Here is a 71,202-nt window from a genome sequence, read left to right as displayed (position 1 = left end):
TGGAGATAACGCCTTGACAGGAATGGTGTCCGTGCCCTGCCACATCCTCGGGGTGTTGGGAGGTCACATCCCCGCCTGTCCCTGCCGGGCTCCCTCGTGTCACAGCAGGGAGATGGAGCCGAGCCGGGCGGTGTTTTGGGCTCGCCTCTCTGCAAGCGCCTCCGGCTGCTCTGCACCAGCGCTGGCAGCTGGGAATTCTCTGCCTTTTGCCGAAGCCTTTTGCTCACAGCTGGAGCAGAAATGATGCTGCGGCGGGGAGCCGGCACTCGCAGCGCTCCAGCCCCGTCCTGCGGCTCCTCCCGTGGGCACAGCCTCGCTCCTCTCCTGCTCACAGCCTCAGCTCGGAGCTCCGGCAGCGGGTGGATGTCCATAACCGTGTTTTATGCCCTTTGCTGGAGACTCACCAAAGTGGATTAGTTTACATGAGCTTCACAAGCAATTTGCCGGCAAATGAGGTGCAGCCACCTCTTGTGTGGACCTGAGAGCCTCCGAGCTGGGAGTGAGGAATAATAAAGCTGGTGGGTGAGAGTGCAAGGGAAGCTGGATGTGGGAGGGAATGGAGAGGCACAGCAAGAGCATCTTTCTGCCGGGAGCAGCTCCTCTGGCAGCTGCGCTGCACATTGAGCCACTGTCAAATTTGAGGGGGAAAAGGCAGCTTGCTTTTTCAACCACGGTGTTTTCCTTGGTTGTTTGTCCATTTTATTCCACTCCCTGCCTACAGGGTGGCTACCTGATGACTGGGAGGACCTTAGCCCCATGCAGACCTTCTCCCAGCCAGGGTACACCACCAAGCTCAGAGCAGTGGGTTTTTGGAGGGGTACCAGTGCAGCCTTCAGTGCCTGACCTTTTCCAGCCACAGCTGGCTCCACATTGAATTACAAATCAAATTTAAAATGAAAAGGCTCAGATTTAGAAGCTTAAAAGTCTATTGGTGCATTGTCTGGGCTGTAATTAACCACCTTTCCCTTGCCCTGTGGGAGCTGGGCACACAGGGAGAGTATGGACACTCATCCTACTGGGTCCCTGATGTTTCTGATCTCTGCAAGGAAAAGCTGAGCAAATATGGGATCCTTAAGTTTAGAGATCCTTAATAAATGTAGGGGAAAAGAGGATTAGCTTGATAAAATCAAAACAGAATTTTCTTCAGCTAAAATATGAACAAAAAAAATTAGTCTTGTATCAAGTCAAATGTTTCATTTGACCTGGAGCAAGGTTGTTCCTTCCTTTCAATTTTAATTTACCTCTCCATTAAAGGCTTTTTAAATTCAACTTCATCATAAATCACTGTTTAATTTAGAAATAAGCAATTTAATTTTAAAAGAGATTCAGAAATTTCAGATCTGGTTGTCAGAAGCTTTGTGGCAGAGGAGGGATTTCTGTTCTCAAGTGGGCAGACCTTTGTGCTCATCCATTAACTTCCTCTGTAACAGAGCCCGTGGGGTTTTCACTTCTTGATGTGTTTGTGGCTCTGACAAAAATAACAATACTCATAGCAAAAAGGTTTGGTGCTGGATCTGAGCATGATCCCACAAACAGAGAATGTGCAAGTTCAAGGCTCTCATCCCCGTTTTTTAGGGGCCACTGGGGACCTACAACAGACCTGAGCCCAGGTGTAGTGCACATGATGCCTCTAATAATGAGTAGATGAAAATTATCTGATTTAATTACGAGAAAGGTGGGGATCTCAAGGCTGTGAGACAGGCTGGTGATCTGCAAAATTGCACTCAGTATTTTGAAACAAATGGCCATGTAAAAATATCCCAGGCCAAAGTGATCAAGGCCAGGCTGGATGGGGCTTTGAACCTCTCTAGTGGAAGGTACCCATGGCAGGGGGTTGATCTTTAAAGTCCAACTCAAACCAGCTTATAATTCTATAAATTCAGTCTATAATTCTGATTCTATAAACCAGTCTATAATTCTGATTCTATAAACAAATTCATAAGAGACAACTTTGGGCTACAATCTGCATTTGAGCTGGGGCTTTAATACTTATTGCTACCTCAGTGCTTCTATAGCAGGAGAGCCCTAAATCTGAACACTCAGGTGGCCTGTTTTTACAAGAAAGACAGAGTTACTCAGAGTGTGAGGAGTAAGCTCATCAAGTACTTCTGTGTATGCTCTGTGCAAGGTCACCTCTGCAACAACAGAGAATTTTTTGCCCACCTGCTAAGGGAGCAATTTCCCCTCCTGGGATGCTTTGCTTAGGGTCTCCATCTCTTTCACAGGAAGTTTTAAATAAATGGCTTTAAATGAGTAAGACTTACATTGGCAGAGTTGATAGGGATGTTATCTTCCCTTCTTTCCTGCAAGTCACAGTCTCTGCTCACATCAGAGGCATCAGTCTGCTGGGAATGCTGCCTGCAGTGCTCCACCAAGCCACCACAGGCAAGGGACAGTCACCAAAAGACACAGGATGGACTTTGACACTGCATTTGATCTGCACGTGAGGCTTTTTGCTTTCAAGGGGAAAATCTGTCTATTATAATTTCCTGCCAGTGGGTAAACTGTGCTTGTCAGCTCGTGTTAGGAAAGGGCCATTCCTGGGAGCTGGGTTTGCTGAGACTGTGCATCTGTCTCCCCAAAGGAGGCCTGCAGCCCTTGCTGAACATTGTCACTTGCACTTCAATTTCCAGGTCAGACCCAACAAATTGCTGCTCATTCATAAAAGGTGAATGCGGTGATCCCACGGGCAGTAAGCCTGGATGTAGGATGGTGTTATTGCACTGCACTCCTATTGCTCTCGGTCAAGGTCAGGGCTGCAGCCACTTTATAGCTCAGCAAAGCTGCAGAAGACCAAGGCTTTTCAGGAGGGACAGCAAAGACTTTGTGGGTTTATCTGTCTCTTGTTTCCTTGGTCCTAAAGCTGCCAGCTGGGAATCCAGAGAGGAGCTGCCCTGGTTAAGAGCAGCTATGGGGAACGGAGGGATCATTGAGAAAAATAGCTAAAAATATTAATTACTAAAGTTCACTGTTGAATAACTTATTTGTAGCTAATAAAGCTGGTAGGATCCTAGAAAACAGCCACCTGAATGTTTTGAGAAAGTTAACAACAGAGGAGCTGGGGTTCCAAAGGTAATTCATTTGATGCTTTCCATCCTCTCTGCCTGCTGCCAGCAGGGAGCCTTCACACCTCCTTCTGCAGGAGAGAGTTTCCCTTTGGCCACTTCCTTGTGACAGATGGCATCCTAAACTGTCCAGAAAAGGTGATTTTAAAGTAAATCAGAGCCATCTCCTCCTGCTGTCCATAACACTGTCAGAATTCCTCCACCAGCCATAGTGACACCCCACTCTGATGATATCTTCTCGGAGACTACCCCAGCTGGCTAGGCCAGGGTAATCTCCTTTTGTCAGCCCAGTATCAGCTTTCCAGGTTTGCTCCATTGATTGTTATAATTAATGCTTATTTTATTCAAAGTGTCAAATTGCTTCTTGATGAAGCAAAGGAGAAGCACTTCACTGTAGAAAACGCGACAGTGTATTTAATTGGTATTGAGCTGCAGCCGCCGCTAATGGATTTTTAAAATACAATAATCAAAAGGAAATTGGCATAACATGACATGGAGATAAAATGTTCTGGAGTATCTGGTGACCTGCCCTGGTGCATTGTACTGCTGTGACTTGGGTCAGGGCAGAATACAGAAACCAACTTCAACATTCTTAAGCGAAATGCAAGCAACACAACAACAACAACAATAATAATAACAATAGAAATAATAATTTTGAAAGAAATTCAGTGGCTTTTCTGAGCTCAGTTGTCATAAGACACTTCTCTACAACTCCCTGAAAGCTGGTTGTAGTCAGGTGGGGGTTGGTCTCTTTCTCCAGGCAGCAGCTGACAGAAGGAGAGGACACAGCCTCAAGCTGTGCCAAGGGAAATACAGGTTGGATATTAGGAAAAAGTTTTTTGCAGGAAGCATGATAAATTAGTGGAATGGTCTTCCCAGGGATGTGGTGGAGTCACCATCCCTGGATGTGTTTAAAAAAAGACTGGATGTGGCACTCAGTGCCATGGTCTAGTTGAGATGTCAGGGCTGGGTTGGACTCGATGATCTTGGAGGTCTCTTCCAACCTCGTGATTCTGTGATTCCGTGATTTTACTGCCTGTGTTGACACCAGCATCTCAGGTCAGCCCAGCAGAAGTTGCTCCATGTTTCTCCTCTGGTACTTCACCTGAGACCCTCTTCTTGCTGCACATGGCCTTGTGATTCCTTGATGGATTGAGTAATCCCTGTTACCTGTGGAGCCCTGCAGAGTGAGCTCCTTTGAAGGTGTGGGAAGGGGTGGCTGCTCCTTGGAGCACCAAACCTTGGGATTTTGAGCACAACCTGACGGAAAACTTGGAGGAAGGCAAGGAAGCCTCTTTTTCTGATGTGTTTTCTTCCATCCTTTAACTTATCAAACACCAGGGGGGTTTGCTTGTTTGTTTGAAAACCCCAATGTGTGGAAACTGGCTCTGCCTTTAGCCAGCCACTGATTCCTCCTCTCTGCTCAGCCTCCTCCAGGCTCTTACTGCAATTGTCTTTGGTGGTTTAACCATCACCCAACAGGCTTTTACAAACCCTGCCAGTTTTCCTCCCGTGCCATAAACCTTCTGTGTGTTCCCACGGGGCACAAACCTGGTAAACAAATTGCTTTGTCACCCTCAAGCCGCGTCCTTTCAACAGGCGCCGTCATTTTCCTGCGATAGCCTTTGCCGCAGTTCACCTCATGCTTGAATACTTTGCTGAATATGATGGGCTTAAACATGTGCTAAGTGCTTTGCTGAACTGGGTCTTTCTCCTGATTTATGCCAGGGTAGATTAAAATAGAATCAGCCCCTTAAGTGGTCCGTGCCGCGTGTTGTCAGCGCACCGAGACACCGCGACGGCGCTCGTGTTTTAATTAAAGGTTCCGCCTATTTACACGGAGTCAATCAATCTTGGCACAAAAATGTCCTTGCAGTGGATTAGCACCTTAGTGCAGACAAATGGCATTAAGCACAAATGGCTTTCTGGAGAAGTAATTCATCTGCATGGAAATGAAAAATACAATTATTTTAACTGATGCTGTCGTGTAATCAATCATGCTGGGCGTGCCACGTGCCCCCTGTGTGTGCAGGGATGTGCTGGCTCTGGCTGAGCTGGGATGGCAGTGTTCAGACTGATGTGTTGGGTAGCCAAAGGGATCCAACTGCCTCCCAAAAAACACCACCTGGCTCTACCTGGGCTTCCAGATCCAGGGATAGGATTTGAAGCCAGGCTCAAATCCCTGCAATGGTGTTAATTAGGTCATGTCTAGAGCAGAAATGAGCAGAACGTGGCTTCACTGATAGGGTTTTAGTGGGCTTTAGGCTAATGGGTGTTTTAATGGGAAAACACAGCATTCCAGCCTGTTGGAACAGCAATAAGGGAATCTATGGGCCATCATTAATATACTCCTGGTGATTAAAATCATTCTTCTCTCAGACCTGCATCTCAACACACTCAAGGCATTTATTAGTGGTCCATTATATGCCCACTTCAATCTTACTGCTTAATTTGAACACTAATTAACATCATCATGCCTTCTAAAGCACAAATGGTACTTGGTAGGATTTCATTATCTCCATGCTCTGTCTGCAAGCAGAGAGAGCTGAACTCCACCTGAAAAACCACCTCCTTGGACTCATGGGTCCCAGGAGGGCTCCCCCTCCATGTCCCACTTCCCAGGTCTCACAGCTAGGGGGGAAATTGGTGGGAAGCAAAGCAGTGACTTCATTTCCCGAGGCACTGGGGCAGTAGCCAGCAGGACAGCTGAGATGTCTAAACACTGCTTAATTATCTGACTGAACAGGGGCCCAGGGCTTGGGATTGCTGCTGCTGCAGTGAACTCTGCTCGCTCTTGCTGGCTTGCCTGGAGCAGGGGGAAGGCAGAACCAACCCAAAATGGAAAGGTTTACTGGTTCCAGCTCTCCCCTGTGCATTGTGCTGCCTTTTCAGGAAGGATAGAGTTCAATCAACCTTTGAAAGTCAGTAAGGGGTGTTTTTCCCTCATCTAAATTTCTTAAAATAAATCTCCTCTGCTGCAGTTCAAGCCCTACCTCCTTCCCAGCAGTAGGAAAAATGAACACCAACTTTCTGAAGGAAGCTTTTCTAGATTTGGGGCTTTTATAATCTCTTCCTGAGGCTTTTCTTCTCTCTAAACTGAATTATGATGATTCCTACTACATGTTCCTATGGGGCAAGAGCTGTGCTCTGTCTCCTTGTCCTGCTCCATTTCAGCTCCTCCAGCTCCTTCCCACTTAGGCCCTGTAAGGTTCCTACTGCTGTCACTTCTGGCAATAGCTCCTGCTGGAATATTGGCTTCCCCCTACTCCAGAACAGGGATTTTTTTCCTTCATGCTATAATTCCTAGGTCCTCTTCTACCTCTTAGGCCTGCTGCCTAAGCACTTACTTTGTATTTTATATTTTTACAGTTAATTATTCTTAGTTAAGTGCTGAAGGTTCTTAGGCTGCTGGGCTGCCGCCTGTTTTTTTTTAATATTGCTTTTCCACTTCTCCAACCAAACTCTTCTTGGTGATATTTGAGCTTCTCTAGAGTCTAATAATTTCTATTATTAGTCTTTTGAAACAGCAATAGATTCCCATTTGACAGCATCCCCAATAGTTTGAATATTGAATATGAGGAAAAGCATTAGAGGGAAAACCTGCCTGGTGGGGAGGGAATGTTCTGCTCCCCGCTGCTTCCAGGCTTTGCAGGAGTTAGTTTCCCTTCTCAGAAATGCATTTGTCACCATCTCCTTGGCGTTGCTGTAGCTGAGGGGTGGGAGGGGGCTGTGTGAGTGGGGGTCCCTCCGTGCCCCAGTGGCTTTGCAGAGAGCTGAAGTGACAGCACCTCAGGGCCAGAGCCAGTCCCCACAGCATTAACACCTCAGAACCAGCTTAGCAAGGATAGGCAAAGGTTAGGGATGCTCTTTTCCCCTTTGGGATTGCTCTCCTTTGGCCTTTTGGCTCAGACTGAGGGCAGCATCAGTTTAACACCCGATCCGTCCCCTGTCAGGAGGCTCTCGGTGCTTTTGCAAGGGATTTGACACCGTATCTATTTCCTTTGCTGCCAGCTCCTTACGATTCCTCCCCTCACGACCTGGGGTTCAGCCTTTGCTGCTGATGTATGGACTGGTGTGGGGAAGGAGCAAAATTAAATCCAATTTCTCAGCACAGATAAGCAACCCCAAGAGTGGGAATACCAGCTCTGTCTCAGCATCAGGCACAGCGCTCCCCCTGCAACGGCAAAGACAGACAAGGTGTTGGTATGAATAAAAACTGGGTGCCAGGGAGAGGCTGTCAGTGACATTACTACCTGTCACACGTGTGTAAAGTCATCAAACAGCGGGTGGGCGGCCTGACAGCCCTGGGAAAGACATCTCTATTAGCGCTCAGCGCCGCGCTGGGGTGAGGCTGCAGCGTGTTAAGGGCAGGCAGGCTGTTCCACTTAAGGTGGAAAATGATATATTCGGCAACGGGAGTAATTTGATTTGGCTGAGGTTCACAGCGTTTTGGAATCTGATGTGAGTCTTCCTGCTATTGGATACTGCCCCAGATTCCCAGTGCTGCAGCATATTGCATCTCCCTTTTGGGCTGTGTGGAGTAAATGAGCTTCTGAGCATGATGGTATGAATTTTGTACCCAGATGGGCAACTTCTCTCCTCTTCTGGTATAAACTGGATTTTAACTTTGCAAGAAAATATAGCAAGCAGGATATTCCTGCACCATCTGACTTATAAAAACAGCCAGTGATTGCATCCAGAGGCTGTTTTTCTGTCCCAAAATTTTCTGCCCATCTCAGGTTACTCCTTCATTCTAGAAATAGCCTTGGCCAACGCTGGTTTGGTACTGGAAAGGTTTCCAGGACGAGGATATTTTGTCCAGAAAGTGGTTGAGATGCAACTCCTACAGCAGAGAGGTGTGGATGTGATGGAGTCTGGCATCCTCACAGCTGGATCACCAGGGACTGAGTCTGGAACCTGAAAATCATCACTTTAAGGAGGTGAAGATCTACCTGGAGCCACTGTGGGCACCTGGAGAAGGAGCAGGCTGTGTGAGCTGGAAAGGAGGGAGCTGCACTGTGAAACCAGCTTGAAATGCATCCCCATGAGCTGTGTGTGCCAGCACTGGATGCTGTCCCACTGCAGCCACCTTGTTAAACTGCGTTCCTTCCCCTGCTGAAGCCAGCACCGATGGCTCAGGCTCAGTGGTGCTTTGTGCTGGGCTGTCAGAGGCAGTGGTGGGGCTGGGGCAGAGACAGGCTGTCCCCTTGGAGCCACTCAGGAGCAGCCCAGCCTTGGGGGAGCCCTGTGGGGCAGTGAGGTGACAATCACAGCACAGCAAACCCCACTGCAGGCAGAGTGTGATGAGGACATGCACCAGCTGCCTGCTCCGAGGAGCCCGCCCACACCGCCAGCAACACCCTCGGATTTTGTGCCAACTTTTAATTGCATGAATTTAATTATAGGGATTTTCTGGCTGTGTTGGGGGCTGTGAGCATCTCCCCTGCAGCTGGGAGTGTGCAGCTCCCTGTGCAGTAGCAGGGGAGCTCAGGAGAGCGGGTGGCCAGAGCCCAACCCTGCTGTCACTTGGCCAGAGATGTTGTGTGGCCTCCAGCTGAACTGGTTAGAAAAAGACCCTCTGCTTTCTGGGATCCTGTGCATTTTCCTGCACTGCAAAACACCTTCAGCAGTGAACCATCAGTCCTGCTCTTCCCTGAGCCAGCCTTCCTCTACCCTAATGGTTTGGAGCCTGCAGAAGGGCTGGGGTCTATCAATGGACCAGCTCTATCCACTGGTGGTGGTGCTGCCATCAGTGCTCTGGTCATCCTGCCAAAGCCATTCTCTGTATGAAACTGTGCCTTCCTCAGGCTTACAAGGGGTTCTAAAATCAGACCAACTCTCCTGGATCAAGGGTGGTTGGAAGAAGAGATGGTGAGTGGCCATGGAAGCCCTGCCCTCTCCCTGCCCCCTGCTCCTGCATCCAGGTAGATGCTGGAAGCTGTTTCTGGCTGACATGGCCAGTTCTGCTGTGTCACCAGAGATGAGCACATCTGTGGGTTTCAGGCAGTTTCAGCAATGCCTTAGCTACTGAAGATCCACAGACAGTTACTATTTGCCCCCAAGGCCTGAAGATGAGCTGGAACTTTGGGGTTAGAAGCAATTGAATTCCTCCCTGTTCCCTGTGGTGTTTTGCTCTGCCACCACTTGACCTCCCAGTCCCTGCAGTAATAAGGTCAGCAGCTCTGGCTTCCTCTCACCAGCCCTTCCCTCTCAGGGGGTCCCTGGAGCTTTCACTGCTTATTCCTGCCATTTTCCCACTTTGCACTGTTTAAAAACAAGCAAGCAAGAGCTCCCTGGAGCCAACCGCTCATTTGCTGGCAAGGACTGCCTGTTAATCAATTAAAGCTCTGAGAACGTATTTGCAGCAGGGTGGATGATTAAGATGCTTTCTGTCTCCTGCATGCCTGGGGAAGGCTTGCCTGCATGGTATGGGCAGGTGTGTTGGGCTGGAGGTCCTGGAATTCTGCTTTTATAGGTCTTGGAATAAAGAAGTTGGATGTTCAGGACAGTGAGGAAAGAGGTTTGGCAAAAATCTGTGTTTTCCTAATGGATGTTATTACCTGAGCCCACTCTTCAGGGTAGGATTTGCTGATCTACTCAGAAGTGGTTCTGGGGAAACATCCCCTCAGGGACCATCACGTGCAGAAGTGGCTGATGTGGGCAGTGTGGGGAATGGGCTGATGTGGAGGATATTCAGGAAAATTGACAGAAAAGGTACTGCTGAGGCCAGCACTGAAACAGGCTAAAAATCATCAGTGGCACTAAACTGAGGTTCATGCTTGTGATTTTCTGCTCTGCTGTCAGAGCAAAGCTCAGCTGTGGGAGCCTGCCAGCCCTTCAAAGCACTGCTTTAATTTCCACCACTGATCTTCATTTCCAGGCATGAATTTGGTTCATTTCAGAGCCTTAAGCAGGGGAATCAAAGGACAAGGACCATCCTCTCACTTGGCCAACAAAAGGGTGCAAGGTCTTTATTGGGTCTATGTGTCATTTTGGGCATTGCAAAGGATTCATGAGAAGTTCATTTTCACAACACTGATGTGCCATAAACTGTAGTGTGGTCTTTGTAAAATGAAAATTGCATTCATGCTTGCATTTAGGGAAGTCATGTCTCAGCCTCTGAGCTGGCCACCAGTTCAAAATCTGTAGTAAGTCAAGCCAAGGAAGTCTTTGCACTGGCACAATTCACTGAGATGTGATTTAATAGACTATTAGTGTTTCAGAGGGTGACAGTGACTGGCTCAGGTTTGATATTTAGTTAGATATTATAGTGTTTGGCAGGAGCAAGATCCAGATCTTGGCCCAGGGCAGGAACCCTGGCTGAGGAGGACTTTGCAGCATGGTGCTGTGGGTTTGGAGTTATTTCATGAGTGGAAATCCCAGGGTAGAAGGAAAATGGCTGGAGAAACAGCTGGATTTGGGAAATGGAAACTGAGGCACCCACACAGGTGGGAGTTGTTCAGTCTAATACCCAACGTGGCTGGTGGTGCTGGCACGGACCAGAGAGAAGGGGCAGAGGGGATCAGAGACAAATGAGAAATGGATGCTCTGCACATTGCATCCCATCCTAGCACAGCCCTAGGGACAGCACATTGTTCTTTATAAGCTGTAAAAACAAACCCTCCAATCTGCCCATGCACTGGGGATACTCAAAGAGAATTAACTGAGCCATTCAGTGATTTAAAGATAAATATATATTTACTACTTTGTTAACAAGGTTTCAGATTATCACTTAGTCCATGAAATAAACTAAAAGTGTGGTGGCCAGAGCAGAGCCCTGCCCTACAGCTACCACCAGAGAGCATCCTTGTATACTTTTTCTGTGGAAAAAACAGCACCGAGCTGGGAAATAGCTCATCTTTCAGCAGCCTGTCTCTTTTTAAATGCTTCCCAGTCAGTAAAGATGCAATAATTGAAAGTTGTCTATCAATCATGTTAGCAGACAAAACAACATTGTTTCTCTTCTCTTTTTCTCTAAAGTACTGGAGTTTGATTGGCTTAACAATGTGAACAAAGGCATCAAGTCAAAAATCCCACTTAAATGTTTTCAGGTATAAAAGCACATCATCTTTGGGGAGGGAAGGGGCAAAATTCATTGTTTAGAAGCGTTCTAGGGGAATGCTCAAGAGCAAAAAAAAAATTTAAAAAAAATGGAGAATAGACTATGTCAGGACAAATTATCTTTGGGGATGAATTAAAAATCCTACCAAGAAATTTGCATTCTGGTCTGTAGCCCCCTCATCTGAAGCAGCTGATGTGGCCAGAGAAACAGGTCAGGAAATCAAACTTTGACTTGTTTTGGTGCTTTCTTAGAGTGCTAAATCATGCTAAATCTTGGTCTGTACTTCAAGTCCCTGTGGATGCAGGGCCAGGATTGCTGGGACAGGCTGTGAAGCACTGCCTAAATGCTGCTTTTATCTTCCCTTTTGCCATCCAGGTGTTGCCCAGAGGTGCAGCAGTCACCTTGGATCTCCTCCTCAGTTTTTAGGTGCACTTTGCAGTCCTTAAAAGCACATTTGTCCCCAAAAATCCTTGACTGGGCTGTGGCAGGTGTCTGTGTAGGTGGGTGACACCCTGGAGGGCTGGGAGGGATTTTTTGTTGGGAGCAATTTTGCTTTGCAGGGAACAGCTTCCAGTGTTTCATCATAAAAAAAAGAAATAATAATTTCTTGGCTACAAGTCTGAAAAGTGGCAGCTCCTCCAGGTTAACAGGAACCTGTTGTCCATGCAGGATCACACAGTAAAATGTTTGCCAGATTTTTCTGCTTGTTTTTAGGGCAGATTCTGCACTGCTGCTTGCTGTGCTTGTTTTTGCAGCAGCATTTGTGCTTTTATATATACATTTATACAAACTGATTTAGCAGAGGATGCTGAAACTGACCTAAGGTTAGTCCATGGAAGAGCAAAAGACAGATTTCTCAGTGCAGATCATTTCCCTTTCTCAGTCAGTCAGGGAAAAGGGAAATAAATAAGCAGTGAGAGGCAGCATCACTTTTCTAATCGCTTGAGCAAGAGCAGGACCAGCTCTCTGTGAGTCACAGCAGTGCTGCTGCTTCCCCTTTGCAAACATTAACCAGTGGTTTTAGGGAGGTTTAAAATTAGTGGTCTGTTAGTTACTGTGTGTTTTACTCTCTGTGCAGTCTGCTGGGAATGGCACAGCCTTTATAGCTCACAGACACCATCCCCAGGATGACTTTTAGCTCTGGATGATTGCAGTTTGGGTGAGTAAAATGCAGACAGCGGCGAAAATGTGGTCACTGCACCTTGGTGCCTCACACCTGTGATGTTCATTGCCTCCACCAAGTGTTGCTCAAGGTCATTTGGGATTTTACTGAATGCTTGGTGGGTTGTGTCTGAACTGCCCTTTCCCTGGCATGGTCCAAGCCAGGAAAATGCTTCATTTAGGCTGAAACCAGGGTTTCCTTCAGCTGAAGTCTTTGAACTCTGAAGTCACAGGTCTACCACAGACCAAACACATTTCCAGGAGCTCTCATCATGTGTGGTTCTGGTCAGACTGGCAAAAAGATTCAATCTGTGGTTGCAATATTTTAGTTTCCTTTCTCCTCCCTACAGAAGTTTCCTCTTTGGATGATTTTATGAGTTAATTCCAATTCTGTTGCAAGAAACTCATAAAGCTGTTATTGCTCAGTCGCTCTCAGTCTCCTTGTTAATATAATACAAGGATAAGCAAAGTTCACGGAAACTGCCTACACTGGAGGAATGAAACAAGAAGACATTTCTGAGCACTGCAGGTTTTTCAAAGCTTCTTTGTTCAGAGATAGGGAAAACAACCTGTAAAACTTCACCCTGACAAAGGGAGCTGCAGATTTAAGGCTATTGAAAAGAGTCATCTCTCCAGATGTAGGTTGGCATGTGGGTTCACAATTACAAATATGATTTATGATTCATCCCAGCACACTTGGATGATGGGGGGAGAGAGTATCTAAATTAGGACAAACCTTGAATGATGAGGGACAGCTCACAGCTTGAAAAGCATGGAGAATGAGGTCATTTGAGATGAAATGCTTCAGCATTGCCAAGCATGTGTTAATTTACTGAAAGAGAAGAAATTTAAAATTATTTTCATAAGGGGAAATATTCATTTGCCAGCAGACAGGGATCTCTGAGTTTGTTTTATGCTCACAGCAGTAACTCACCAGCCCATCAGGTACCACTCCAGAGCACACTGCTCCCTCTGCAGTCTCCAGTGCCTTCAGAGGCACCACACAATTTTCCATGTCTGGAAAAGAATGGTTCTGCTTGAGAGGCACCTTAAGCCAAGAGCACAGTAATTTTCAGAATAAATCAGTTAAAAGACTCTTTACAACCAGTTTGTGATGTAAATGTAAACCCTTGTGATTCAGGCTGTGCAACACCCTCTCATTGAGGCATAAGAAGATTTCTCTCTATGATTTTCACATTTTGCTATAGCTTTTATCCAGAAGGTTGCTGATTTGCTTCTTTAGAGATAAGTTACAGGACACAGAGAACCATCAGCTTGATCATTTTGGCATTTCCAGGGGTGCAGCTTTGTGATCCCACAACCAGCAAGGATGGCTCTGCGCTGTCCCGTGCCTCTTGTTTGACCCTGTGGTCTGAAGACATTTTCCCCCCTCTAGGATCTCAAGAGAGGTAAAAGTCCTGAAGACTCCCCTTCTTGGTGTTCCACCTCCAGAGGAGCACCTTGGCTTGCCAGAGGCTTAGGCAGGTGGTGTGAGCCAGCTGGGACTTGTGTCACCCATGGGAATGGCCAGTTGGAGTGGGAAGAGGAAATGTTGTGAGGGAAGAGTGGGGACAATTTCACCTGGGAGATGTGGATATTTTATTGGTGGTGATGCCAGTGGAGACTCAGTTTAGTCTCTCCTGGGTTCCTGTGGCTGCCCTGAGTTCTGGGCAGCCCCTGGATGCAGCCAGCTCCCACCAATCCGTGATTCTGTCCTGCAGACATCCTCTCCCTGTGTCAGAGGGATTACCAGATGCTTTGAATACACACATGCAAAGCAGAGAGTTAAGCCTCAAACTTCCATCTGTTCATAATAAAACATCTTCACTGGCTGGATTTGACCAATTTAGTGATTACTATTGGGAGAGCATGGTCTCTCCAAGTCCTCCAGCTGTTCCACCATGGAAAGCCTCTTGCCTTAATGTAAAGGGTTGCAGTCATTTCCTCCGTGGTTTTTATCTAATTTTGTTCCAATAATTCAGCAAGTCCACTTTGGCCAGCTGTTCCTCAGGCCTCCTGGCCCACATGGCTTATACTCTGCTGCTGGTGATGATGTTGAAGCAATCTTTCCTACAATTTTGCATCTGTCCTCAGCTCTTGGAGTCGTTCCAGCAGTTTTCAATATACAGCTGATAATTTCACAGCACCCCCCACAGTGATTCATTAGCCTGTGAAAACTCCTCACTGTGCTCCAGTTCCTCACTTCCCAGGCTGGTGATAGACATTGAAAATATTGTACAAGTGACACTTCCAATAAATCAGCAGTCATTTAAACTCCTGGTAGTAATTCACAGATCTGGGGGGTTTTGCCTGGCATCTCCTCTCAGATCAGATGAGGATCTGCCTAAGCCCAGATGCAGCGTTATCCTAAGTCTGTTTCAGCAGAAGCTCAGACATCCAGTGGTGAGGGAAACTCCATAGGATGGACAAGAGAACATGAAATGATACTTAAGATGCCTTTGGGGTTGATTATTCTGGAGAAAAAAAGGCTCTGGGGAGACCTTTCTGTGGCCTTTCAATAACTTAAAGGGGAGTTATAAGAAAGATGGGGACAGGCAGGGCCTGTTGTGACTGGACAAGGGGTGATGATTTAAATGAAAAGAGGGTGGATTCAGCCTGGATCCAGGAACATTTTTTTTACAAAGATGGTGGTGAGGTCTTGGCACAAGTTTCCCAGAGAAAATGTGGCTGCCCCTGGATCCCTGGAAGTGTCCAAGGCCAGGCTGGACTGGGCTTGGAGCAGCCTGGGACAGTGGAAGTTGTCCCTGCCCATGGCAGGGTGTGGATTGAGATGATCTTTAAGATACCTTCCAGCCCAAACCATTCCATGATCCTATGTCCCCAGGATAGATCAAGGGTTCCTGGTTCCCTCTCACTGCCTTCCTTTTGCTCCCCAGTTTCTCTTCTCCTGACCCCACTTGATGCAAGCAGAGATCAAAACCCCCCACAACTGTGAATGTTGTCTTTGTTCTCCTTGCTGTTCCTCAAAGCCAGGGCTGGCCCCTGATTTCCTGCACTGGTTTCATTGAAGTACTTCTTCTCCCCACACTGTGCCGTGTTCTCTGCTGCAGTGCCCCGTCGTGCTCACCCCCCTTCTGCTGCTCTGCTTTGCAGAGGCACTTGGAAAACATCACAGTGAGGAAACCCCAGCTTTGCTCTCTTTTTCTCTCCAGAAATATGGATGGGCAAGCAGCAGCTCCTGCTTTTCTGTGCCTTGATATCCTCTTCCCTTCCAGTTGAGAGGAAAAGTCTGGCTACAGCTTTCTGGATGCTGTACTGTCCCTTAAATCCTCACAGAGATGCTGAGGCATTGGTCCACACTGTAATCACCGAAGGATTACAACCAGTGTCACTCCATATTAGTGGGATTATTAAGTAAAATTGGCTTATAGGATCCAGCATGCTGGCAGCTCACCCCAGCTGAACAGCAGCTGCACATCCCTTCTGCCACCCGCCCCGTGCTGCCTTCCTGCCACGCTTCCCATTGATTTTAAATTTCACTGTTCACGTCTCCAGCCCTCGAGGGCTTGGGGTTTTCCTATGTCATTGATTTATTGCTTTCCTGGGAGTCAGGACAAGCTTCAGGATCTTCATTCATCAGGCTGTTGTCAGTGTCAGGGTTTTGCCCAGAGATCTCAGCAGTGAAATGAGCCTGGCCCGGCACTGATGGTGTTCAGTCAAAATCTGAAGCCTTTTTATTCCTAACAATTGTTTTTACTTGCTGTAAACTGACTCAATTTGTAGCAGAGGTGGTCACTGCATTATATTGGACTCCCTGTTGCTGGCACTGAGGTCATGGGCAGTGCAGGACAGGTTATGGGGGGATGCTGCCCAGCATCCTCCAAATTTAGGAGAAATCATTAGGAGCTCTTCTGGCCTTTACATTGACTCCTGCTGCCCAGCATGAGCAGAGAGCTAAACAGCCTGGAGATGGAGAGACACTTTTCTGAGCTTTTTACTTCAATTTTTCAGACTTTTCCAGCCTTCCAGTCACCAGATGAAAGGAATCTTTGAAATCTTCAGAGGGTAATGTTGCCAGGGAGGGCTCAGTCAGGATGTGTGAGGTTCAGTATAGCAAGAGAGTGCTGCGCTGTGCTGGGCACCCAGAAAAATAGGTGAAAAGTAGGTGAAAGTTCTGCTGCTCCAGTTCCAGCTTACTTGTAATGAAATTCTTGTCCTCCCTTTTACATCATTGGGATGTGTAACTCGTTTTCTTCTGGTTAAAGATGAAGTAATTGGTTCCAGAGCAGGGTCTGTGTCCATTAGCACATCTGCTCAGACACTTGTACTTTCTGATACACTCTCTGCATAACAGAAACACATTTGTTCCTTGCCTGAGTACGTGCCTTATCTAATCCACCTCATCTCCCCATCTGAATTTCAAAAAGAAAATGAATGAAGAAGATTATTGCACCATGAAAATAACAATGCTAATTGATCATTGGCATAGCAATGTCTTGGGGATCTTTCTGGAAGTTGCTTTGGTGAATTCTTAAGTGCATGAAGGTTCTGTGGTTTAACAGAGTTCCTGCCTCAGACAAAGACCCCCTTGACTTGGCCAAGGTTTATAATTCCATCCTCAGTATTATCACAAAAATGGTTAGAATTAACTATAACCCATTTTTTATTCTGACTTGCTACTGCCATAGCAATAACCTTTGCTTCACTCTGAGGCTGGACACATCAAGATCCAGATCCAATCCACAGTGCATCCTCTTTCCCATTTTACCCAGGAAGGTTCATTGCCTCCAGCAGCCAGGCTGGGGAACTCTGGGGAAATCACAGAGAAAGTTTAGTCACTGCTAAACACAAGTAAAGATGCCAGAGCAAAGCAGGTGACCTGCTGGAAACTGAGGAGAAAAAATAACCCCTTAACCCTTAGTTATGAAAATCATAGAACAGAGCTAGAAGTAATACAAGACAAAAGAGGGCTGAGATGACTCAGGTCTTGCCCAAGGAATTTAATTGAAAACTGTAACTTTGGGGAGTGCTGGGTTGTTTTGCTCTGTGTTTGTGTAAGCAGCCAGCGTGAGGATCACTGGGAGCACAAGACTCTGCCTGGCATCCTTCCAGAGGGGGAGTGTGAGGCTGGAGCCACACAAATCTCCTCTGGTGTGCTGGGGAGCTTTGCTAAGCTGCCTGACACTGCTTGATCCTTCTGGATATGGAGAGGAGCTTTCCATCATCTGTAAAAAATTAGAGGTTATGTGAGCATGGTCATGAGGAGTATCTGTGAGTGAATCAGGCGCTGATGCGCTGTGCAGCGCGTGCAGCTCTCCCCTGGCTCAGCTGCTGCAGAGCAGCTCGTGCTGCACACCTGGATCCGAGCCCTGGCCACACACCCAGCAGGGACCTGAGCTCTGAGAGTCCCAGAAGTCTCCTGCAGATGTTTCATACCCTTCTCTGCTGTGAGAGGGGTGGGCAGCTGTTATGGACTGAGTGTGGAACCCGAAGGGAGCCCCAGCCCTCATTAAAACCGGTCCCTGTGACAGCTCTGGGACGTGTTCTCAGCTCCACCAGCTCCCTGCAGGGCAGCACATCACTCAGGCCAAGTGCATGTTCTGTCCAGGCACCGTGGGGATGTGGAGCATCCTCTGGTCCTGAGGCTGGACTGGAGCTTGTGATCCCAGAAGGAGGCAGAGGTTGGAGAGAGGACACAAGCTCACGTCATGCTCCAAACATCCTTGGCCCAGGCTGTTTAGGGACATTTTCTGAGCAAAAATGGTGTCCATTAGGGTCTGTTTTTGCTGTGGTCAAAAAAATAAAAAATGTTCAGTGTCCTTTTGGTGTAAAAAGGGTGAAATATGGCACAGGTATCAGGCTAATCTCTTCTTGCAGAATTAGATTAACAAAGAGCAGTCAGTGCAGTCCAAAGGGCAAAAGCATTTGCATCCTTCATGTCTTAACAATTCCCACCAGTCCAGTGAGAAAGTCCCAGGGAAGTCCTGAATTTCACCAGAGATAATTGTGGTGCTTTCCCTTTCCTCTTGTCTAAATCTCCCTTCCCGTTTCTGCCCAGCCCTGAGGAGCTCTTGGAGGGAGCCCCCTCCTTTTTTTGCCTTATGTCAATATTTGGTGTGTCTTGTGGACCTGAGGAGGGGTGCCAGTGCTGGACTGGGTGCTCTTAAAGCCTGTGGAGCCCCTTCCTTGCTGTGCTGAGCACATGGTGGTGCTCCCAAAAACCCACAGAGCACGCAGCTGGAGCATGACTGCATCTCGCTTGCTCTCTGCATTGCAAACCCTGTGCAAAGGGTGAGATAAATAAATGAATAAATCATTGGCATTGTAGCACTGCAGACAGCTGGAAACATGATATAAATACTAAAGGCTGGATCTGTGCTTCCCAGCAGTGTTTGATGTGGGCCACAGACACAGCTCCCCAAGGGACTTCTGGTCCCTGAGGACCTGATTCATGCCAGTGCTGGAGATCAAAAGCCAGGATGTGGTGCTGCACAGCCATAATAATGGATATCCAAATTCCCTTCAGCTCCAGGTCTGGTGAGACAATGCTAAAATTCAGCCATTGGCAGACCAGGAATTAAATGATTTGTGTTGGCTGGCTTAGGGAGGGGATTCACTGTTTTCATCACATGCCAGCACTGGTTCAGCCACATATGGAGAAAAAGAAGAGGCTTTATAAGGCTTTATGAATTGGCTGGATACCAGAACCTGAGTCCTGCTGGATGTAGGGCTTATCCTTACAAAACTCATTTTCTAGCTGTGGAAATGAGTGGGTCTGGATTTCCCTCATCCAGCCCGACTGCTGCAAGTGTTGGTGAGAACTTTGGGTTCTCCAACCTGCAGAAAATCATTGTATACAGCTCTGAAGTGACTGGTGTGTTGTTAACAGGTTCCATTATTTACTTTCTAATATTTTTCATGCCAGCCATTGAGCAGAGTCAAGACACTGGCCCTTACCACAGAGGAGTGCTTCTCCCTGGACAGGAGCATCTGCTCCTTGCTGGTTAACCAGACCAGGGGCTCGAAGCTCTAAGGAGACCAAACTGTGGACTCCTCCTCTAGCACCAGGCCAACCTGCAGATCCATCTCCCACACTCGAGATCCCCAGCATGATGTGGTCTCCAGCCTTTGCTGGCTGTCACAACCTGAGACCACAGTGTGAGATTTCCTCCACTGGAGAATCTGTATCCCTGAGTATTCAGGATTGTGCCCTCCAGGAGACAACATCTAAACTGTACATCACTGCAGATTAGTCTGTGGCTTCTACAAATACAAATTTAAATAGTCTATTATCTCAAAGCACTGTTAATGTTTTTATTCCCACTTCCTAGATGCGTGCTCCATACTGAATATCCTCCAAGTTCATTAGCTTCCATTTCATGTTGCATAAATTTGTAGTCTGCTCTTCTAAACAGAGGATGAAACCTGACTGTAAAATTTACTGAACAATTGTTTCAATGTAGCTTAATTAGTATCTTGCAAGGGTTTTGCAAGCATCTGAGATCACTTGGAATGCTTGAGTCATTTTATTATGAGATTTAGGGTTAATATCTCAGATTAATAATACATATGAACGTTTATTAAACTCTAGGCAGCACTTAAAAACAACAAAAAATGGTTTATCATATTTATAACAGCCTCAAGGAAGAGAAACTTGCAAGTATCTCAGGCTCTGCTCTCTTTTCCTCTGTGCTGAGTTGTTGCTGGAGTTGTGAGGGAGGCTGACCTCCCTGAGAGAAGGACAGGCTTCATTCCATGCACTGCTCTGTCACACCCAGGTTTTCTTCTGAGAACAAGTAGATGGCAAACTTTAAATGAGACTTGGGGTGTGGAGAAGGGTCTGCTGCTTCAAAGGCAGTTGCTTCAAAAATGTCATTTCCTATAAGGATGTTCAAGATGGGTCCTAAACTTTCAGGCACCCTTATGCTAAAGGACACCTTAACCATCATTTGACATGGTTTGGAGGCCTGCTGGTCTGAGCAAGCTGGTTCTTGGTTGCTGTGTTGTGCCCCAGCAGCCCATAATGCTGATTGAGTGCAGCTTTCTGATCCCTCCAGCACTGCTGGCTCACACAGCAGCTGATGTACAGAGCAGTGTGGGTTTTACATCTGTGCACTCAGACTCACACATCCCTGATTTAAACACCACTGCCAGGAACACCTTGTTAACAGGCAGCACTTCATGTGCTACCATAAAAAGAAAAACAAGTCTCCCAATGTGGAGATTTCAAACTTTCTTGACTGAGTTTTCTTAATTTTAGGAGATAAGACTTTCTCCACATTTAAGTGAGAGCAGCAAAAATATAGCAATGCACCCATTTATGTCAGCAGAGATTCTTAACCAGGCACTGAGATGCACTCCTGCCTGCTGGAGAGAGGCAGAAGGAAGCAAGCAATGCAAGTTAAATCGAGAATATAATGTCTAGCTTGGAAGTGAAGCCTTAGGAAACAAATTTAAAACTGGTGCAACAACGTGACAGAGTGTAGGATCATTGGAAAGGTCCAGCAAATGTGATTAATCCGTGGGCTGCTCTCCAGTGCCTGCAGGCACCTCCACTGGAAGTGCCACATCAGGTTGGGTAGGGAAGGACAGGCTTTGCCATCAAGACATCACAGGGCTTGCAACAGCGACAAATGCAAATGTATTCAGAGAGCTGAGTTCAGCTCTGTGTGTAAAGCCCTAACTCATTAATTTAGAGTTTGTGAGACACATCAACCTAGTGCTGGCTCTCTCCATGGGACTGAATTTCCTTTAAACTGCTTTCACGTGGTGTGCAAACTGGAAACAGGCGCGTTAGTGATGCTCACAGCAGGGCAGAGGAGCAGCAGCTCGAGGATGACTCAGAATAACACCCTTGTCATCCAGGGTGAGCCAGCCAGAGAGGGGGATGAGCAAGGGGGACCAAAGGGGGCTCTGCATCCCACAGCCAGGCTGGGAGATGTGGCAGGCTGGTGCCAGGGGGTCTCCTGGACATTCCCACTGCTGTGCTACCCGAGATTGATTTATCCTGTGAGTGAGGTGAGGAAGAGCAGTTCAGAAGAAAGACTTTATTCTTTGCTAATTCATTCACTGAGGCTTGTGTAGTGCACCCAAGAGCTCCTGTCTTGAGAGCTCTTCTAGGTCTGGGAGTGGGAAATGTTGGTGGGAGAGCAGGACACAGCATCCAGGACTGTTGCAGCTCCTTTTGTTTGTGCTGATCACAGCCCTTCCAGCCCAGCCTCTCCCCTCCTTCTTGCTCTGTCTCCCATCCAGCCCATCAGAAACATCTCAGAGTGCTGTCACTGAATGATGCAGGGGCATGGGATGTGCTGAGCTGGCCACAGCTCTCTCCTGGGGCTTTGGAGAAACCAGAAATTCAGCTGGATCTAGCATGCAGTGAAGGTGGGCTGGGGAACAACCATTCTGTACTTTGTCTATTTGATTATCATTGGTGTCTTGAAGGAAATGTAGGTCCTGCTAAAAATGGTGCTGGTTCTATTTTTAGTATATCTGGGTCAAGATCTCCCTTTCTATGTCTGTGATCAAATTCATTATTCACTTTCTGGGCATTGCTTTTATCCTCTTGGTATGTTTGGCTACAAGTGGACCTGATTATGTTGGTGCTTTTCAGTGGTGTTGTCAAAATAAATAAGAAATTGTGATATTGCAGGAACAACCCAAACACAGTCTCTTCAGAGTTGGGAAGTTTTCTCCATCTAATCAGGGTTGGTTTTGAGACTCACTCATTTTGTGTTGCCTGCTCATTTCTGTGTCTACCCAAGTATTTACAATCAAGTAAAATAATTCTAGCACCCAAAACATGAAACTCCAGATCACCCACATGCTCCTAATCTGGCACATTTCTTGTCCAGCCAGGACAAGCCCAGTTTAGTTCAAAGGCGAGTCTGTGTTGCATGAAGGACTTCCCTCTGCTCCTGCCCACTCAGCAACACCCAAGACAAACATCCTCCTGCAGCCATCCAAATCAATCTAATTGTAAGCAACAGAAAATGGTGCTTTAAATAAATCTCATTTGCATAGTGAGAAAAACTTCTCAGCTTACTGAATATGGAAATTACTAGTGGAAAATTATTTATCGCCTCAGCATCAAAATACCAGAGGTTGGCTGGTGCCTTTGGGAAAATCAATTGTGATACAGCAATATTTCTCACTTCCCCATATATAATGTGATCTGCCAAATTTAATCCAGTTTTGCATTTGATGGTCCCCAGTAGGATGAAAAGGTGAAACTAATGTCATATAAACAATGCCAAGCATCGTCCCCCATGAAATTTTATGTGACAGTTGAAAGGTGCTGAATTATCCCAAAATAGCCTGGGGACTTCACAGTTCATGCAACCTGGCAGTTTACAACAATGCAAATATTTTGCTGCTCACTTAGCTGCTGTTCTCCCTTTTTAATTGTAAATTCAGTCCCAGTATTTCAACCTAGAAGGTGAGAGAATGGAGGGGGTTCAGGCTGTGCCATGCACTATCCTCAGTAACAAAATGCTGCAGAGTGAGAATGTGGAGGCAGAAGCAAACATTTGCTAAGCCCAAATGCTTCCCTCTTCTCACACTGTTGATCAACTAAAAGTCTCATCTGCTGCTATTATAGGGTAATTTTCCCTAAATGTGGTCAGAATGAGAGATTTGTCCAAGGACATATCATGAGCCAAATTGCAAGGTTTTACCATGTAAAAAAAATAAATATCCTCCTCTTCTGCATTTTCCCTGCCTTCCCAGCTCCTGAGAACTGTCTCCATTACGTGGGCACACCATCACTAAGGGAACTCCTTGTTTTTCTTGTCATTATCTGCAAAAGGAATCTGAAGTATATGTAGGCTGTTAAAAATGTACACATTTATTGAAAATTGTCTGAGTAAGATAAACTGCTGTTGAGAGTATTTGAGTTCAGCCTACAGAGTGCTGCTAGTTCTCAGTCCAAGGAAAAGGCTAGATGTGATTTTCTCTTTCCTCCAGATTCCCTTGGGCAGTATTGCCAACCTTTGACATACAACATCTGTTAAAAAGAAAAAAAAAAAGGGGGAAGGAATTTGGAAAACTCCTTTTTTGGTTTTATCTGTGCTGAGGTTGCCCAGTTCATCCCAGTGGAGGATGGCAGGGTCGGCAGGATGCGATGGAGAGATGCTTGCTGCAGAGAGTTGTGACTTCTGGGCTTTTTTCATTCCTTAGCCAGATCTGCATCAGAAATCAGCATTGTCTATCAGTCCAAATTTGTCAGGAGCTGCATCTCTATTTGTTCTGGTGGGCATAAGAACTTCTAATTCACCAATAATGCAGCTAATTGCCAAAAGAGCTAAGATGGTCTCGACACATGGCATGGACTGAGACCCTTCTGTCCATTCTTTTGGAAGGGGTTTGTTTTGGCTTTTCCCTTCCCTGGGGAGGCAGGGGTCTGTCTGCTGCCCACACAGACCTGGGGGACACCCAGTCAGTCCCTCTGCCCCATTCCCAGCATCACAGTGCCAGCCCACAAAGGGACACAACTGAGCCTACAGAGCCTGGTGTGTCCGGAGGGCTCATCCTGTTGGGATTTGTGGAGCTGTGAACTTGGTCAGGATCAGACCTCTGGCTGAATTTCAATTCTCATTCCTCACCTTTGGCTGGCCCCAGAGCCCCAGGGAGCAGCTTTTCCCATGAGCTGGAAAGGGTGTGAGGTTTAGATTGGGGCTGCAGGGGGGGAGCTGGGGGTGCTGGCCACAGGCACCACCTGTCCCTGCTCAGCCATCCGGGGCTCTTGGTGACCATCCCCCCATTGGTGCCTCGCCATCTGGGACCTCTCCAGCAGCCCTTGCCCACAGCAAACAGCAGGGGACAGAAATCAGCAGGGTCCTGTCCTTGTGAGGACTGGGAAATCCTGGAGTGCTTGGAGATTTTCTCCCTGCCCTGAGAGAGAGCCAGAGCTGAAGTTCCACTGCAGGGTAGGTCCAGAACAGAGCCAAAATTTGGGAAAATTTGGGCTGGGGGTAGGAATTCTGCAGAGCCCAGAGCAGCTGTAACCTCCAAATACTAAGTATTTCCTGCCATTTTATTTATGAAAATTAGACTGATAACCCTAAAGGCAAAGTTAATGTTAGCCAACGATGAGACATCTTCAGCTAACCCAGCCAAATATCTGTTCAAATACTGATATCTTGCATTTCTAATGTGAAATGGGAATAGCTGCATTACATAAAATATAAGAAGAGAAAGGCATATTATTGTTTTAATGCAACATTTCCAAACAAATTTGTATTCACGTTGTATCTTAACACAGAGATGCGGGAAGCAGACAGAAATTTATCTTCTTCAGAGAGTGATAAATCAGTGCCTGGTTCACAGGAACATTTTTCAGACATCTCAAGAGCACCATGCACAAAAATATACACACCATGAATTTCCTGAGTGGACAAGGGCTAGCTGGAATGACGACAACAGTTGGAAGAGCACAGACCAATAGCAGAAACCTGGCAGGAGGAATCTGAATTATTCCTCTGGAAATGCAATGCAAACAGCTAGGAAAAGTTTGTCTGCTCATTAGGCAAATGATTTGTATTTCCTTGACTGCCTGTTCTCAATGTGCCTTTCATGTAGAGTTCAGCTTCCAGGATGCTCAGGGCTCCTGAGGAACTCACTCCCACGGAAGCATCTCTTCCCTGCTAGTTTGAAGAGCTCAGCCTTAGAGAAATTTGAGCCAGTGGAAACTTTTGGAGTTAAGTATCACTGTCAGGAAGAGGCCAGCTGAGGTCTCTTAAAGATCATTTAGTAGGAAAACACAACTTCTCTGTGGGACTCGCACCCCTCTAGCCTAATTTCCCCTGACAAGACAGCAGTGGCAGCAGGGTTGTTGGACCAGTGGAGCGGGGACTGTTTTCTTTCCTTTCCTGTAGACATTAACAACTGCTCTTTCCCTTTTAAACAAATCCACACAATAGAAGACAGGTTGTCAAGAAAGATTAAATCAGTCTGTAAAGCATCCAAAGCCCGGACTCAGCTTTTGCATCTGAGAGGGTAAAATTTTCCCCAAGATGGGTTGTGCCACCACCAGGGGTGGCAAGGACACGGTGCTGGCATGGGAGGAGATAGCATCCCCCTTGGATAGCAGCACCTAGGTGGTCTCAGCACACCTCAGTGCTGGTCCTGTGAGGTGTTTCAGGGTGCTGCTTCCCAGATTTTAGTGCAGGTTTCTTCTTCCAGTGGCATTATCCACCCTGGGACTCTGTAGCCCCAAGGCATTTTGTGACTTGCCTCAGTGCTGCCTCCAACAAGTTGTACTGAAGCAAAACCAGACAATAGTGCAACTCCAGTGAAGGAGAGTCCTGGGCAGGCAATTGATGCTGGGAATGGATTTATGTCAGGTCTGGAAAATCAATGCACAGGAAGGAGAAGCGCTGTACAAATCTGATGACTCTTCACTTGGCCTTTGCTTGTGCAGGAGAAAAATTTTATTGAAGGGACCTAAATTTGAAAAGGCTGAGTTAACATGGTTATCCTAGTTAAATATTTAACCCTGTGTTGCAATTTTCCTCAGTGGATATCAGATGTGTTACAAAGCTTTTGGTGTCACTGTTGTGTTACAGGTGTCCCAATTACAGCTTTCTTCTGTCACTTTTGGGACCTGGAGGTCTGTGTAGGGAAGCTGGTTCCCATTGTGGTGAGGGCAGAGAGAGGGATTCTGGCACTTTCCTTGGATCACAGCCTGAGTTTGTCACCCTTTGTGCCCCACTGATGCACAGTTCCTGGGTCATCACCTTCCTTTCCTTCTGTAGATCATTTGCTGACTCCTCTGCAAACATGAAGACACAACTACAAGCATCAGTCTTGCAGCATCATGCACAGGATTTACTGAGGCATTTGCTCTTTATCCTTGCAGCACAAGTTTCCTGCTTTTCCCTTCCAATATGAGCTGTGATGGATAGTTAAGCATCTAAAATAGACCAGCTAAGAGTGAGTGATTGGCTGGCTTTGTCACGACAAGCCAGGAGGGACCAAGCTTGATGGCACAAAATGCAGAGCAGCAAGTGGGAGCTTCTCTATGAGTGATTTGGAAGCGTGTGATGGTGGAGAGAACCAACTGCTGGCAGGGTGGGGTGGGAGGAGAGGAGGTACAGTTCATCAAGCCATGTCCCCCAGGGGTGAAACATTCTGCTAAACCAGCTGGGTCTCAATTTTTTTTTCTCAGGAGGGTATTGGAGAGATAGGGAAAATCTCTAGACCCACAGAGGTGGTACAGGGGAACATCCCCCAGCCCACTCTGTCACCACGTGGGGTTAAGCTGTGGTGGAGGAGAAAGAGTGCAGCTGTTCCCAAAGCCACCCTGTGCATGTTCACAGCTGCTGGGGAGCACTGGGGGTATGGCAAACATGCCAGCACCCTGGCAAGGGAGCTGCTTTCCTCCCTGCAGGGGCTGTGAGCTGCCTCCTTAGCAGGGAGGGCTCATCAGGCACCTGATTGCTGCCATCCCCCTTCCCATGGCTCCCACCAAGTGCCCACAGCCACAGCATTGTGTCCCAAACTGGTGCCCCACCGGTGGGTGCTGGCGGCTCAGAGCTCGCCAGGGCTGCTGTGGCTCGAGGCTGCCAGAACAGGAAGGATTATTCCGTGGCAGAGATGAGTCTGTGGAAAGTATGGCCTGGAGCAGACAGTCAAAAGTCACAGCAGGAAAGAGAGGAGCATTTTCAGTCTTTTTTGGATCTGCGTGGGCTGCCAGGACCTCGTATCACCTCTGAGCCCAGCAGGCAGGGGCTTGCCCTGGTGTGGGAGATGCTTTCTTCTCAAGTGCTGCCTCTGTGATTTGGGCTGCATCAGCTGCTGCAGGGTGAGAGAAGGCACAGCCTGAGCTGGCTGGAGGATGCTGAGGCTCCTGCAGGCTTATCTGATGGGCAGCAGTTCAACAGGGATCCTGGGATAACGAGGATGCTGTGATTTGCTGCTCCTGCTGCTGGATGTCAGCAGATTTTTAATGCCTCAAGGACAGCGTTTGACTAGGGAGAGAATTCCAGAAATGGCAGATTGTACTTAATTGGTGATGTAATTAGTAACGCAATTATAAATTGTCTAATGCCAGAAGTGTATTGTGGCTAATAACAGCCTGTGCCATGAGAATGCATTTGGATCCCAGCTCTGGGCCTGAATCCTGTGCTGGCTGCTCCCACAGCTCATCTGCAAGATACAAAGACCAAATCCTGGTGGATCCTGCCCTGGAAGGAGGCTGGATGAATGGCTGCTGCTGGAACCCCTGCAGAACTCCAACAGCATGTGCTGACAATGCTCTCCTTGTCTGTTCCTTGAAATCCCAGCTGTGTGGAGCACAACCATCCTCCTTTCCCCTTTCTCTGTGAGATCACAGGCTTTCTGCAAACAGGGAATATTATTGGCTCTGAATCTGTGCTTGAAACCCTGAAAGTTCCCATTTCTGTGTGGTTCATTGCTGAGATGGCAGGAAATGGCTGGTCTCCACCACCAGTATCAAGAGCAGTGGCAAAGTGTGGTGATCTTCCTGGAGGTGATTGGAGGAGAAGAGGAAGGGGCACAGAGCCAAATAATTTGAGAGTGGACCTAATAGTGTGACTTGGGTATTTTTCAGCACACTGATTTCAGGGCAGGAGATTTATGCTTGAATGGGTACCCATGGGAATGAATGGGTCTGGCCATATGCCTCCTGCTACAGGATTAAGATCTTGGTCAGAAATTCTGGCATGAAGAATACTCCTATTTGATGTAGCTCTAAGAAAGAAAATAGTTTTGACCATATGAAGAGAGATTATGAGAACAAAGATGGTACTTTTTTGCATAATTATTAAATTATCATTATCCCATAAGTGCAAACTTCTGGGTAGCTCAGTTAGTGTCTTAAAGCAAATATTTGTTATAACTTGCTCCAGAGTTTTCATCACATGGCTTTAGATTTCTCTAACTTCTTATTCTTCCACCAGTCAGCTGAATAATTAAATTGCTAGTCTGGGGATTTTATTGTGCTGAAAATCTGCAATTGAGCATTTGTTGCACTGAAAATGGACACATTTTTTTTCCAGATACATTTGGACACAGTAGGGATCTGAATCTCTAGTGATTTCATTTATAGAAGTTCCGCAAGTGTTAAGTGGTATTAAATTAAGTGAAATGAAACTCTGAGTCTAAATATTTCACATCTATGTACAAATAGCTTCTTCTGTTATTGAAGCATAAAAGTTGCAGGCTTGGCCCTACATTTCATCATGGTGAGTGAGGATTTAGCCCTGGGACACCTTGTAAAGGTGATGAGTGTCAGTGTGCCCATGCACTACTTTCCCATCTGTGCAAGGTGAAAGGCAGGCAAACAGCCTTTCCATTTCCTCACCTTCACAAAATGCCTCACAGTTTGTTTTCCTCTGGCCTATCTGGAGCTCTGGGCTGTTGACACTACACATTAATTTTTCTTTCGGAAGCTATTTGTATTACGGGGCCTGGCACCGTGTCTTCCACAGCCCAGTGAGTAACACTCTGTGGTAGGAGCTGATCCTGCAGAATGGGTTTGACACAACCCCGTGGCCTCTGGCTTCAGAGATGGACATGCACAGACAGCAGGGCAGGGAGTAAGTGATGCCCAGGACAGAGAGGGATGAAGGGTTTACGCTCAAGCTTTGGGTTTTATTTTAAACCTGCCCCCAGTGAAGCTTATTAAAGGCTGAAAGAGGGAAACGAATGACTCGACTTTCAGGAGCAACAGTGGCCCAGCTGTTCCCCCCCAGCTAATCCCTGTGTTCTGGTGGAGGTTTACCAAAATTAGCACTTGCTGACTTTCATGTCAGAGAAGCCTTTTAATACTTGGTTCCTCAAAGCCTGAACCCTGACATTAGCAGGGGTTATGGAGGCTGCAGTGAGGTAAATCTTGTTATTTCACAAAGTTGATTGAGTTTGTCTTGATTTTAGATGGCTCAGTGTGTGGTGCTCTCTTCAGGCTTGACTCACTGCCTATTGAAGTCACTAAAAGACTTGTGTGGATGTCAGCAGGGTTTGGGTCAGGCATTCAGTGTGATAATGATGCCTTTTTAACCCACTGACGTCATTCAGAACCTGTTTATTGGAAAAAACCAAACAGATTTCTGGATATGTAACCGGTTCTTGCCGTTCTGTTAGCAGCAATGTTTGGGGAGATGCCCACCTCGTGCTAGGGTGCAACAGATGGGGATGTGTGCTGAGAACAGCACATCCACAATGCCCTGCTTCAACACACCGTGCTGAATGGGAAAATATCTGTCTTGGTTTGCTTAAACTCCTGTCATTTAAAAAAAATCTTCAATTACCACTGACTAACCCTTTGAGAAGGGTGTTTTTGAGTCCAGTTGGGCTGAGCTTTGCTCCATGGTGGTTTATGAAGCTTTGTAAGCATTGTTGGGATGTCTTTTGAACACCAAACAAATGTTGCCAACCAGAGGCTACTGGGCCTCCTCAGTGCTTGTATCTCCTGTTCCTGGTGTATTTTCTCCTCTGAATTATCATGTCTCTCCCCTTGTATACACAGACCTCTCGAGCTGACCCATCTGTTAAGCATTGTGTGTCTGTTATAAAAACATAGCTTTTTTCTCTGCTCGGGTATCTGAGCCCCTGGAAATCTCTTGTGTCTATATCCTTTATGGTTTGATGCCTCCCAAATCTCTTCTCTCACCTTGATATCTGTGTTCAGTGGTTTGGGCACTCCCTGCCTTGGCCACCCTGCTTCAAAAGACACACAGAAAATTTTGCTGCTTTCTAGACAGAAGCCACTGGTGGTGTTCCTCCTTTGGTGGTTTCTTCCCAGGAATGGGAGTCACCAGGATTTCATAATCATTTGTTATCACTGTTTTCAGAGAGACCCATCAGAGACCCAAGAGCAAGCCCTGACCCTGGGTACATGGTCAGTGAAGGAGAAGTCTCCTAAGACAGTTAAAGTATTTAATATATCTCAGAGGACCTTGGCAGGTTTCTGCAGGCTCTCCTGGGAAGCTGTGGCTGCTGAGGGACTCTGGGAAGTGGGTGGGGGACAGACCAGGAGGTTTTGGAAGCCTGGGCTGCTCCCTGTGGTGCCACCACCAGCCACTGCTCAGGAGCAAGAGGTGAGTCTGGCCTCACCCCATGCTCTTGCCATGGCTCCTGCCTTGTGTTTCACTTTGAATTGTGATGATTTGCATAGAGAACGCTGGCTGTGTGGATATTTTTAGGCTGATAAAATTACAGAGATAAGCTGGGACAATGAATTGAATCAAGGGAGTGGCTTTGGGCTCCTGTTTCCCCTGCAAACAGCTCCTGCTTTATTTATAGCTGCACGTATGTGCGTGTGTGGCTACGTGTTCACCTCTTTCCCAAAACCAGATCAAATCTTCCTGGCACAGATGACTCCCAGTCTGTGTTCCCTTATTCATCAAAGGCCCATCACATCATGTTTCATGTCTAAGTCATACCTAGAAACGCATGAAGCAGAGATTTTTTGAGCTGAATTAAGATCAAATGAGTAGGAGGTGCAGCCACGAGCCTTTGATGTAGACAAACCAGGAAAGCTCTCTCCATGGCGAGGGGCTGGGAGACACTCTCTCCTTCCCAGCACAACTCAATTCCCTCTTCTTATAAATTGCTTGAATAACTAATAGCTTAAAAGGGTGCTCCCCTGAGCACTCATTGGCTTTCTGATCAATTCAGAGCTGTCCATCCGACTTGTAATGAGATCTTTGTGCTCTGTCTCCATAATGCTGCTATAGGAGTTGTAATAGTAATTAATAACATTACAACCACTCTTGATTTACAATCACTGCTAAGGCTGGCCAGGGAGAAAATTGTGTTTGGATTTTGGCCCACTTGTTTTAATCAGGCTGCTGAAACACTTTTAACTTGTTTAAATACCTGTGAGCCTTCGTCTGAAGTGATTGTTGCTGTTGGTCATGAGGATGTATTGCTCAGGGATTGAGCTTCAGTGTGAGTTGTGTGGTTGGGGAATGGGTTGGGCTGTAAATACCCATAACATGGTGGGTGTGGGCTGTGCAGGGCAGAGGTTTTGTGCTTACAGGACTGCCTGTAATGTTTTTGCATGTTTTATACAGATCTGGGAAAAGGAAATGGAAGCAGAGCCCATACTGTCAGGGCTGGAGGGAGGGAGCAGCTCAGGCTTTACTTTGTTTTACAGGATTTTAGGTCAGGGTTGGTCTGCGAGGGAGGTGGGAGACACTGCTGTAAGTTTTGTCAGTCACAAATCTCTCTGCCATTCCTAAGTAAAGCAGACATATTAAACAAAAAACCCAGGTGCTGCCCCGACTCCTGCTGGCTCAGGAGCTGCTTATTCTTGAATATCAGGTTGAAAACCTTCATCTGCCTGTGTGCAGATGAAGCAGATAGATCAGAGTCCCCCTTGTTGGACTCTGAAGCATAACAAACACAGGAGTGTGCTCCGACCTGCAAAAGGGGATTCCTTTGGCTGTTTATCTCCTTCCTGGGAGAGCTGTCCCTGATTGTTTGCAGTGCTCACTGCTAGGACCAGGTGTCTTCCTCACTGTCTCTCCTTTGCCCCCTTGCCTCTCTTCTTTTTGCTGCCCTGACAGAGCCACTGGGGCTGGTAAATGTCAGCAGAGAGGCAAGAGAGACTCCTTGGTATGGGGTTCCTCTGTCTCTGTTGTCCTGTGCAGCCATAGAACTCAGACACTTAAAATTACATCTGGGTAAAGAAATAAAATAAAGTGTAACTTATAGTTCATTCTCCTCCAAAAATGAATAAGGTTAGGAGTTTATGGTTTGTCTAAAGCCATCCACCTCTTTAAAGGCTTTGAGACTTCAAAAAGGCCAGGCTAGGCAAATGCCCCGAGATGACTGCTTCTACTAGCAATTCTGCTATACCTAGAATTTATTCTTTTAGGTTTTATTGTATTTTTTAAATCACAAAATTAAGGTATTTCTTTTGTATGTTTAGTGCAAGGTGTCCCTGCCCATGGTGGGGAGGTTGGAAGGAAATTATCTTTAAGGTCTCTTCCAGTCCAAACCATTCTATCATCATTCTATCATTTCATGGCCTTTCAGTCCAGCACAACTCTTCTCAAAGGCATGATGGCATTTCTTGTCCAGGAAAGTGAGAGAGATGTCACCTCAACAGACACTGAGATCTGATGGGCAACTTACAGACTTGAGACTCAGTTTTATGTTTAAGATGCTTCAACTGGTGGCAAACCAGTGGGGTTTTGTGTCTTAAACTCTTTTGTTAGACATTCAGCTACTTTTCCCAGTCTCATCTTTTTCTTACTAGCAGCATTTCACAGTAGTTTTAACCACATGGATAGAGTATATGAAAGAATATTCACTGGATCAAATTAATTAATGTAATAACTCATAACTCTTTTAATTTCCCTAAAAGTGAAAAACAGTTGCTGCACCTTCCTCAGGTCAGCCATACACCAAGAGGAGAAATATCATATTTTCATGTCCTTACTTTGATAAAATAGATTTTTGTGGTCTTTAACAGGGAGGAGGGGTTACCAATCAAGAGCTGAAAGTGATATAAACTCAGGTTGTTTGTCTTTGGGTAGAGGATAAACCCAAACAAGCAAGCTGAAATCTCAGTTTTATCCTATATGACATTTCTCACACTTAGAGTCCAGGATGTTGCAACACTGAATTAAGGCAACAACAAAATGTGGATCCAGTCCTGACTGTAAGGTTTGGCTTCACCTTTATTTCTCTGGCTGCTTCAACCCTGACACAGAGGACAATGATTCAGTCAAAGCTGCCTAGAAAAGTGCTCTCTGTACTTTTTTATCAGCAGAAGTTTCCTTGATCACCATGTTCCTGCTATTTTCCAGGCTCTGATATTAGCAGCATGAGTTGTCTGCAAAGTAGCAGAAGACAGGGAAACACCAGAGCATCTCTTCCTTCTGAGCAGCCCTTCCAGACTCCTCTTCTTGGTTGCTAGGACAATCTGGGTACAGCAGCACTCCAAATGACAAATTAAAAAATAAGTCACTTTTTCCAACTTGAGGTGCTACAACAATTAAACGCAAACAAATTAAATGAAAATAATTAAAGTTCAAATATAACCTCGGTATCATTAAAGATCTGCAATCATATCTGTGCAGAGCCATAGTAATTACAATGCATGCAGAGTAATAGAAGCCTAATGGTTGCAAAATGTTCTTTGGATTAATTGGCTTTGGCAGCTTACACACTCACATGATTTTCTACATTTTTGCCCATCCTGACAATCATTCTGTGCTCTAGGCAAGCTTTGCCTGAGCTGTCTGTCTTTATAACCATCACATTATTCTGGCTTTTTGAACATCATAGTGCAGTAGTTTGCCTCTCAGCATCCAGTATGGTTTAATCATGTCCTTATTTGTGCACTATTGTGCAGGGGATGGCTGCTCCTTCCCTTTGGAGAGCAGGCAGTGTGCACAGGAATGCCAGCAGTGTTCCTGGAGCCATGGAAGGACAGTGGGACCTGTGGGACTGTGGGCAGTGACTCTGATCTTGCTTCACAGAGAGGGACAACACTCAGGGATCAGCACAGAAACAACAGGAGATCTTAGCATGGGTTAGGGGATGAATGCCAAGCCATGGCTATTTCCATGTGAATGATGTTCATTGTAAAAAAGCACCGAGCAAGGGCTGGGAGCGTGGCCTCCAAACCCACTCTGGTTTGATAAACTCATTCCAGGGCAGCTGCAGCTCAGACATCACTGCCCCCAGTTCCCCACAAAACCAGAGCTCTCAGCAGGGCAGCTCCAGGTCAGCAGGGCCATGACCCAGAGACATCCTGTACGCCACAGAGGGGACACCACGTCACACAGAGCCCCATCCTCACAGCAGGAGAGGATTTTACAGTGCTGTAACTCTGACCCAGCAAGAGCTAAGGTCCATGCATTGAATTAGATGACACTTAAGCATGGACTTAAGTGCCTGGCTGCATCAGGGTCTAAATTGCTTGGAATAAGGGAAGATGACATGCAACAGAGAGGCCACAGCACGGCAGATTAAGCCTGCCTTTAAAAGTTACAGTTATGGAATTAAATCAGCACCACTGCTGGCACTAAAGCAAACCTGCAGTAGGATGAAGCGTGGTGGAAGCATTTTTTGTTGCTTGTTTCTTGCTGTGAGTTTCAGAAAAGCTGCAATATGGTCCTACCAGAAAGATGCTATCACTTCAGAAAAGAACAACTGTGTTGCTGGTATCTTACAAAATATCTTGAGGGAAATGAGGAAAACATCCCCAAACCAATGTACAGCTCGGGTCCTGCAAGTGATGTGGGTTTATTTCTGTCACAATTAAGCTGTGCAGTACATTAGGCAGGGAGCAGCAGGGGCTGTGCACCGTGGGAAGCTGCAGGGAAATCCTTAACCTGCGTGGTCTGCATGCAGAGCAATGTGTGTGCTGGAACTTTGAAATCTGGGCTTGTTTGAAGCTGAAACTTGAAAGCAAACCTCCAGGGAGGAAGCAATGTGAACTTTTTATTTTTTTTTTTTCCAAACCCTGGAAACTAAGAGCACTTTCTGCTCACAGCTTCACATAAAGTTGACTAGATGGGCTCTGAAAAGCTTCTTGACTAAGCATCGGTTCAGGTTTCCAGATCAGCTCCTGCACCCAAATACAGGGCTATGACTGGAGCTGTGCCATCTCCTTGTGGCTCTGGACTCAAACTAAAGCAAGGGCTGGGTGAGAGGATCCTCAGCAGGTGCAGTTCCTGTGGTGGGCAGAGGAACATTCCTGCAGCAGGCAAAAGGCCTGGCTGGTGGTACTGAAGATGTGACAGGGCCAGGTTTGCAGCACAGTGACCTCCAGGTACCAAACAGCCTCATCCCAGCCCCTTTTGTCACTGCTAATATTTGTAGAAGTTACAATTTGTAGAAGTTGTCTTAAAGTTTTATCTTCTGGAATTTGGGCTGAAATACTCCCGAATGTTCCATCCTGTACCATTTGGGCTTCTTGCAGCTGTCCTGCAGTCTGTAGGAAGCTCCTGCAGCCAGCTTTAGGAGCTGTAGCCCCTCTGACATGCAGCTGTGGCACGAGTTCACTGCAGCTCCACAGCCTCTCCCTCTGTCACAGCCCCTGGCTGGGATGGGCCACAGAGAGCATTGACCCTCTCTCTACCTTTGGGGTGGGCTGGTCTGCCAGGCAAACTCAGCACAGCCCAGAGGGGTGCATGAAGGGTTCCTGTCAGTACTTGCTGTGCTCATACATGCAAAACCCTTCAGCAGGACTCCATGGACACTAGAGAGTGCCCAGCCTGTGCCATGGGGGCACCCAAACAGCACAGACCACCAGGGACCCCAGCCCCATCATCAGGATCAGCAGAGGGCACTGGGAGTGGGGTGTGATGTGACTTCCAAAGCAGGTCCTATTTTGGGACAAGAGCTGAACCAGCCAGCAGGACCTTGCTACCTGGAAACCTCTTCACAGTGCTCCAAATTGCTAATCAGCTTGCCTGGCAGAGCTCAGATACCTTCTAAGAAGCACATTCATTTTCAGAAGCCAGCGCTGGAGCCAAGGTCACGTCTCTGACGCACCCAGACAGTACAGCGTGTTGTGACAGTCCTTTAAAGAATGATTAAACAAACGTAACAGGCAGGCACAGCTACCGGGGTCCCATCTGTCTGAGGAAGAGTCAGAAGTTAATTCAAGTGACTCCTCCAACATGTTGCCTAATTCCAGTGGCAGCAGAGCTAATTAAGATGGAGTTGGTCCAGGAGCTTGGTGGTGTGTCAGTGGTAGGGAGCAAACACTGCCACAAAGGCACCAGCAAATCACAGCCACTCTAATGAGTCGGCACCGGGCTTCCAGAGCCAGAGGAACTGCTCAGCAGCATCATTAACCAGATATCTTGGTCCCATTGATAACTTCATGAATATTTCATACTCGTTTCTCACCAGTCTGTACTGACAACTTGTGACACAGGACTAGCTGGAGTAAAATGCACTTAATATGCAGTGGCTGGAGCTGTAAATTTATCATCAGATGTTATTTTCTTAAGAATACTCTTCCAAGAGCCTGACCAGCTACTCAGCAACTCAAATGAGCTCCAAAGGCCAAAGAGCAAGCGGAGCACTTCTCTAATGAGTGCTTTAATGGTTGTGATAACATGGAGCAAGTCAGCAGTGTGGGTCTGCAGGTCTAGTTAGGGAATGTGAAATTAGCTGATCCCTGAGGATGGCAGCTCCAGCTTGAAGGGGTCGTGCTTGGAGAGCAGATGCACCAGTGGCTTTTCTTCTTCTCTGAAGGGAATGGGTGACTTGGTGCAAAATTTCCTTGCTTTTGTAGAAGGCTGATGTGAGGGAGGTCGTGTGTTTGTGTGTCAGCTTTGGGGTGGCTTTGTTTTGTTTTCTTACTGTCCACTTCACTTAAACTCTGCTTTTAAAACCACTCCCTGTGGGGAGGGTGAGGGGTGTCAGGCAGGGACGCTGGGGCTCCGCTGCATCATCGCTCTTGCAGCAGTGAAGCTGCCAAGGAGCTTGCTGTCGTCTCTCCCAGGAAAACATGCTGTGGAAGAGTCAAAGATTTGAGGTGCTTGGTCCAGGGACAGCTGTGGACACCTTTTCTCACCAGCCCCAGCTGAAAGAGCAAATGAGGTCTGTGTATTTTACTGCAACTCCCAGCAAAAGTGAAGCAAAGTCTATTTTGTACAGATAATAAGTGTAAGAAGACCCTGGAGCAGTGAGGAGCAGTAGAAGGTGGCACTGGGTTGCTGGAGGAGTCACAGCAGTGATAAAATAGGATCTGCTTGTGGGGTGAAAGCTGGGAATTTGCTGGGAGCACTTGCTGTGCCTCTGCTGAGGAAATCATCAGGCTTGCCAAAGGTTTGCTCCATGTCCAGCGCCTGGATGGGCTGGGAGCCAGCACGGCGAAGGTGCCTGCAGTGATGCAGATGGCCGGGCAGCCACGGGACAGTGGCGGGGGTGACCGGGAGCCTCGGTGACACAGCGGCCCCGGCTGGGGCTGTGGCTCAGAGCCGCAACCCTGGCTGTGCCGCTCGGGATGCTCGGGATGCCACTCCCTGTGTCCCTGGAGCCAGCGTTCCCTGTGTCCCTGGAGCCAGAGTTCCCTGTGTCCCTGGAGCTCCTGGAGCCAGAGTTCCCTGTGTCCTTGGAGCCAGAGCTCCCTGTGTCCCTGGAGCCAGAGCTCCCTGTGTCCCTGGAGCTCCTGGAGCCAGCACTCCTGTGGTGACACAGCGTGGCTGCCTTGGCACTCAGCAATGTCAGAGGTTTTCTCTTCCTTGCATTTGTTTTCCTAAGTTGAACACGAGCTTTGAAGAAGCTGCGCCTCATCCCCGGCTCACGTCCAGCCCCGGCTCCCGGGGGCTGCTGTTCCGGCAGCATCAGCAGTCTGGACTGTGCCTGCCCGGAGAAACACCACGGGATCCGAGACCCACCGGAGCACAGGATGGGGGATTTCTACCAGCCATGGGTTTTACTTAATTGTCCCCATCCCAGCTCCAAGTGCTGGCCGTGCCTGCACCAGGCAGGTTCCCAGCCTGGCAGTCACATGGAAAAAAACCCCATGACTTTTTAGTAAGGAAGAAGGAATTGCAGCTTCAGATTGAAAGCAAGCTATATGTTTGCATAAACCTTTTGTTTTCAAGCCAAGGCTGTGATTCAAGGGGAGGGCCTGGGTTACCGGGAATGAAAGCAGATCCTTTCCTGTCTTGTCTGAGCTCCTGGGCTCATCCACCCAGTAAACACGCTGCAGGAGGCTGGCATGTCCCACACTGACACCTCCTGCAGCCAGCAGTGGAACAAATGGCAGTGATCTCAGCCTCATTGAGGCACTGTCCCCTCTTTTTCCATCACTGGATTTACACCTGGAGCAAAGGGGCTGGGAGCAGAAAAGACATGTCTGAAGTGAGAACCTCCAAGAGCCCTTGAGGCAATCTGGCCATGAACTTGGTTGGCTCCAAAGCCCCTTGTCCATAGTTTTTGCATTGCTCTCTTCAGCAATTTAGGGGCTCAGACGTTGTGCTGTTTTTTCCAGAACACAGAATGGGTTACTAAGGAACACAGAGATAAAAACCACAATTGCAGTGTTCTGCATCATTGTTTCCCCGTGTGCCTACATCAGAATCTCTCTGCAGAGGAGCTGGTGCTCCTCAGGCTTGGTGATGAGCTGGCAAAGGGCTGGCAGGAGCGGGTGGCAGGGGGGATGTGGATGAACAGTCAGAAAGTCCTGTGGCGGTGGAGGCAGGGCATGTCGAACGGGTGATCTAGATCTGGAGAGGAGGCAGAAGCAATCTGTTAGAAATCAGCTGTCAGGGAGGGTCTGCCAGGGCCTGATCCTGCTCTGGGGCAGGGCAGTGGGCTCTGCAGGTCCCCTGCAGCCCTGCAGCTCAGTGCTGCTGCTCTGTGAGCAGTGTTGACAGTCCCATATGGCAGCGGGCACAGCCGTCACCCCGCGCTCCGTCAGCGCAGCCCTTCCAGCACCTGGCGGGTCCCTGAGCCCGAACTCCCTGCAGCAGTGTCCTGCTACCCCCTGAACTCAGCTCCTCTCACACAGACCTGCCCTCAACCTTCAGCCTCCCCTGACCGAGCTCAGCACGGCTGGGAAACTGGGTTCCCATACATGGTGTATTCCCAGGGAGCTGCAGCGTGCTCACACGAGCTTCTTGCTCCCACTGTCAGCTTTGGAGGTTTGGCTGAACTGTAGATTTGCATTTTCAAACAAAACTGACCAGGGTGGTGTCCTTGCATGTTGGGAACCCGTGGGGCTGCCTCCATGTGTGGAGGGTGAGCAGCTCCCAGCCAGGCACAGGACCAAAGGGATGATGTCCAACCAAGTGTTACCCCAGAGACATTGAGGTGTGATCCTGCCACATGGTTGGCAGGGTATTTTTGGACTGTTTTGGACTGTCTGGGCTGGCATGTGTTTTGCCTCTCTCTACAGTGCAATCAATTTAAAATTTGTTGCATGTTTAAGCAGCACTTAATCAGAAGGGTCAGATGTTAATACCATATAATTTATTTCTTCTCAGTTAACTTTCAAGCAACACACCGAGAAAGATTAATTCTGCATCTCTCTGTCACCTCTGCAACTGGGGCAGCAGCAGAATTGCCACAGATATTGCAAGTAGCTTCTACATTTTGTTCAGTTGAGTTCATTTTTATCTCTTTAATCATAAAAATATAAAAACAGGATGATATCGCCACTAGTAATTACGTAACAAACCATTGGACAAGAAAGAGCACATTTAAAGTTGTGGTATAAGCAAAGGATATTTTGGGGGTTTTAACGACCTTGAGTACTGAAGCTGAGAGAGTGAAACAAATGTATGGGGTTACAATGCATTTAAAATACAGGAGGGAAATAATAAATCAGCTGAATAGTTGTAAGAAAATTGAAAATTGCGGAGAGAGAGTAACAAAACTACATGGAGATTGAAGGACTTACGTCTGTTGCTAAGAATGGTAATGAGAATATGCAATTTGAATAGGTCTAAACTGCCCTTGAAATATCATTATAACTTATTTGAAAAGACATTTACCATTTGTATGGTTTTCCCAAATGCAATATATTTCCTTGCATCTTCGTTCGTTGAAAGCCTCGGAAATATGTCTGAAATAAACCCATACTGGAGTTGAAAACAACAGAATGTTCCAGGAAATCAAATCAAAACCATTTTCTAATGGGTAGGGCTTCCACAAAAAAGTCTCACAGTGTAGATACACAGCAGCAGGATCCAGGTAAATTCCCTTTTTTTCCTCCTATGAATAAATGACTGAAGGGAATGAGGAGCATCGCTGGCTTTGCAGAGTGAGCCATGGCAGCAGTGCTCTGCTGAGCATCAAAATGCTGAGTTCATTTGGTTAGTGCTGCTTATTTCTCTGTCTGTCCCACTTAGCTGTGACCAGTGCCTGGACAGACAGACTGCTGTACCTGCCACCACTGCCCCTGCTGGGTGCCAGCAGGAAAGTGGGAATGCCAAGGAGGCAGTGGGGAAGTCAAACAGGCAAATGGATTTAGAACTTAATCCAGGGATTATCAAAGTCATTTGGAACCATCCCAGAGCCTTTGCAAAGACCCTTTCCCTGTAACCACCCCTGAGCCACTGCAACAGGTGTTACTTCATAACTTTCAGCAGAGAAACAGGAGAAATTTTGTTTGAAATTTTCCCTGAAAGTATGTGCCAATATCTCAAATTCTATTTCCAGCAGAAAGACCACTTAACAGCTACTGCCACTGCAGACAGAAGAGCAAAATTAAGTTTTCCTCACCCCTTAATTGTTACTGTGCAATGAGTGCTGGTAAATGCCTCTGAAATAGAGGTTCTGGGTTGCTCCGGTTGCATTTTGATGAACTTTGAACTGATGTTGTAACCAGTTCCAGACAGGGATAGCTTAGACATTGTTGCAAGTCACCCAGAAGAAAGTGGTAGAGTTTATTTTAAAAGGTTGCTGCAAGCAATAGTTTAGTAAGGAGAACTTCTAAGGCTTTAGTGTTTTTAATGCAGCCTCTCCAACCCGGTCCTGTAAGGACTGGAACTGTATGGATTCTTCCAAAGAATCATAGAATCCTTCAGGTTGGAAAAGACCTCTGAGATCCTCAAGTCCAGCTGTTCCCCCATCTGTAAACCATGTCCCTCATGTCACATCTCCACACCTTTTACATCCCCAAACCACTGCCCTGGGAAACCTGCTCCAATAACTTCCAGTCAAGAATTTTTCCCAAAGAAGGCACAGGTTGCTTCTTTTTAACAACTATTCCTCTTCATGTGGGTAAAGTCCACAGTTTTAACTGGTTGTGAAGAGGTGGAGGAACAAAAAAGAAAGTGGAAATAAAGCCAAACAGAGTGAGACATTTTCTACCATCCAAACAAGCAGGTTGGGTTTTTTCCTTTCTTGAAGATTCAATACACATAAGTCAGGAAAATCAAACTTACAGTTCCCTCAGCAGCCATAACTCTGTTCCTGGCAGAGAAAGAGCAAGACATAAATATAACCTCACACCCAGTAGCATGTGTGACATATGTGCAGGGAGGTGAGTTATGGGAGCTGTGGGGACCGTGATTTTGAATGTTCTGACTTGCGAGTTCGAATTTCCAAGTCCAGTGTTTTGGGGAGTTTCTTTCCTTTTTCCTCCCTATAGTTATTAAGTGTATTACACTTGTTTTCCTTTGTTCTGGCATAGCAAATTGTTGCTGAGAACTTTGTTTTTCATGAGAATCACAGAAACATAGAATGGTTTAGTTTGGAAGGGATCTCAAAGCTCCTCTAGTTCCAAACCCCCCCTACCATGGGCAGGGACACATTCCACTAGACCAGGTTGCTCTAAGCCTCATCACCTTGTGGTGAAAGAGGCAGCAAGAGGAGGATGAAATTCAGGGCTGTTCAGTGGTTGGAAATTTTGCAGACCCATGGTACAAAAGCTGTATTCCTGACTGTATATTTGTGAAGGCAAAGACCACCCTAAATGCCTAAATCATTTCCTTCCAGTGTTGTTCAGATTACCAGGAGAGTTTCTCTCTTCTATTCTGCTTTTGGAGGTAAATCCCAAGTGATATTGCATCTAAGGAGACATCTGTGTTTCTCTATGAGGTCAAAGCCTTCTTGAGTCTTTTTATGTTTCCAGGACTGCTTCAAATATCTTCTTCCTGCAAATCCACTTGGCTAGAGTCAAGTTGAGGCTACAGAGCTTTCGTGTTAATATGCATTTTGAAAAAATATTTCAGCTGAAACTGAGAGAACTTTAGTGAAACTAATCCCCAAGCAGGTCAGTGTCTCAGATCCACATGTGTAAGTTCACTAAGCAGAAATAGGTTCAGTTAAACTCTGAAATGCTGTGTAGATTTGTGAGCAGAGTTTGTAAACTTGAGCTTGTGCTGTATCACCATGTTAAAAATACATCCGAACAGGCAGGTCATCCTCTAAATATCCTGCCCGGCTGCAAATCTTCACTCCAGGAACACTTAACCATTCCAGACTAACTGGAGACTTATGTAAGAAGGAATAATGTGGCATAAATATGCTCCATCTGACTTTTTCTTGCAACGCTTTGTGCAAATTTAACATGCACGTCAGGTGTCAGGGTAGCTGTTGGAAATCCGTAACGCTGACAGTATTTGGTAATAAAATAATAATCGCTGCGTGTATCTCTGATGGAAAGAGATTCACATCCTTTTGAATCCCTAATTGTGTGCCACACTACATTAGAGACAGATAGTTCATTGTCTCCACCTTTCAGAGATGGGAAATTCAGAGCAACACGCAAGACGTTCCAGAAATAAGCTGGTTTAATGAAGCAGCAAATTAGACCCTTCTATCTCTTTATTTAACATGTAGTCCCTTGAATTTATCAGAGTTCATTACAGAGGTACAAAATGGAAAAGAAGCTGCAAAATTCATTTGTGATTAGAGCTAATGATTTTGAAAATGGCTTTTCATATTTTCCTAGATAACAGCTAATATTTATTATTACGTTTATGTCACGTTTGCTCTAATGAAATTATATTCCCTGCCTTCCCTTGTTTCTGTTGTTTATGGTTTGGATTTTATGAAAGGAAGAATCATAAAGATGCTATATGTTTCTTGCCAACTGCAGTGCCTTTGACATGGCTTCTGATAGCTTACTCCTGTGACTCATGTCAGAAGAATGGTTTTAAAATTTCCTTCCCAATTTATTCCTTCTATACCACTTGACAGATAATGAATCCAAGTAAATGCGCAACAATTTCCCCCCCCCCCATAATTTCAATTTCAGACATGGAGTGAGTAATGGACTCAAGGCTGTGAAGTTAAAGGAAGGTAAAAAACATTTAAACAGCAAAATAAAAACATTCAGACTGTCTCTTTCTAAGCTCTGCTCTCCATCCTGCTCCTGGCAGGCAGGTAGGTGCAAACTGTGGGAGGTTAACATCCACCCTACTGCACATCCCTGACAGCACTCATCCTGCTCAGGGCTGAAATGAGGGAACTGAGGAATGACAACATTAATTTTGCTGTTATTTATCAAATCCCATCACATGCTGGGGTACAGGAGCCAATGCTGGCCCCCTGGCTGCAGCTGGAGTTGGAATGGAGACCTTTTGTGAGACCCTTCCAGGGCACAAAGAGCTTTAATAGTTTTCCTGATTTCACCATCTTTTTCTTTAGCACTATCTCAGTTTCCTGAAGGAGGGTTTGTGTCATGGTATGAGTTTGATAAAGTGCTTTTAAAATGCTTCATAATAATAAGAGTTAAGATGAGGGTTGGAAATAGATGATTTTTGAGGTCCCTTCCAACCTCAGCCTTTCTGTGATTCTGAGAAATGTAATGTCAGCCTGTTAGTTCACTTACCTGTGCAACAGCAGAGAAAAGCTTTGTTTAATATTTGCAAATATTATTAATACTTAATGATCCCTATTCCTGAATACCAGACGTGGAATCATCATTTCTGACGTAGGATGTTAAGTGAGCTGCTTGTGTTACTTTTGGGAAGGATCTCCTGAATCATTGTTTATAATGACTGTTACTCTGCTCTTTCTTTTCAGTCTCTGTCTCTTTGCAGCATTTCCTCTCTTTCTTCTTCATGTGGTGAAATCCAAGTATGAATGGGAAAAGTTCATTTGTAATGTGACCAGCCCTGTGGTGCCAAGCTGAGAAAGTTTGTGTTTATTATTTCCTCCTATGGGGAGTTTGTGGATGACCATTTGAGTTCTGAGAGAAACAGTTTCTTTGGCAGACCACATGCGATGTCTGGGCAACCAAGCCCTAAACATCCCCAAGGTAATGCTGTTAGACCAGCAGTGCCCTGGGTCAGACAGCCACTCCATCCCCAAGAGATGAGGGATTACAGCATTTATTCCACAGGCTTTTTCTGTCTGGGTTTCTGATGAACTCAGAGATCTTGTGCTTTTTTTGTTTCTAATTCTCTTTGCCCACAGGGCTCACAGGGTTCCCAAACCTGACATGTGACCAAGTGACCTTGCTTGTAAGTTTGTTAAATACATGACTAGGAATTAGCTGTAGCAATATCCCCACAGAGTTCAAGCACTGAAAGGAAAAACTCATTATTCAATACCTTATTTCATGCTTTGGTAACAGAAGCAGCAACCTTAGCACTTCCTCCTTTTACAGCCTCGTGGTTTCCGTCATTCTTTTCAACTCATAATGAGATTTAGTGTTGGAGAGAGATGGTTGTGCCAGAAAAACCAAGGTGGGATGGTTTTGGTAGAAAAAAAAATAAAATTTGAAGTTTGTAGGAAAGCTCAATTTTAGTGTGGAGGAACAAAGCTAATGCCACCTTTGTGAAGGTCTTGGCGTTGTCTCCCGACCCCTGCTACGTCACGAATGTGTTTGTGGAAAGTCTGCGAGATCTCACTGTGTGAACTTGCCAGGGATTTTCTTCATGCCAAAAGAAACGTCCTCCCATGGATGCTTGGTCAGCTAATGGATTAGGTCAGGCTGCAGACGTTGGGAAGGCGCAGCAATTCTCTGTCCCTGCGTCACTGGGCAGAACTGCTGCTGCCAATGAGCCGACAAAGAGGAGAGGCATTTTTCAAAGTGATCGGTATCATATCCAAAGAGAAAAGGGAAAAAAACCCCTCTGTGGCTGTGCACCTCCTGCAGTAGATTGAATCTGAAGGCAGGAGTGCAGTAAAAGTATGTTTTCTGCTAATAAACTGAGCAGAAGTGACAGGGAAGTCAGTGCAACACAGAACATGCATCTTACTTTTTGCCATTTTCCTGATGATCTTGTCTTACCCAGGGCGTTTTGCAGACAGCTGCAGTTATCTCTTATCCCTGGTAAGGATGCAACGGGAAATACAAACACTTGAAGGGTCAGGATGCTGAAAAGCTGTAATTACTCACAGATTTTGCAGATATGCAGAATTATAAGAGTAATAAATCTATGAATTTATCATACAGCAATCTTAAAATTACCCTTTTCAGATTTTTATTTAATTTTTTTTTAATGTCCAGAGGACTGAAAATGTGGATTAATTTCTCTCAGTTATGACTAAATACCACATGAGGAAGGGGCAGTATGGGGTTTGAGTGCAGAGATGTGCGTGTACCACAGCCAGTGTGCAGCATCCCACGGTCCTGCTCCTGCCTGTGTGTGACCCAGTCCCAAAGGAGCAGCTGTTCCTGCTCCTGTCCTCCCTGCAGAAGGACCAGCACCCTCAGTACCTGATCTCTGCCACTCATCCAGCCAGACCACCCCACTGCTATCCTCAGTGGAGAGACACTAGCCATGGGGATGGAGACCACAAATACCAGAGGGGAAGATTATGGCAGCGGTGGTTCAGTGGTCTCCCTTTAATTTGACAGCTCTGGCCACTATTAAAACACCACAAGGGCCGAGGTGGGAGCACACAAATACCTCGGGATTGCTCATTCCTGGTGCTGTGCCATGGATTGGTGTGTAGGCCTGAGACAGCTGCTGTCCCTCCTCCTGCCCCAGCAAGCTGAGCCTGTGGTCAGGATTCTGGAGCCCCTGGCTATCTCATGATCCCTGGAGCGAGCCCTGCTCCAGGCTGGAGCTGGCCAGGCTGTGCTGAGCACAAGAACCTTTGTGTCACCCAAGGGCCAGCCTGCACAGCCTCCAGCTCCTCTTCCTCCTCTCCTCCGGGAGCCACCAGCAAAGCTCAGCCATGCACCCTAAAATGATTAATTTTAGCCAAGAAAGCCCCAATGAACACACTCAGGGCTCTGATCTTAATGAATCACATAAAATGTTATGCCCTTTGGAAAGGCAAATACAACCCCAGTGGCTATGAGCTGCTTTAGTTTCTGCCTTGATGTCCTGCTCTGCCTTTTGGGTTTGCTGTCTCTACGTGCATATTTTGTGAGCAGCCCTTTGCCTTTGGATCACCAGGGAGCTCTGACACTGAGGTGACCCCCGTGCCTGGAGCACCACGTGTATCTGGAGGTGTAGGAGCAGATGCTGGAGGTGCAAAGCAGAGATGGTAATTACTCACTCATTTCCTAAACGAGCATCTGAGAGCTAATGCTGACCCAAGCTGAGTGCTGCCATGAGAGTATCCCCAAAGTGAAGAAACCCCAGAGCCAGGGAATGAGCCTCCTTTGGAGCTGTGGGTGGGCAGCAGCCTGAGCAGGGCAGCTGGACCAGCCTGGGGGATGAGGGTGCTGAGCAAAGAGCTGTGGTGTGGCCTGGCATGCAAAGGGCTGGAGCAGCTGCGGGGGCGGCCCCGCTCTCCCTGTGGGACCTCCATGGCACAGCCCAGCCTTTGAAGCTGCAACAGTCAAGGCTGATGCTGGGGAAAAGAGCTGAGGATTTGGTTTGTTCTTTTTCAAAGGCTTTGTTCCTCTGACAGCTGAGCTGGAGTCAAACCCGACTGTCCGCTGAATCCAGCCCTTTTATTTTTCCCTCTTTAAGTTCCGAGTTTGCACTTTACATGCAGTCATGGCAGGCTTAAGCTTAACTGTCAGAATAAAAGCCTTTTCTTTTCCTAAGGCTTCCTCTCAGCAGTTCAAAACACCTCAAACCCAAGTGATGTCAGCTTCAAAGGCTTGCCCACACTGCACCCAGGGCTTTTGCCTGCTGCTGCCTATTTAGGGGGTCTCTTGATGGCCTGTGGATCTGAGGGAAATCTGGGGGGCTCCAGCAGTTTAAATGAGCTGTCAGGGTGCAGCAGGGAGTGGGGTGGTAGATGCCAGCCAGGGTCAGAATTCCCGGTGTGCTGGGAGCTGCAGTGGGGATGCCAAGGCCAAGGGAGCTGTGTTTGTGATGAGGGAGATCGCCCCGTCCTGCCACTGAGATAGCCAGGATGAATTTGTCCTTGCAAATAGAAACCTCAAGAGCTTCTCCAGCTTATGTTGGATTAGAGTTAGAATCATAAACAACCATAGCCACTCCCAGGGCAGATGAAAGCCACAGGTCCCAGGACACGAGGAGTTAATTCCTGGGTGCTGCTGGTTGAACTTGAGTTAGGATTTGTTTGTGGCAAAGTTCGCTCTTCTGTCCACATTCTGGGCACCTTTTCTGGTAGAGGAAGTTGTTTAAAGTGCTGATAAAGATGATAATGTACAGAGGGATTTCTTTAAATTCCTGATTTACTGAAACCACACACTTTCCCTTATTTTCCCCTCAGTTTGTGCTTAATAATAAGCAAGTAGGACTATTCCACTGAAGAAAATTACATGCATAGTTGAATATTGCTCCATTTCACCTTATTTTCAACAGAGTATCCAGTTTCTGCTGTTCAGAAAAAGTAAAATCTACATCCATGAAAATTGTACCTGGCCTTTTAAAAACCCATGCAGGTTCCTGGCCACGTCACCCCAAGCTGTAACCAGGAAGTGCAGAACAAGGAGCAAACACGGGGAAGTTTCAGCTAATAGTGTTCATTCACAGAGGAGAAGGAAACAGCAGGAAAAGGTCAGCGTAGACTAACACAAATGTGGGGTTTTTTTCAATGAAGGATACACTCCTCTCTCTTTTCTCCTAGGCAATTAGTGTAATTACAGAACCAGCCATTTAGCAGACTTCTAACTGAGCACTATCAGCACTGGCTATGAGAGGTAAGGCACTTGACTTTACGCCAGTCAGACACGAAGCACTTGCAGCTTAAAATGTCATCTCAGACAAGACGATGAAATGAGCTGGAACCATCCCAGCTCTGACTATTAACCTTGGCAGGATGAGGTGTGTAAGGACACCCTAATGGCAGAAGTGAAAGGGATCTGAATAGGTAAAACAGAAAAGGTTTTATTGGGGGATTTAAATACCAAAGCGATCCACTGAGAATTGATTTGTTCACGCTCTTTACTGTGTTAGGTGATGCAAAACTAAAGGATGGCTGGTTACATCACTCGCTGGAATTTAGGGTAAACTGAAGGAAATATTTCATCATCTGGAGTGTAATTGCTCTGTCTTGCTGCAGGAAGTTGAGAAACTGGGTTTAGAAAGAGCTGGATTTAGAAAGAGCTGGAGTGGTACCTGCCTGTTCCGCTCTTGATGCTTCCAACAGGTCTGAATACATTCATGCAACCACACATGGTGGGACCTCGAGCAGATGGCTCAGTGCTTCTCAGAAAAGGGACTCCTGAACCTCCAGCATTGCAGAATAATCCTGGCTGGGCGATGACCCTCATAAGAAAGCCTGTTTCTTATTTATTCATGGAGCTCCTGCATGGAGTGATGAAGGGAGGAGTCGCTTTAGGAAATGGTGCTGTTCCCCAGAGACCAAGTAATGGACTGAGTTTAGGCAGACACATTTAACTGTTTTCTCACTGCTGCATGCTCCTGTCATGGCACTGAAGTGTATTGGTCACTGAGGAATTCCTAAATTAGATGTGCCATGATTGGAATTAATAGCAATGTAAAAGAAACCATGCTCTGGAAAATAGGAGTTCTATTCCTCTGTGAGCAGCAGCCTGTTGGTTAAACCCCCCTAAGCCCGTGGATGTTGGCTGCAGGTCATCTTCAGACTCAGCAGATTTTGCAGGAGGCTCTAGCTAAAGAACATGAGCGTTTTGGACATTTGGGATTACTTTTGTATTTTCAAAAAACAGTGGAGTACTGGGAAGGGATGTGCTGTACAGTACTTGAAAATTCAGCCTTCAGAGGGAGAGACTGGAGACTCTTCTCAGGCAAAGATCCAGTCCCTCTCCAAAGGCAAAACCCCACTTATCCTGATGATCCTGCACATGTGTGAAAAAGGTTTTGTGAGTCTAGTTGCTTGCCTTGTTTCCAGCAGGGTTTCATCAGCTGGTATTACCCCAGCACAGGGTTAAAATGGATCTCTTGAGCTTCAGTGCATTGTCAAGGCAACAAGAAACAGTGTTATGGTCTTACTCAGCCATTCCCCACAACTGCATTGTCCTCAGGCAAAGCTTTGGTGGCACCCTGGTCACAGGAAGGAGGCAACAGGGATATTGGCTCTGGGGGGAATGGAAAATGTCACTGCCACGTGTGCCCGAGCTGGCCATGCTGTTTTGGAGTGGTTGGTAGAATGGGAAAATGTCCTTTAGGAACCTGGGCAGCAAAAGAGCTGGTGCAGGTCCACATCCTCAGCATGGGGACACTGGCTAATGGGGCAGGTCTGTGGTGGGGAGAAATGAGCTCACCTCATGCACGGCCCTAAAATCACTGCCATGCCAGAAAATCACCCTGGGACTGGAGTTAAGACAATTCCAGCACTCAGTGAAGTGGTTTTGAGAGAGCAGAGCTGCTGCTGGGCTGTGTGGTGTAGCATGGACCACCTCTGTCACACTTTAACTACACTCCTTTTGCTGCTTCCTTTCCCTCAGCCTTGTGCCATCCTCATCCTCCCGTGCCTCCATTCCTCCCCATGAGTTTTCTGGCAACTTCTGCCCAGAAAATGAGCTGTTGGAAGGATGAGATGCATCTTCCCAGCACTGGGCAGGGCTCAGGCAGGCAGCCAGCACCAGCCAGAATTGCTGGGGGTTTGATTTTGTTTGATCTTTGCCATAAAAGGAACCAATTTGAATTCCTGGAATAATTAGCTGCCCTTTGCACTAGTGACTCTTGAAAAGCGAGCTGGCAGGAGAACAGAGTGGGAAGTGGGAGGATGAAGTGGATAATTTGTCCTTTGTAGCAGGTCGTTTTCAGGAGATGACGCTGTAGGTCACGATCTTCCCTGGAAAGCCAGGGCTTCCCTGCTTCCTCCTGCCCTCACCTGGGGCTTGTGCACCTCTGGTCAGACCCAGCCAAGCCATGGTTAAGGGATCTCAGGGCTGCAGCCCCAGGCTGTGCCCTCAGTTGTGTGTGCAGGACTTACCCTCGTGATGGCTGTTTGTCAGCTGTATCCAGCTAAAAGGTAAACCCAAGGTGCTGATTTCTTCTGATGCTGAAAACTCCGTGATATTTCCTGAGAATAGCCCAAACAGATCTAAGCTCCACATTAGCACTTCATTTTCTGCATCCTGAGAGAAAACTGCAAACCGCCCCGCTACCAAGCCAGGGGTGGGGTTCTTCTCTTGCGTAGCCAAAGTTCATTTTTAATGAGGGCATGTGAAGTTAAACACTTACCAGTTGTCACCCCAGCTCTGGTTATACCCCAGTCACAGCTGAAGGAAGTCAGGAGAATGTAATTTACTAAGTGCTTTGGGATTCTTAGAAATATAACTCACTAGAGAGACATTGCAATTTTCTAAGTTCATCCTTAAGGGAGTAGTAAGTGAAGTTTCTGTGTTGGAGGTGGCTCTGGTGAGGGAAAGCATTTTGCAGCCATCCCCACAGGGTTGTTAATGCATGCTTTTTGCTAACATGCCATTTCACTGGAATTTTCACCCTTCTGAGCAATCTTGCATATGGATGAAAAGGAGAAAAAGGAACTCAGTGGTACTCCAGGCCCTGGAGGCACCTCAGATGGGCTCTGCTGGGAATACCCGCCTTCCCATGGCAGGGACACATGAAGCAGAGTACAGGGATGAGAGAAAAAAGTCAGAAATGAGAAAAAATGGGAGAGAAATTAAAATTTTAAAAATCTCATGGGGGGTCTGAAAGCCGAGGCAGATGGGTAAGTGGGCGAGATCCTCTGTGTATGTGCTCTGCCTTGGATGACCAGTGTTCAGAGCATCGGGAAGGCTGGAGAGCCATGGAGCTGCCAGTCCCACATCCAGTGGGATGGACAGAGATGTGCTCCCAGCTGCCTCTCCTTCCCCTCCCTGCAGGTGACACCCCACAACCTGCCCCGCACACCACACCTACCATACATACCCCAAAGGAACAGGAGAACAGCTGCAGCTGCCACTGGCCTTGGGAAGACAGTGGGACAGAGCAGAGGTGCAGAAGAAGGGATTTTAGTGGTTAAATTCTGGTAATTTTCAGAACAACTGGCTCTTTTCTCTGGGCATTGCCTCGTTGGATAATTCTTTCCAGCCCTAATATGCTAATAGGGGCAGGAGCACAACCTGCCCTTCTCCTCTCGATGGCCACCACCACATTCCAGCCAAGGACTGGAAAAGCACAGCAACAAAGAAACTAAACTGTGTGCTAAGGAGGAAAAAACCCTGCTCCCTCCAGGCAATCCAGGGAAGCCATGTGGCACCAGTACAGTAAATAAAACCAGAACAAGTGACCTCTTCTTGGTCCCTCTGGAGACAGTGGCAAGCCAGGGATTAGCAGCATTCTTAGTGCTCCCACAGGTTTCCATGATGAGGGACACAGAGGAGATCTGTGCAGTGCCTGGGGAGATGGGGAAGCAGAACTGGAAGGGATCAGAGGGACCCATGAGGGGCCTGGCAGGGAGGAAAGGTGGGCTGGTTTGTTTATTGAACATGAGCCTGCAAAACCTGCTTGGCTTTGGTCTCTCCAGATCCCATTGAGGCACAGGAAGAATTGCCCGTCTGTGGTGGGAGCAGATCTACAACAATGCCCTCCTGAATGACTTCTCTCCAGTTCCTGTGTTTTGTAGATCTCTGTGGCCATGGACACCTCCCCACCTCCTTCTCCCATGGCTCAGTAAATTTTCATTTTCATAAATTTTCATTTCAATGAAAAATGACCTCACCCTCTAGGTTTGGTGTGCAGGGAGAGACCCTGGCTCCACCAGAGGATCCTCTGCCCACAGCTCACAGCTCATGACCCATTTTGGTGTGTAGGAGAAAGTTGTTTCCCACCAAAAGCAATCAGCAAGAAGAAAAAAGGCTGAAAGAATGTTTCCCCAAAGTCCAGCGAATTCCCCAAACCAATTCTCTATCTTCTTGGCAGGAACTCTACATTTTTGAAATGACATATCTGAAAATTATAGAAAGGCATTGAGTCCCTGCCCATCACATAAATCCACAGTTCCTGCTGAATCACTCGGAATTCTGCTGTCCTGGATTTTGCCAACGCAGTCATGTCTGCACAAAAGTCTAAATAAAATCTGTGTGCAAATCAAAGGAGTAAATTTCATGAGTAACTAGAAATTGTTAGTTTTTGTGGTATGTTTGCAGCTTTTTCTTATTCTAGCACTGTTTCCTGAGCAGACTCTGTAATATTCCACTTCAATCCCTCTAAGCTGACGGGAGAGCGTGTACTTCGCAATCAAAGTGATTCATGCAATTACATGAGCCAGTGCAGAGTAAGGGAGTGAGAATCCCTAATCTAGAACATTAGCACTCATCTGCTAAATGCTCTTTTTTAACATACTGCAGAACCATCATCTTATTCCTTACATAAGGTTCTTCAGGGGCTACTATGACAACAGCAGTGCTGAAAAGCAGCGTAATGAGACACCAGGAGCACTGGGAACAGATCGCTACAACAGCAGCTCATTACAACTATTTCTCGTCTTGACCCCAGAAATAAAATCACTTGTGGATGCTTTTTTAATGCTGAAGTTCTCTGTCAATCTGTTTCATTTTTATTAGTGTATTCACTATATTTCTGTTCATACACTGATTGCTGACTTGGTCTGCAAGATTATATAAGTAAGAATGGAGCAGTGTGGCTATTCCCAGGAGATGACAATATTCCTGACATCATACCAGAGGCTTTGCAAAGTTTGTTGGTCTATTGGAAAGGTCGTGGAGGTGAGCTGCCAGAATCACTTGTTAGTGATAAAAATGTTGTGTAGTAAAACAGGTACTATGGAACTTGTTCCCTGCTTATTACACATGGAAGGTAAAGATTCATATTAGAGGGCTTAATATCATATGCTGGTCCAGATCAGTGAAATTCAAACAGGAAATGAGGTTTTAAGAGTTGGAGAACTTTGCTGAGGGAAGCTGTCTTCATTGTTGCAAGTCAGTACTTGATATCTCTTGAGATAAGTGCTAGTTTAAAACACAATATATCTTTACATTTTGGATTCACTAGTGGAATTTATGGATTGATTTGGCAGGGATTCAGACAACAGTGCCACTTCTAACCCCAAAATCAGCATTTGTGTTTAGACTTCTTAGAAATTAGTTCATTTGACGTCAGAAGAGACCAGGTATGAGCATGAGGTGCGTGGATGCTGCTGCTCTCCTGCCCTGCATCCCATCCCAGGGCAGAAACGTGCTGACCTCTCAGCCAGTGCTACAAGTTCCCACAAGCAGCAGCCCCGTGGACATCTCCAAAGGCAATTCCAGTGTGAGAATTGCGTCTCACAGCCTGAATTGCCTCTCATTTTCTCCACATGATGCAAACCGCTGTCAGTGTGATCCAGCATCACACCAGGGGTGCCCAGACTTGCTAAGCCACTCACACCTCAGATCCCAGCTGGATTTTACAGTCTCAGTGAGAGCTGCAGGTATGAAGCCTCCATTTCTCTGCCAGACTGCTGCTGGTAACTTGAGAAGGCACTGGCCAGCTCCAGCCACATCAGAGAGAGAGGCAGGAGACTTAGAAGTCATTTACAGAAATATTTGCAACTCAAAAAAAGATAAATGGTGGTTGAGTAGGTGCTGGGGACCCAAATTAATGTCAGCAGAAATGGTGTGTTCTGCCTCATGTACAGACCCCAAGAGAGAAGACAAATGATTGAGAAGAGTCTTGGGCTGTTTGTCTGTCAGCCTTCACTGAACATTAATTATTGGCCTAAAGCAGAAATATTGGATGAAATAAGGACTACATCCCAAATCAGCTTAGAAATTTATTCTCAATGATTTGTGTGTTCTGGTTATTTCAGGCTCTACAGGCAACTGATTTGAGGACTTTCATACCTTGGGTGAACTTTACACCTAGACTATACATTTATATATCTGATATAAATAAATACATTCTTCCTCTACAAGAGCTAGCAAATGTTCATCATTTTGCTGAATCAAGACCATTTTTGGATATGTAGTGTGAAAGATTAAGCAAATTAGATACTGTCATTATTAAGAGAGTTTTAAGACAAAAAGATAAATCCCCTGTCTCACATTACATTATTTTTCTCATTTCTTTTATGAGAAAATTATCTTTTTAGATAGATGATATATTCACATTCTTAGTCTTCAAAATTCTGTAAACTCTGTAGTGCATTATCACTTGAATAGGCCAAATAATTACTTGAATGCCTACTCATAGATAGTCTTCAGTAAAACTGAGGCTTTGAGAAGAACCAGAGAGACCCACTGGAAGCTAAAAACAAGTATTTCACTCCAGATTCTTAATGCAGCTCAGGACTTTGTACGGTCATTATTGCTCTCTGTCGAATCTAAAGTATTGTGATTAATTCAGAGTGATGTTCCCTAATCCTGATATTAGAATTTTTGTGGTGTTTAGTGGATTTGTGAAGGTGATCCAAAAATGGGGTTTTTGGGGTTCCCTCTTGGGAAGAAGCTGAACCCTTCCCAAGCACAGCCAGAGCTGGAGCTCCACCGAAGCCTTGCCCAGGGGTGGCTGCACTGGATCCTCCTGCTGGGTGCTCCCACGTGGGAGGAAAAATGTTCTGGGGTAGATTCCTTTTCACCAGGGTCATATAAGGAGTGTCTGGACCTTATTTACGTGGGGGATTGGTCTCTGTGTTAATTGTGATAAAGCTGGAGAGCTGTTTCTGCCCACTGCTGTCCCCAGGGGTCCTGCAGGGTGCTCTGGTCTTGTACCAGCAGAGACTGAAAGGACACAGCCAGAAATGTAACATATTTCAGAATTAATTTGTTCAGTGAGAAACCTAGCAAAAAACCTTTCAAATGAAGAAAAGTAATATGAGGCTAGTCTTCAAAGTGGAGCAAAGAAATGAAATAAAACTTCTGAAACTCTGGTGTGTTCATGAGATGGGCACTGTGAGGATTTACACTTAAGACATTTTGTGGATTTTTACTACTTTTGCAGTGAAACAATTGTCGTGACACTGAAATTCAGAACGTCATCTCCTGAACTTACACCTTTTCTTTAAGAATAGGAATGATTTAGTCAGAATTGATTAATATTTCATTACAATCTTGTAATCACTTAAAGGCCACAGATGTCAAAGGTCTCTTCTGACAGCAAACCAGTATTAGCACAAGTTGGTAGTAAGAATATTGGCATTAGGGTGGCTTCTAGTAAGGCTGTAGCATCCCCATTTTTATGTATAATGTTCCCCTTCTAAGCTCAGGACTGACAACTTTCCATAAACTATACTTTTTATGTCAGATGACTTTTACAAGAAATGACTGAGTCTACACAAACCTGCACAAAATGCTTCCCTTCCCCCTTATTATTTCTCCTCAATGCTGTAGTGTGTTTAGAGGATCAGGAGTTTTGGAGCTGAAAGTTATTATTTGTGTTTAAAAGTTCTGGGCACCTGGAGATGGTGAAAATAATAATTCCTGGCTTATATTAATTTTTAGTTTCTAGGATACAAACAGAATTTAAAACAAGCTAATCCCTTCACCTGGTTTAAACTGCCAATGCTTTAGGCAGCAACATGAGTTTACAACAGCTAAGGATACATCCCAGTTATTTTTAATCCTTTCATGTCAAAATTGCCTTATCCCAATTTGCTTTTAAAGCATCCTCGGAGTAAAGCTCTATTTACCCAGCCCATATTTGTCTTGAGTGCACTTATTCAAAACAACCCTAAGCACCCAAAAAGGCCCTGTTTGTAATGAAAACACCTCCAGACAGACTGACCCCCTGAGGGGAGGCCACTGAGGAATCGATTCGACAGCTCCTGAGCAGGGCTGAACCGAGCAGGAGACACTCACTGTGCTCCTGCTCCCTTCAGCCAAGGAATGAGGCTGGCTGAGGACTCAGGGAAGTGAGAGCTCTGCAAAGGCTTTGCCTTCCTGGCTGGAACAAAAATATAAATTGAAAAGTCTGGGAAAAAAAACTTGTGTGAACAGGACATGCTGGAGGAAGGGAGTAGAACAAAGGGTCCGGAGAGATGGAAATAGGAAGAGAGAAGCAGGAAAGGGGACAAAAAGGGAGTTAGGAGGGAGAAGAAAGGCAAAAAGAAGCATAAAGAGCTGGAAAAGTAAGGAAAATAGAGAAGAAAAGGAGTGAGAGAAGAAGGGAAGGAAACCCTGCATGTGTTTGTGATGTCCTCCTCCCACAGGGGACAGAGGTGCCCAAAGATACCACCATTAGTGGTTAGACCTTGGTTTGTACTGAATTTCAGTGGTGTGCAGGTAGAAACAGCTGCTCACTGAGACCATGAGATCATGGCCTGGCATTTGTGGACAGAAGGAGCCAGTGGGGCACTGCTTCTGGAATGGGGCTCTCTGCTCCCAGTGCTCCTCCTTCTCCATTCCCATGGATCTTTGGTGGGAACCAGCCCTGCTGAAGAAGAGGGAAAGACTCAGAGGAAAACTCCAGTTTTCCTCTGAGTGCCACAGGAGCTGGGAGGCTTCTGCAGAGGCAGGGATTACCTGTGGCAAGGAGGGGAGAACCACAGGAGAACAGGAATTCTAAAGGGTTCTGGGCTTCCAGCAGGAACTGGGGTTGGTCCAATTCTTACTTGGACTGTGGGGTACATTTGATGCTGCTCTGGCCCAGACAAGGTGAGCACAGCCTGCATGTCCCTCCCACGGCCATGCCCACAGCTCTGCCAGGTGTCAGCAGAGGTTGGGTTGAGGGCTACAGGTGGCTTTTCACAGAGGGAGCAGGGGCAACACTGGGTCTGGGTCTGCTGCTGGCCAGGGGGCAGAGGGAACATAGGCACTGCTCCATGCTGGCTCCAGTGGCTTTGGGCTAACACTGCCCCACTGTGGGATGTGCTCTGACCTGCTGTGTTCCCTCATCCTGCTGCAGGATCTCCACAAGACCTGCTGTGTCCTGTCCCCGACTTGCTTCAAGGTGTCCCCAGTATGTTGTGGGATGTTTCCCCTCTATCCTGCTGCTGGATACCTCCCTGATCTGCTGTGGGATGGCCATAGCCAGCCTTGGTCCCCATGACCTGCCGAGGGACATCCTCACACCTGACACAGGGCATACCCCAGCCAGCCCTGGCACGACCCCATCACACCCGCTGTGGGAAATCCTTCATCTGCCCTGCTGGACACTCCCCCCGAGCCCTGGGATGCTCCCCAGAACTGCTGCGGGATGTTACCCCCTAAACCCAGGTCCCCCAGACCTGATAGGGGACATCTCCAAGATGCCGGGGGATGTCCCCTGGGCCCCCCCTCCCGTTTTCCCGCAGCGCGCACCTGGGCGCGGTGAGTGCGGGCGGCGCTGCCGGGCGGGGGTGACTCAGCCCCGCTTTATAACCCGGGCCGGGCCGAGCCCGGCTCCGCTGCGCCGCACCGCGCCCGCGGGGAGCGCCGGGGCTCGGTACCGCACCATGCGGAGCCTGCGCCCAGCCCCGCTGCCTCTGATGGTGCTGATGGTGCTGCTGCTGACCGCGGGGCACGGCGCCGTCATCACCGGGGTGAGCGCCGCCGCTCGGCACCGACGGCACCGACGGGACCCGGCACCGGGAGGGAAGGAGGGAGGGAGGGCTCTTGTTCGGGGCTTGTTCGGGGCTTGTCCGGGGCTTGTTCGCGGGGAGCGCTGGCGGGACTGGGGGAACCTGCCGGGATACGGGGAGCGCTCTGCCGTGCCCGGGGCTGGCGGAGCTCTGCGGGAACCGCGGTCTGTGCGCAGCCTCCGGTGCCAGCGCGGAGCGGGGATGGATTGCCGGAGCTGGGCTCGGTGATAGCGAGGGCGCGGGAGGGAAAGCAGCGGCAGGTGATGAGAGGTGACAGGGCTTGGGGGTCCGCTTGGGATAAGTGATACCGGACCTGGCATCTCACGAGGGATGAGGGATGCTCGGAGCTGCGGGTCGGTCTGGATTAAGAGGTATCAGAGCCCGGGGGTCTCTCTGCCGTGAGTGATGCCAGCATATGTCAGTCCCTGCGGTGGGCAATGCTCGTGGGTCCCTGAGGTGAGGGGATGCCATACCGCGGGGTCTGCACCTTTGGGGTGAGGGATGTCTGCACCCGGGGAGGGGTTGTCTCCAGTCTGGTCCGGGAGCGTGCAGAGATTCCTGCTGCTTTTCCAGCGCTGGAGCTGTCTCCCATCTCCCCCCATGCAGCCCCAGTTCTCCCCAAACCTCTCTGAGAGGGTCTGGCTCAGGGCATCGCTCTGCCCACTCCAGCCCCTCCGTGTACAGGGCAGAATTACAATCCTCGGAAAACGCTGTTTTCCTTCTTTTTTCTTCTTTGTCATTGACTGTGCTGCTTTTTCCCTTCAGTAGCAACCCCTTGCAAACAAGTCCCTCTTGTTGTTGTTGTTGTTTTTAGGCTCAAGATTTACTCTGGTTGTGAAAACACTTTTTTTTCCTAAAGACGTTATTTAACCCAAAGCGTTGCATCACTTTAAAGTAAAATAATTTTTAAAGTGTTTGCTTTGGATGAATAACTCAGCACTTACATTCCTCTGAGAGCTTACATGTCTTTTGTAACCATCAGAAGTTGCACTCACAGCAGTGGATTTCTCTGTGGCTGTCCAGGCTCTCTGTCTGGACCCCTGAAGTGCATGAAACAGCTCGTGGGCATTTTTCTGGAAGTCAGATCAGTTCCCAAGTCTGATTGTTTTTTTAGAGCAGAGAATGTGAAGGAATTTTTTAATATTTGAGGATTTCAAGTTTCTTTTAAGTAGAAACATTCCCAGCAACAGAGGAGCAGTTTATCAGTTATTCGAGTTGTGGCTACACCTTTAAAGCATAATTAATCCATTAAATAAAGTAATTGTGAGGCACTGAATAATGGATCAATGGCAAGGCTGATTCAAAAAGTAAAAATAGATTAGAACCAGCAAGTGCAACTTTTATTAACTATTGCAGAGCATTTCTACTTAAACCACTTCGATACATTTTTGGCTTTTGATGAATGTGCAAATCTCAGATGAGAGCTGATGTAGGTGTTTCCCAACCTCTGAGCCTGCAAGGTGTTTTTCCTTTCCAATTTAAGGACTTTTGAAAAATTTCCCTCACTTCAGTGGTGGTTTTTGTGCTGACACCTGTTTCCTTTGCAGTTGGCATTTCACCTGAGACACATTCTTGGGCTGATTTTTCAGAAAACTGTGTTTAGATGAGTGCTCATGTGGTGTTTGGGGAAGTTTAGCAGTAGCAGCAGGAATTATACATTGCAGATAAGGTGTGGGCAGGAATGCTTGGGTTGAATATTTTCAAAACTTGTCATACATTTTTTGGAAAGGGAGCCTTAAAAGTTCTGCCAGATGTAGATATGTGTGTGTAAGTTTAGGAAGGAAATTGTTCAGCCTGGACATTCAAGACCCTTGCTTGGTAGAACATACTTGGGTGGGTTTTTCAACTGAGTGGTGTTTCACCCCAGGACCAGTTCTACAGAGATGAAAGGAGTTTGCTAGGGCAAAATAATATCATCAGAGTGCTTTTCTTTTCTTTTTTGTTTGTTTTTTTTGTTTGTTTTTTGTTTTTTTGGTTTTTTTTGAGAGAGTTCAGAAAGTGAATATTATCTACCTGGCAGGCTGCAGTCATAGTTTTATGACCATATTAGTCTTAAAAGCAAATGCACTGTGTTTGGGCTTACCTACAGCACAGAGCTCTGTGTTTAGGAGCTGTTTGGGTCACACACACTATTTAATGGTGATTCTAATGCAACAGCTTCTTCCAAAATTAGTGACTGATCTTTAAACATGTATTGTGATCTGGCTTCTGCTGGTCAGTGCAATATTTACCCAGGGAGTACAGACTAAAGTCATTCATCATGTAAATCCCAAGGTAAGATCAGTGAGTTTTTCCCTCGAGAGAATGTTTACTCTGATATGTGCCTTCCCCAGAGCTGTTATCATCATTTACGTATGTTTTTGAGTTTCCCATTTACGTAGTGCTGACCAGTGCCTTCGGTCTCTCACTGCTGCTGTCAGACACCCAGAGCCCCAGTGAGTTAATCCAGTTTACATGGGTGTAATCAGAACCTTTAACTGATGGCATTTCTCACTGGAGAAAGGAGACTGGTTTTTGCATTAAATCTCTTTAAGCTTTTGATTAAAAAGTAACTGAAAGATGTACAGTAACTTGTTTTCAAACCCTAATGTGTCAGCTGCTCTTCATAGTTTGTGGGTTTTAAAACATAGCCACTAGTTTGTAATTCGGTTTTTTGCTTATCTAAGCTGTATTGGTTAAGGGGCTAAAATATTTTTTTGCCTCCCATGAAGGGGAATGCTACCACAGCAGCATTTTTTTTGAATGTGGATGCTTATGCAAAGCTTTTCTTAAGACCTCTTTTAGCTACATGTAATTCTAGATAAAAACCACAGAATCCACATTTAAACTTCTGGTTTAGCTACTTGGACTTCTCTAACAAAACTATCAGGCAGTCTTGCAAGGGCAATCACAACCATGATATTATCATATGAAGTTAGAAGGAATAAAAGCTATTAAAAGCCATTAAATTAATGGATGGTTTCCTATCTTAGCTCCTCCATAAGTCTGGTTTGGTGACTCTTTTGGTGACAAGTTCAGTGTGGTTGATCCCTGCTCCTGCCTGAGCTCACTTGTGCACCAGTCTGGGAGCTGGGAAAGCGTGTGGCACATGCCATGGTCTATCAGTGCTCAGAAGCTGGGACTGTAAATCACTGACAGTCCTGGGTTTGGCCCAGAGCAGCTCTGCCTGTGGTCCTGGCTTTAAACAACCTGGTCTCAACTCCAAAATGTGCCAGGAGCCTGCACGTTCCAATCCATGGGAGACACAAGTATTGCAAACCAGCTTTAAATCTTATTATTCAGCCTTAATGAGCCATGATAACTTAGGGGTGCCAGAGGCAGCTCCTGAGCACCTGATCTGTCCTATTTCTGGACTACATTTATTATTCATTTAATTTGCTTAATGCTGTGTTGATCTCCAGGCCTGTGACCGAGACCAGCAGTGCGGAGGCGGGATGTGCTGCGCCGTCAGCCTGTGGATCCGCAGCCTGAGGATGTGCACCCCGATGGGAAACCTGGGAGACGAGTGCCACCCCTTGAGCCACAGAGTGAGTACCTCACAGGGGGGCTGTGGGGCTGGAGGAATGTCCTGAGCTGTACATCACATGGCATAAAACCTGTACGTGGTGGGAAGGCAGGGAAACTTCCCGTTCCTTACGATATCCAGCCATCGGCGTCTGTATGGGAGCAGCGGTGAAGGCACCTACGTAAGGAAGTGCATTACTGTCAGAATTATGCTGAGGAGAATCAGAGGATGAAAGCACTACACGCTCCCCAGATTGTTTTCTTATTAGTTTGTTGTTGCTGCTTTGTTTTGTTACGTGATCTGAAGCAGCGTTAGCAGCTCCCAACCCAGCCCTGCCAATCCTCACCGGAGTGAGCAGGAGCACAGCAAGTGCCACCAACCCCAGTGCCAGAGGACAAGATCCTGTCACAAGCATAGAAATGTCACCACTTGGTGTTGGGACCCCTGGTGCATTGATAAAGCGTTGACACACATTTGGACTTGAGAGAAGTCCCCACAGGCTCTCTTTGTTTCCATTCTACCTATTAATTTCAAATATACACACACACTGTATTATTAATACAATGATTTTAACAAGTGCATTTATTTAAAGCTATGTAATTATGTATTTGTCATGCAGTATGAATAAAGCTGCTTCTTTAAAACACAAAAGATTGAAGGAGATGTTACCAGGGAGCTTGAGAACCTGGTGGTCTTCAGAGCCATTCTCAGGGAAGAGTACAGCCCAAGAGTCACCACAAGTGGAAGACATGAAGCAATAAATTCAGACCATAAATGTGCAGCTAGTTAGCTGCCTCTCTCACTATTTCATCCAAGACCTGGCTCCTCAGCTCAGTATCTACAGTTTATTTTCTCAGTTTTAGGAAGTTTTAGGCTCTGTTTTATTATTCAGTTAAATTTTTAAAACTTCTGCTCTGATATTGGGGACCAAATTGTCATTTTTACTGTGTGATGTAGCAGGTTTTTCTTGTAAGGGCTCTTTCCATTACCAGGAATTAGGATAAGAAAAATTGTCTTCTAGAGGGTTTTATGAGCTTATTGTTATTGGGCAATAATTTAAACTGTCTGATATATTTCAAGTTGATTGCCTGCCTAATTACAATCAGAGAAGATGCCTGTCCACCCCAGACTTAGTCACTGATGTTTATAAGCTTTATGAGGTTAATTCTAGATTTTTGATTCCTCACCCCACTGATCTTCCTGAGAAACACAAAGCAAATTGATTTACTGTAGCAGGTGAAATGAGGTTATTTTAAGGATGGAAGGATTGCTCAGTGGTTCCTCTCTTGTAAAGAATTGTGCAGGGAGCATCTGGGTGCCCTGATCACCAAAACCTTTCATTTACCTGCAGGAGAGGTCAAAAGCAGGCGTGGCCATGGCACCCTGGGGACATCCAGAGGAGCCAGGAGATAACTGGGGGAGATGGCTGGCAGCTGGGGTTCCACCTTCTAGTTTCCTTCTCAACAACTAGATGGTGGTGGACTGATGCCATTAGCATCAGCCCCAGCTGGAATTTCCAGGCTGGGTCTGAGGCAGGGCCAGGCAGGGGAGATTCCCACTGAAAGGAACATTTCCTTGCAGCAAATGGGATGTTTTTAATAAATCACCTGAGCTCTTGGAAGGCTGAGAGCTCAGGTCTGGGTTTTGCTGCAGTGCTGTGTGTGGGCACCCAAAGGGGTCATTCCCATGGGGAGTCCCCAGCACGAGTGGTTGTTTCCTGTCTGCTCACTCTGGAGTGCTGTGGGGAAACCCATGACATCCCTTGCCCTGGGGCTGCTCTTCAGGTGGTGCTGGCCCAGGGCACTGCAGGGGATGTGAGCCCTCTGCCCACCTCCTGCACCCAACAGGGTGGCACTGGAGTCAGGCTGGTGCTTGGCACCACGTGTGGAGGACTGTGTGGGACTTTCTTAAAGACAAAATTTGTATGCTGACACAAGAAAATCTTGGAATATTAAAATTTTAGGCTTCAACCCCACAGAAATCTGGAAGTGGGGGAATTAGGGCTGGTAGGGCTGCCTGGCTGGTAGCAGTGGCTTTGTACCTCTGTGCCTCCTTTGCTGCATCCAGGGGATGCTCTGAGTGTGCTGCCAGCCTGCAGCACCACAGCTCCCAGACACTTCCCACAGGGCTGTCCTGCTTGGCTCCTGTAAGAGACAGAGCTTGTGACCAAGTTGTTGAAGAGTGTCAGTGCATGTGCATGTCATGGCACAATTAAATTTGTCTAATGTACTCCATATGTGCTCCCTGCAGCACGATGTGGCTGGAGGAGGGTGGGATGAAATGAGAAACCTCTGCCCTGTGGTGAAATAGATCCTGCTCAAAGGGAGGTCAGGCAAGGTGACCTCCAGAGGTCCCTTCCAGCCTGATTACCACGGGATCCCGAGGTCCTGCCCTGTTCCATGTGATGGGGCAGGACTTGGGACACGCAGAAAACCCTGCACAGTGGCACCACAAAACGTGATGTAAAAGGCCAGAGTAGTTTCACAACAAACTCCTTTATGAAACAAGAGTAAGTGGAGAAGATGTGTCATCACAGATGTAGATTTACACAGCAACACAACTGTTAACATCCTGCTCTTAACCCTGGCTGGACCAGGGTGGGCGTACAGCGGGGCTGCCTTTGCCATCTGCTCTGTGCTGGGGGCCTCTGGCTGTGAATGGGCAGCATTCCCCACATCCCCATTATTCCTCCCACTTTGTGCCACCAGTGCTGTGTTTGTCCCAGTCACTGATGTCCCTGCTTTGTCCCCAGGTGCCCTTCTCTGGGCGGAGGACACACCACACCTGCCCGTGCCTGCCGGGCCTGGCCTGCCTGCGGACTCCTCACAGCAGGTTCAGGTGCTTACCGGACTTCAGAAAAGAAGATGTCTTTTTTTAGCAGGAACTGCTCTGCGCTAGGAAGAGCCACTCAGTATTTTTGTTCTCTCGTTATTGTGACAAAAAACAAAGGGTCCTTGCCAGGGGAAACCCTTCACCAACATCGGCTGGAGATGAGACGCTGCTGCTGCGGCCAAGGTTTTCAGAAGGGACTCGCAGTGGAGGATGCTTTCATTTTGGGGTAGCCAAACATCTACTAGAACAAAACTCTTTCTGAGGGCAGGGGATTGACCATTCCTGAATCATTTTGTGGGCTTCATGGTTCTGGTTTAACCCCAGAATGAAAAAATCCAAGTTTATTGCCAATTTTTGAAAAAATTGGCCACATCTTTACACTTGGGAAAACCTGAATTGAACTGAGAGTTGGATAACTGCATAGTGTGAAGCATATGACAATTTTGTCAAAAGAACTGTATTTATGTTGCATTTCGTATCTTTATTAATATAATTTTATTTGTAAGTTAGGCTTACCTCTAGGGTAAAGGTTTAACCAATAGATGTAGTTGTTACACTTTTAAAAAGTGGCAGGTGGAACCAAAGCATTTCAGTATTCAGAGCATTAAAATATTTTGTTATTTTAGTATTCTAAGATGAGAAGTTGTTTTTACTTGAATTGGTGTAAAACTACCTGATCATCTCAAACTATGTATTAAGATGTAGTTTCTATTAAAGAAAGAAGGAACCCTGAAGTTAATTGTAATAGGCTGCCTGACTTCTTGTATATGTATCAAATTTGCTGTGCAAAAATTCTGTATCAGAATAATGGCAGTGTATGATTTGATTTATTTTAATATTATAACATTATTTTGTCATTGTGGTTTTTCATTTTTATTCAGTGTAATCTTTTATCCCACGTTTGATTCACTCAAGCTATCAGAGCTCCTTATGCATAGCTTAGTAAAAGATTACATGCCTCTGGCTGCTTCTTGGGAAACCTGGAGTTTACAAGGTATGAACTCCTCAATCAAGCTGCAGTTTCAGAATTTGGAGGAATCTTGGTGTAAATAATAGGAGAGTTTTTCCTTGGCTTGTGCCTCAAAGGATCAACTTTAGCCCAACAAACATAAGATTTGTGGGTTTTCCATTAAATACTGTGTGATTTCATATTTACTTGTCAGTCTCCAGAGCTGGAATAGTTTGTGGGAGAGTCACATGTTCCTTGCTCTCAGACATGCAAACAGATGCTGGAACTGGAAAAGTGAAGTTGTTCACCTTTCAACCATCAGTGCTTTGCTGCTGGTGGAGATGGGGGGTTGGAGAAGTGAGCACACTGTAGCAAGGCCAGACCTGTAAAACTTAGAGGAGAAACATCCCTGTGAGTTACCAGGTACCTTCTACAGGGCTCCACAACCTTTCTCAGGAGAGAGAAAAGAATAACTGCGCTAGTTATTGCCAGATCCTCATGGATTCTGTGTATGTTAGGGAAATAAAAGCCTTGAGAGAGACTCTATCCTCCTGGCTGAAGACAGCCCAACCCCAGGGTACCCACTCTAGTGCCTCTGTATTTTGCCTGCCCCTTTGCAGTGGTGACACAAAAAAAAAGGACTGAGGTGTCACTAAAGGGTAATTTCACATCTGGCTTGCATTAATGTGATCAGGTACAAAGTGCCTGTATTAGACCTGAACTCTCAGAGGGGCTCAGCACTAACCCAAAGGGCTGGTGAAAGGCCAAGTCATTTATTGAGTTCAGAGTGACATGTCAGCACTGCAGAAATTCCCATAACCTGGATCTAAAACCAAACCCCAAGCCTGATCCTACCATTGTCACTAAATAGGGGGGGCTCCCCAAACTCCCTGTGCATGTACAGATTCTGGGTTTGCAGAGCAGGAACACACTGGAAGTGTGGGGGGTGTTTTTCTGTTCATTTCTGTTCCCATAAAATAAGCTCAATATCATGGACTTCAATTTACACAAAATCAAGAAGAAAAATAGGAGCAGCCCAAATGTGTCTGTGCCCCATCTCTTGCTCCATTTTTTAAAATCAGAGTATAAAAAATGAACCATAGCAGGAAACTGTACCCTGCTCCTCTTCTCCTGCTGCCAAAATTCACCAGTGACTCCACTGGAGGCACAAACCCTGGTTTATATCTTTGTGATGGACAGTTATACCTAAAGACTGCCTCAGACCTGCCAAACTGAAATCCTAGGAGAGTTTATCAGACAAGAGCAGAGCAACTTTGTAGTTGTAATTTGTGCCAATTAACTTGTGGGATTAAGCATTTATCTGGGTAATGAGAACAGCCCCAATTACATGAGTTTAAAGTTCTCACCATCTATAGCAGGTGGAAGATCCTGTGTCCTGCAGACACTCCTGGACAGGGTATTTGTGCAGCTTTGAGAGATGCATTATCCCATACTCGTCCTTGAGGGGCTGCTCCACACCTTCCCTGCTGATGTAGAGAGATAAAGGCAAAACTCCACTGTCCTACATCCCCACTATATTCACTTGGCAATAATTATTACGATTCCCCTTTTAGTAATTTAATTTCCATTAACTGACACTCACAATGGAGGTTAGTTGATTTGAGAGAATCGTTCTGGAAGGAAGATTAAGCTTTTGCATCCCCATTATTTCCTAAACTCTGCCCTAATCAATTATCTTTTCTCCCACCCTAGGGGAGATTTTCTCTCCCAAGCACACCTGCAAAGTCCCTTTAATTTCTGTCTGCAGTGGAAGGGGCTGGGAGGGCACCCTTTACCTTTGCCTTACAACCATAATTGGCAAACCAGTGACCACAAGCATTTCCAAATGTGAATAGCCATGCAGTCCCCTCTGCTTTTCCCTGGAGCCAGATTTTGTCTTGAGGAGCACAGCAAATGACTCAGGATGACCCACAGAAAAGGTGGCCAGCCTCAAGCCAACCCTGCCACAAAAAGTTTTCTGCAGTCCCCTGTCCTGTTCAGTTTGCCTCAGAATCACCCTGGAAGTTATCTCAGGCCAGGGACAGCTTCCTCACCTGCCTTGAAGGAGGGGAAGGGGACAGGATCTTGCAGGAGAAATCAGATGAGAAAATAGAAATTGTGCAGCCCTGGAACCTCCTTGGTGCAGTGGAAAAGCCTCACTCCCCATACCCACAGCTTGTGAAGAGAGAGGCTGGTTTAAACACTTCCCTTTATTCACTGCACTTAGATCTGTGCCAACGTGTGTTTTAACTTTATTAATATTGCAGTAATTTCATTATTAATAGAAATGTGTGCATTAATTTTTAATATTATATGAATATTGATATTACAGATATGTTATAGAATAATGTTGATATCCCACCACACTCGAGGCATTTCCATGTTTCTTGCCAGATTTTAGGTTAGCAGAGAGGCCTTGCAGGAAAGGCCACCACCACACATAATGAGTTGCTGCCTTAATTTGATTACATGCTTATTAGGAAAGGGGAAGCAAGGTGTTTGGGATTTGAGGGTGCACATCTGGCTGAGCCAGCACACACCTGTGAGCCTGGGGGATTGCAGGGAAGGCTCTGCTGCTGAGCACCAGCAACCCAAGCTGAAACTCAGCTTTTATCTGCATCTCCCTGCCCACAGTTCACCCCTGGGAAATTCTGCCACTTCAGAAAAACAGTGTTACAAGTCTTTGAGAGAGGAGGTGACACAAAAGTAAATTATTCTGGTTGTGTGGCAAAGGAGGGACTTCAAATCTGAAGGGGTCCATGCAGAAGAGACAGGTCACCCTAACCTGGTTTTACAGAACTAGTAACTGGAAGGAGATTACCTGGCTGAAGGTTATCATGAGGTTTGAGAAGATAAAAGGGAACAATCCATACCTCTGCAGAGAGCACTTTAAGGTAAGAAAAGTGATTATTGCTGGTATTGTTAGTTTGTAGTGGTGTGGGAAACGTTATGCTTGCTGTGACCCCAAAGTGTGTTTGATGATCACATAACATTCCATGTCAAGGGGTACTTTGCTAATTTTCCTCATCAGTACAATCCACCAAAGCAAAGGATGATATACCAGCAAGTGTGACCCCAGACTGAGGTCCTTGCCAGTGCCTCCCCTGCCCCCGTAGCTCTGGGATTTGTTTCTGCACAGATGGATATTCAAAAGAAACAGAAGGTGCTAAGAATCCCTTGATTTAAACAAGATGTCTCAGGAATTTGATCTTGACAATGTGTAACGTGTTTTCCAGAAGGAATTAAAAAATTGCAAGAAGAGAATAGACTGTGCAAATGCAAGAGGATTTTGATAACAGCAAAATCAATGTGCCTTTCTCTGTTACAGAGATATGAAATGGCAAACCAGCAGGGGTACAGTCGTTAGACTGATCAATAATTCTGAGCACAGGAATGGAGATGAGTTTAATGCACATCAGCAAATCACCTGTGGTGTCTCAAGGAGAGTCTTGAGTGCAGGCAGACCCAGCCCAGTGCAGTAGGACACATTCCAATGATTTGGCATGACATGTGACATGTCTGCCTTGGAGGATGGTGGCAGCCTTTGGGTCACTCTGCCCGGTCATCAGGGCTGGGAAAGGCTGAAGCTGAGTAATCCTGGTGCACTAAAGGGAGGAGGATGGATGGCAGCTTGTTTTGTGACAAGGAGTACAGTGCAGGAGAGGAGGGAAGAGCAATATAACCACAGAGGACACGTGTAGATCTCCCTGTGGCAGGGGTTTCCCAGAAATCTGACTGTGAGCAGCTTAGTGGGGCAGAAGATGAAGGCAAGAACAATGTCAAAAGGACAGAAAGTCTCCTCTGCAAAACCTGAGAAATCCTGTGCATGTTAATTGTGTGCCAGGAGTGCTCAGAGCACCCCAGACTGATGCTCCATTGTACTGTGGCACCAGATATCAGTGTCATACAGGCATTTCCCTGTCCCCAGAAGTTTGCAAATCTCACAGACCACATAAAGCAAGTGCCTGTGCTGTACTCTGTGTTCCTGCATCGCTGCAGCCTCAGCTAGCCGGGGATGCAATGCTGTCCCTGCACTGCATCCCAGCACAGGGTACAGGAAGGATGGGCCATGGACTCCTGTGGAGCTCTGCACTGCACTGCTGGGACAGCTGTATCTCTTCCAAGGCTGGGAATTCCACCAGGTCTCACAAACTCTGGTGCCTTGCCTCCACCACAGCATCGTAACACGCAGAAAGGATTAAATCTGTTTTTAAAGCATAATGTGGCTTTGTAAATCCCAAGGCAGTAATGCAGTGCAGAAGCAGACTAAAAATATGGCCTGGTTCCAGCCCAGCAAGCAGGGCTGCATCTTCTTTATTTCCTTTTTCTCTTGCACGTGTGAGTGCACTCATGTAATTTCATGCAGAGATTTGTGAGCTTTCACTGCAAATGGGCAGATGTGGCTCTTGCTGCGAGGAGTTTGCAAACCAGCAAAGCTGATATTAATTCCAGGGGGTGCAGGATTCACCCTTTATTTATTCCTCCAGGCTACATGGGAGCCCAGGCAGCAGAGCAAACCTCTGACCTCTTTTATGGGACCACAAAGGTCAGCTCAGGGAAAGACATCAGTGAGGCAGCTGCCAACATTCTCACTCTTTCCAAAAATTTCACCTCATCCTGTAAAATTAGTAGGTTTCTAATTTTTTCCTCCCCAATTTCTTTTCTCACATGGATGAAACCTTGACAGAAAGGTCCCCCACCACTTCAAATCAAACAGCAAAATTTCCTGACTGTGGTGGTGTCATAATTCCAGCTCCCTTCCCCACCCTTTCATTAAACTCCCCAAAGTTGCTAACAAACCTTCCACACATTGCAACAGAGCCTTCAGCTATCTGGATTTGGTTTACACCAGCACTTAGGCACAGACAAACATTGCACAAAAAGTAAGTAAAGGTCTGTCTTGCTGAGTATTTAGGATCTGTTGGGGAGGAAGATCATCACCAAGCCCTGTCCCCACTGGCAGCTCTGTGGCAGGTCCTGCCTGGTTTCTGCAGCCTCCCTCATGGCCCTTCTGGGACACCCTTGGGTGATGCTCAGCCCAGCCACGTCCCTCCTTGCTTTCACATCCCAGCTCCAGCTCTACCTCTGCCTGTGATGCTGCTGGTTCCTTGGCTCAGGGGCCCTTGTTCTCCCCCTGTAGGCACTGCAGCTTGGCTGAACATACTCCTTCATCTGCCTTCCTGCACACCCAGGTGTCTCCTGGGGCTCTGCTGGAGCTGGCTCCCGGGGGCAGCTCGGTCCTGTGGGCACCCAGAGCTGGTCTCTGTGCCACCAGGGCTGTCCCCCTGCCCTTGGCACAGCACTCTGAGGCACCTGCTGGGAGCCTGCAAAGCCTAATGAGAGAGGGAAAGGAAAGGAAAGGAAAAAGCCCAGTTGATTTACTCGACTATCAAGCTACTCAACGGTTTCCTTTCCAGCACCCTCCTGCAAGTGCTCAGTGACAGATGGGGACAGATTGAGTGGTTCGATGCAGTGAGGTAATATTCCACTAAATCATTCCTCTATCTCTCACTGTCAGAAGACACCCAGACTTCAGCCTTTCCTCTGAATCTTCCTGTGTTTCCCTCTTTAATGACAAAGCCATTTTAGCTCTACCTCCGCTAAAATTTCTGAGAGAAGCAAGCACTGTTTATATGCTATGATAAAATGGGTGTTGTAAAACAGTTAGCAAAAGGAAGGAGTGAATCACCCTGAGACAGAGAGGGTTCTGGTGCTGTTTACTGGTGTTTCTGACTTCTTTTTCTTGCCTGTGTGCTGGGGCTGAGCCCCATACCCCGGTGCAGGGACCCTGGCTGGGCAGGCAGAGCTTGGGGCAGGTGTGCCGTGGGCAGGCGCGCAGGCTCACACTGCACGTCTCACAGATGGAAGATCCATTTTTTTTTTCTCTGGATGATTTGTTCCAATGGTTAATCATCCTCACAAAAACACAGAAGATTTTTTTTTTTCATTTTTTTAATGACATACCAGTAAATAACATTCAGAAACCTTAGGATGGGCTTTCTGTCCACCAGGCAATCTCCTGATTTCTGCCTACTCTATGAATGCCATGATGATGCCTAAAATTAGCTGTGACTTCACAGCTTCCCTGTGCCCTTGCAAGACTAGCTTTGAACTTGAAAGCCTCCTACACAAAGTGCTTTGTGCTATCAACCTGGTCACGGCAGACGAGAAAAATGTGGCACTGAAGACAGTGGCCTTCCAATAAATACATCCTCAGTACAGCCATGCATGACTTGAGATCAAACACAGAGTGCAAGTGCTGAGGTCATTAAACATGAATAGAAATACAGAAATGCAACAGCTTGCATGAAAGGCTGAGCTTGACTTTAAAGCGATGAAAGCTTGTGTAGTCAGCGATTGTTCACCCGTGATAATGCTCCTGCCATCAGTGGTTCTCTGCCTTAGAAAGGTGAATAACTAATCATTCTTGGGATAAAGCATTGAGGTGTGGGGCAGTTAATGACTTGTACCAAGTGAAATTAGGCTGGGAGATGCTCAGCATCAGCAGCTCTAGGGAAAG

General features: G+C 46.6%; 1 protein-coding gene across 1 annotated transcript; it reads left to right on the top strand.

Moving 5' to 3' along the window:
* Positions 1–57,233: 57,233 nt before the first annotated feature.
* Positions 57,234–64,662, top strand: PROK2 (prokineticin 2). The gene is made up of 3 exons (XM_015640456.3): positions 57,234–57,357; positions 60,798–60,923; positions 63,654–64,662. Exons 1-3 carry the CDS (start codon positions 57,271–57,273, stop codon positions 63,777–63,779), a joined length of 339 nt encoding a protein of 112 aa, XP_015495942.1. The 5' UTR covers positions 57,234–57,270; the 3' UTR covers positions 63,780–64,662.
* Positions 64,663–71,202: the final 6,540 nt, after the last annotated feature.

The sequence above is a fragment of the Parus major genome, chromosome 12 (genome assembly GCF_001522545.3).
Source record: "Parus major isolate Abel chromosome 12, Parus_major1.1, whole genome shotgun sequence".
NCBI lineage: Eukaryota > Metazoa > Chordata > Aves > Passeriformes > Paridae > Parus > Parus major.
Note: the sequence above shows the minus strand (reverse complement) of the source record. Positions and strands in the feature narration are given on the sequence as shown.

What these genes read in the sequence shown, in the direction of transcription:
- PROK2 (XM_015640456.3), top strand. Translation starts at nt 57,271, where the DNA reads ATGCGGAGCCTGCGCCCAGCCCCGCTGCCTCTGATGGTGCTGATGGTG. An exon ending in ACGGCGCCGTCATCACCGGG is followed by an intron (nt 57,358 to 60,797) that starts GTGAGCGCCGCC and finishes GTTGATCTCCAG; the next exon opens with GCCTGTGACCGAGACCAGCA. An exon ending in GCCACCCCTTGAGCCACAGA is followed by an intron (nt 60,924 to 63,653) that starts GTGAGTACCTCA and finishes CTTTGTCCCCAG; the next exon opens with GTGCCCTTCTCTGGGCGGAG.